The sequence below is a fragment of the Puma concolor genome, chromosome C1, assembly GCF_028749965.1.
Source record: "Puma concolor isolate L17-30 chromosome C1, mPumCon1.1.hap2, whole genome shotgun sequence".
NCBI lineage: Eukaryota > Metazoa > Chordata > Mammalia > Carnivora > Felidae > Puma > Puma concolor.
In genome coordinates, this window is record NC_141674.1 from 217,171,159 (window position 1) to 217,243,247 (window position 72,089).

The 72,089-nt window shown below is 47.6% G+C and overlaps 1 long non-coding RNA gene and 1 other non-coding gene across 2 annotated transcripts; both read left to right on the forward strand.

Moving 5' to 3' along the window:
- Positions 1-14,700: 14,700 nt before the first annotated feature.
- On the forward strand, positions 14,701-22,963 carry LOC147578756 (uncharacterized). The gene is made up of 3 exons (XR_015254347.1): positions 14,701-14,933; positions 21,663-22,619; positions 22,763-22,963. It is a non-coding gene; the product is annotated as an uncharacterized LOC147578756 (long non-coding RNA).
- Positions 22,964-40,805: 17,842 nt separating this feature from the next.
- Positions 40,806-40,943, forward strand: LOC112849129 (U8 small nucleolar RNA). The gene has a single exon (XR_003222558.2). It is a non-coding gene; the product is annotated as a U8 small nucleolar RNA (small nucleolar RNA).
- The last annotated feature ends 31,146 nt before the right edge of the window (positions 40,944-72,089 follow it).

Below are 72,089 nucleotides of genomic sequence, written 5' to 3' on the forward strand. Positions count from 1 at the left end.
AGAGACAGAGAGAGAGAGAGAGTCCCTAGCAGGTTTCATAATGTCAGTGCAGAGCCCGACATGGAGATCGATCCCACAGACTGTGAGATCATGACCTGAGCTGAAGTCAAGAGTCAGACGCTTAACCAACTGAGCCACTGGGCACCCCTTAAAAATTTTAAGTATATTTATGTGTTTTGAGAGTATTTTACAAGCTTTTAAAAGATATATGTTAATCCTAAAAATAAGGTACTACAGGTGCCAATGTGAAAATATTGAATTTGTAGTTATCCTTTCATCACTGACCCATTAAGTCATGTAACTGATTTTTATTCTAAATGATCTTTGCATATATAACCCATTATCTGCCAGATTGGTTGCAAACATTTATCCCCTTTCGTCATGTTTTTCCAACTTGGTTCATGATTTCTTCTCACAAAGAAGGTAATGTTTCTATAGTTACATTTCATTCCTTGTTGAAAGGTATTGGTTTTGGGGTGCCTGGGTAGCTCAGTCGGTTAAGTATGCGACTCTCGATTTCGGCTCAGGTCATGATCTATCTCATGGTTCTTGAGATCGAGCCCCGTGTCAGGCTCTGTGCTGACAGTGCTGAGCCTGCCTGGGATTTTGTCTCCCTCTCTCTCTGCTCCTCCCCTGCTCACTTTCTCTCTCAAAATAAATAAATAAACATTTTTAAAAAAACGAAGGTTTTGGTCTTCTGCTTAGAAAATGCTTCCCCACTTCAAAATCACATATATTCCCTAAAGCAGTATCTTAGTGTTTTTACGTTTTACAAATTTAATACTTAAAATTTTTATGATCTGGAATTTATTTGGGAGTAATTGAATTCAAACGCGCTCAAGAACTGATTCAATCTTCTTTCTTTTCCAACTAGTTACTAAGTTGTCCCAACTTTATTTATAAGAAGCCATTTCTCATATCCCCATTGACTTAAAATTATGTACGTTTTGTTGCCGTTAACAGGAGAATGCACTCATCACCACGCCGGGTGGAAAGACCTGAATGAAACAAAATTATAACAGACAGAAGGAGCCCTCTCCCCCCACCAGAGATGTTTATCAAAAGAAAAAAAAATTGGAAAGGATTATATAATACTGGATTTCTGGAGAGCATTTTTTACTTTAATACTCTTATATATTTTCTCAAATCCCTACCATGCACTATACTGTTTTACAATCAGGAAAGAAGCATACGTCATTTTAAACTGTGGTGCTCTTGGGCGAAGGGAGGCCAGAGGCCGATAAATTCAGTTTAGTTTCCTCATAGAATTATCTTGCTTGCCTTTGCCGTGTTGTTCAAAGTTCTCTGCATTCTGGCGACATAACTAGTTAATTTGCTGCTATCTTGTGCTTCCCTATCTCAGATTCATCACCCCATAAAGCTCCCAAACAGTGGGGATAAATGTGAGTTTTCTCAAGTGAAGAATTATAGTGCCTCTTTAGCGGCAAAGTAAAATCTTAGAAGTGCAGTGGAGTTGTGCGCAAAGTGAAGATGTGCGGTGACCAGACGACTTGTTCCCCCGCTGTTTAATGGTTTTCTTCTTCCTTTTGCTTCTGGTTGCAAGAGATTAAGGAGATGCTTGGCTTTTTTTATGTTTTTCTTTTTTCAATGCTTTGAGAAGTCAAACCGCTCTCGTCCAAGGACATCTTGGTACAGTCCACCCCTCGCAAATCACAGCGAGATTCCGTGCAGCGGTGACAATAAAGTAACTAGATCGGCCGCTTATGGGTATGTTCCTAGGAATCTGTGCACGTATGTTCGTATATTTATGAGAGGCTTCATAAGTATTAACTCGTGCAGTAGAGAAAACAGAAATTGATGCAAAATAAGCAAATGACTGGGTTTACCGTAAGATGCTACTTTTATTATTTTATCACTTAAAAAAAAAACCTTTATGAAAGTTAAAGGGATAATGCAGGGACGATATACAGAAATGCAGGAGGAGAATGATAATTGTCCATTCGCGCCGGGGGTTAGCTGAGCGGAGGATATAATGGAGAGGTGACTGGGAGACAGGAGAAGTCCAGAGAGTTTCCACTGCCCCAGAGAGCTGAATCTAGGCAGAGATGGGGGAGCGTGAGGGAGAGGCCAAGGTGACTCCAGGTTGCCAGGGGATGGCTCCACTATCCCCCGAGATCCAGGATGTAGGAGAAAGCTGATTGATTACACTTTCTATTCTGTGCCCAGTAGGACCCATCTTTAAGGATGGATCAGTTGGGCCCCGTGGCTTGTGGCTGGGCTGGGCCCTCGGGCAGCCTCAACAGAGATCAGGGGGCTGGAGGAGGGAGCGGTGAGGACATTTATTCACTGGCTCCCCCTGTCCCAACCTGCAAGCCCTCCCCGCCGCCCTCTCTGGGCTCCCCTTTGGTCCCACGGAGTAACGGCTGCCCGATGTCACCCACGCACAGACGCATCACCTTCCTTCCTTGGTTTTCTTCAACTGTGCCCGCATCTTGAAATTGGCTCCTTTGCTAAACTGTCCTCGGTTACCCGTTTTGAATGACTCATCTATTACCTACAGGTCTTGTGACTCATCTGCGGAGATGACAGATGTGTTGGTTTCCTGTGGCCGCTGAAACGAAGCACCACAAACGGAGTGGCTGAAAGCAACACAAATTTATTCTCTCGGAGTCCTGAAGGTCAGAAGTCTAAAATAGGACGCTAGGGCTGCAATGCCTTCTGGAAGCTCTAGAGAATGCATTTCTTTCTCTTTTTATTATTAATTAATTAATTTTTAAAAAGTTTACATCCAAGGGAGTTAGCATGTAGTGCAACAATGATTTCAGGAGCAGATTCCTTAATGCCCCTTAAGCATTTAGCTCATCCCCCCTCCCACACCCCCCTCAGTTTGTTCTCCATATTTATGAGTCTCTTCTGTTTTGTCTCCCTCCTTGTTTTTATATTATTTTTGCTTCCCTTCCCTTGTGTTCATCTGTTTTGTCTCTTAAAGTCCTCATGTGAATGAAGCCATATATTTGTCTTTCTCTGACTAATTTCACTCAGCATAATACCCTCCAGTTCCATCCACGTAGTTGCAAATGGCAAGATTTCGTTCTTTTCGATTGCCGAGTAATACTCCATTGTATATATACACCACACCTTCTTTATACATTCATCCATCGATGGACATTTGGGCTCTTTCTATAATTTGGCTATTGTTGATCATGCTGCTATAAACATGGGGGTGCATGTGTCCCTTCGAAACAGCACACCTGCATCCCTTCGATAAATGCCTAGTAGTGCAATGGCTGGGTCGTAGGGTAGTTCTATTTTTAATTTATTGAGGAACCTCCATAATGTTTTCCAGAGCAGCTGCACCAGTTTGCATTCCCACCAACAATGCAAAAAAGATCCTCTTTCTCCGCGTCCTCGCCAACACCTGCTGTTGCCTGAGTTGTTCATGTTAGTCATTCTGACAGGTGTGAGAGGAGAATCCATTTCTTAGTTACTTCCAGTCTCTAGGGACCACCACACCCCTGGCATGTGACTCTACCTCCCTCTAGCTTCTGCTTCTGTTGTCTCATCTTCTTCCCTGGCTCTGACCCTCCTGCCCGCCCCACCCTCCCTGCCCTTATAAGGACCTCGTGACTATGTCTGACCCACCCCAATAATCCAGGATAATCTCCCATCTCATGACCCTCAACAGAATGACATCTGCAAAGTTCCTGTCGCCATGTGGGCTAAAGTTCACAGGTTTGCATTAAGATGTGGCCACCTTTTGGGAACCCATTATTCTGACTACTATGCCAGATTTCTCAGGAAAGATGGTACATATGTTTTTTGATTTAAGATGTCTGTGGCAACTGGAGGGAATTGGAAGGAATACAAAGTGGGTTGTTGGGTATCTGGGTCTGGAGGTCAAGTTAATTTTCAAGATCTTCCCTCTACATGGATCATGTCACATTCCTATATTGAAACCAACATAAAGTCAAACATAAGTCATCCTTCCATATTTGGTTTTGCTAAATTTTGTGAAGGAAGCAATCCATATTTCAATACCACTTAATTAAAATGGTCTTAAAGATAGCCCTGTCCCTCCTTGGGCCTGCCTTTTCTATCTTACTGATATAAACCCTCTCAATTTTATAGTCTTGTAATTTCAGGCGATAGTTAAACCCAAAGTGAATTACAGCACGATTCAAATCCAATGACCTCATAGGCAGTTGATGGTTTTTAAGACCTTGCACATGATGCATTGACTCCACTATGGTATTTTGGGCCACTGACAGTACGGATATGTTGCTCTAAGCTAAGATTAGCTGGATTTAGAAATCTAACTTTTTTTTTTTTTAATTTTTTTTTCAACGTTTATTTATTTTTGGGACAGAGAGAGACAGAGCATGAACGGGGGAGGGGCAGAGAGAGAGGGAGACACAGAATCGGAAACAGGATCCAGGCTCTGAGCCATCAGCCCAGAGCCCGACGCGGGGCTCGAACTCACGGACCGCGAGATCGTGACCTGGCTGAAGTCGGACGCTCAACCGACTGCGCCACCCAGGCGCCCCTAAATCTAACTGTTTTTAGATCATGACAATAACTTTTACAGGCTTAGATTCTAAATTAGCTTAAATATCACCTCAACCCTTTATTACATAGGTGTCCTTGAACTTATCCCTTTTTTGCCTCATCTTCCCTTCTTACGACTAAGTGATGGAATCATTTACCAGGCCATCACCAGGCTAAAGAGAGTAAAGATTCAAAAACTTACTAACAGCCCCTGTAACACAGAGAGCACGTGAAAACATAAGTTCCTTGGCTGCTTTTCCACTTGGCCTCTATGCTTTGCAATAATGCACCATGAGCACTCTTTCTTGGTAAAATTCAATTCAATGATCACTTACTGAACACATACACTAAGTAACACTGGGCACTGAGGCAGACACAAGGATGAATGAGGTTTGCAGTCCAATGAGAAAAGCAGGCGAGAGCAGAAATGATCCCGATAGAGCATGGCTGGTAAATATATCTCTTTACCCAGAGCAATGGTGACAGTCGGGGACCAGTGTCTCCAGCTTTCCCATCTGATATTTTCCTGTTACACACAGCTGGCATTTTGGCAACAGCTGGCTGGAAACAGGGGTGTGTAGTTTGTGGCCAGCGACCAGAGGGCGAGTGTAACCAGCATGGTTTTGTTAACACAGAGTTCCAACTGGCTGAGCTCATCAGTCAGAGACGCACAAATTTGCCCTGGAAAGTGGTATTGATTATAGTCCTGGAATGAAAAGAATATTTATGGAGAGGAGAAAATCAATAATGATTAGTGGATTCCGTGCAGGACTGCTTCAAAATCCAATTCAATAAATAATGAAGTCATATCCTCTGTGTGCAGGCACTGTGCTTGGGTATGAGGGGTATTATGCCATGAATAAGTCAGGGGCGACACAGGCTTACTGTCCAGAAACTGGCAGTCTAGCGAAGGAGACACAAGTGTGAGGGTAGCTAAAGCAGAAGGTGGTAAGAGCCTTGGGGAAAGAGCTACACTGGGGGGTTTGAAGGAGAACAAGGAGAGATTCGGTCCGGGGCGCCTGGGTGGCTCAGTCGGTTAAGCGTCCGACTTCAGCTCAGGTCACGATCTCACAGTTCATGGGGTCGAGCCCCACATTGGGCCCTGGGCTGACAGGGCGGAGCCTGCTTGGGAGTTTCTCTCTCTCTCCCCCCTCTCTCTGCCCCTCCCCAGTTCTCTCTCTCTCAAAATAAATAAATTAAAAAAAAAAAAAGAACAGATTTTGTCCAATAGGTCAAAAAATAAGCCAAGCAGATGAGGCATTTGGAATAGATAGACCTTGGGGAATGACCTTGTGGTTACGCTCCAAATATTACGTTTACTTTCTAATTTATTCGTTCAAGTTTGCTTCTATCTTGCTTGCTTTTCTGAAATTATTTAAAAAACAAAATCAACCCAGTAGTGTATCGTTACATTATCGTAACATGCGAACTTCAACCCTTTTCTCCAGAGATTAGTAAATGTGTATTATTTCAGACTATTTTCTATGTGCTCACATACATTTGTCCTTGAATCAAATATTTGAAAAAAATACTATACCATGTACACCCTAAACTCACACAATGTTACATATCACTTATATCTCGATAAAGCTGAGAAAACACATAGCGTCTAAATGTCATGAAAGATTGAAAGAGTACTTTATGATGTTGATTGCTTCTAGGAGTAATTTTTATTTTTTTATTTTTTTATTTTTTTTTTAAATTTTTTAATTTTTTTTTCAACGTTTATTTATTTTTGGGACAGAGAGAGACAGAGCATGAACGGGGGAGGGGCAGAGAGAGAGGGAGACACAGAATCGGAAACAGGCTCCAGGCTCTGAGCCATCAGCCCAGAGCCCGACGCGGGGCTCGAACTCACGGACCGCGAGATCGTGACCTGGCTGAAGTCGGACGCTCAACCGACTGCGCCACCCAGGCGCCCCTAGGAGTAATTTTTAAATTCTGGTACTTTCTTCTATTTTTTACAACAAATGTGCATTTGAGTGATTTATTTTTTTATATTTAGTTATGTGTTTTGAGAGAGAGAGATAGAAGGAGTGAGCAGGGGAGGGGCAGAGAGAGGGGGGAGACAGAGAATCCCAAGCAGGCTCCGCACCATCAGCGTAGAGCCCAACGTGGGGCTCGAACTCACGAACCGTGAGATCACGACCGGAGCCAAAATCGAGAGTCCGATGCTTAACCGACTGAGCCACCCAGGTGTCCCTGGTGTCATTGGTTCTTACACTGAATCTCTTGCCATCTTTCCACATCCATGGTTGCCCTCCAGAGCCAACCTGCCTTCTCGCTCTCTCTCTGTTATCTCACTTGGTTTTATTTTTAGCAGAGCGCTTATGCTGTCTTTTGTTCTCCTGTTTACTTATATGTGTGTTTATCGACGGTTCCTCTCTGCAGGACATACGCTGTATGAAGGCAGGGACCTTGTCCGTCTGGTCGACCGCTACATCCCAGGTCTGGAGAACAGGGATTGGTCCCTGACAGGTGCCAGAAACACGTGAGTCGATGAAAACATGGGAGAGATACAGCAAAGAAGAAAGAAATGCTTTCCTCCACTAAGACGGTAATTTGGCAACATTTTGCTGCAAGGAGCCCCTGGTTGAGGAAGTCAGCCTGCTCCACCCCACCCCATCTCTCTCTCCACCCCGAACTCAGAAAACCACAGAGCAGGAAGTGGGGGGGGGGCCTTTGTGGCACAGTGCCCCTCAAGAGTTATGGTCCGTACATGCAGGACATGGGACTGCCGGTCCTTCGCACGTGATTTGTTGTGTTGTTTCAGAATCTCAGAGTGCTGTGCTTATCAATGATCAGCTTTTTGGAGTTCGGGGTGGGGGGAAACCCCTGATTTGTGGCACGAGCCAAGTTTTTGGCAAATGAAATAAATACTACCACGATAGCCAGTTTCAAGCCACCAACATGAAATCACGGAATACGGAGCTGGTGAGATTTGTGCGCAGTCGGGTCTCATGAACCCGTACACCGCCTCCGGCCCCACCACAAGGAAGGTGCGGGCACCCCAGGCTCCCACAAAATTCCAGGCGGCTTATATCTTCGTAGCGGGCGTGGCTCTCCCTGCACACGCGGATGCGTTTTATGATTTTGCCCAGTTGCTGGCGGGACCCTCGTTCTCCCTGACTGGTGGAACCTTTGCCTTTCTGTGTGGCACTTGCGAATAATAGCTAGGCTCTGTGTGGTCGTGGGCTGAGAAGAGCTGAACAAAAGGCTTTTTCTTCTCTCTCCACATGCAGCAGAGACGATCAGAACAACATAATGGGCATCTTCAGTGCCAAAAACTTGAGTGGAGGTTTTCCGCATCTTCCACACTCATGACGATGGGCCTGAATCTTTGGATACTTTTTGTTGTTGTTGTTAGCTGAGCACAACCCATAAACCAAGAAGCAGCTTTTCTGGGATGAGCAGGCAATCTCTCTGTAAACAGGAGGAAATGGACTTGAATGCCATTTTGCACAATTTTGAAGGTACTGCAGGGTCTTAAGGACAGTGAGATACGCAGATCTGGTAAGATAGAAAGATAGAAACTGTTAAGATAGAAAAAAAAGACTTGAAGGAAACTCACCCAACTATTAGCTGGGCTTGTCTTTGCTAATGAAAATGTTCGCAATGTTTTTCTTTCCTACACTTTTTCCTTTGAGTTTCCAAACTCAAAAAGAAAAAGAAAACCAACAAAAAACTTGAGCGTTACTTTGATAATAGAAAAAAAAATTATTTCTTTGCAAAAGCAGGAGAATAAGCAAAGAAGTAAACCATGTTTCTGACGCCACCAAGGGAAGCCAGAGGGGGCCGCTGGGGGACGGATGTTGCCTTGAACTCGTTCTGGGGACCAAGGCTAAGTGTCCGCCTGGGGTGGAAGGTGGTCAGAGGCACAGCCAGACCCCAGTGTCTTAAGTTCTGGCCTCACACTCACTACCTGACACTTACCTGCAGAAACTGGCAGGTCCTGCCTTTGACCACTGGTTCCCCAGTACGCGGGTGTTGGGGGGCCAGGGTCGGGGGTGGGGAGGGCTTTGAGGGCTGAGCCGGGAAAAAGACATGACCACAAGGTTGCAGGAGCACAGGTTTGCAGGGGAGGAAAGTCCCCCCGGGGTGCTTCTCAGAAGGGAAGGACGGCGGGGGAACTCCAGGGAGCGGGGTTCACAAGGTCTAGGTCAGAGAACACTGAAGGTGGGTGGCGGCTTACAACCTTCTAACTATGGCTCTGTCGCAGCTGCCGGGGGTCGTTTCCCACGCAAAGGACACAGGTTCTGAATTTTCTTCTTTGGGTTCCTTTGTAAATAGTTGGGGTGTAAAATTTCGAGTCTGGCAGCAGGGAGCTTTCGAAATACAGTGTCTCCATCTGCAGGGAAGAAATAAACGAGCTGGGGGCTACTCCCCAGAGGCCATCTTCTGCTCATGCATATACAGTAGGGCACCATGGGGATGGGGGGGAAGCCTGCTGGATGGGGGTGGGGGTGGGGGCTGATAAGAAGGGGTATAGGGAGAGCTCCCAGCCTCTCTGGGGGGGGGGGGGGGTCCCGCCTCCATCCCTGCCTCCAGGCCACCAGGGCTGATGGATTTCAACCCAAGGGACCGTCTGCTGCCGGCCCCTGAGCAGAGGGCGCACGGAGACGCTGGTGGCCGTAGGCATGAGACCCAAGGCCTGTGTGCTCGGGTCTTCTGGAGTTAGTCCCCGGCCCTCCGTAAAGTAATCGGGCCCACACGCCTGTGGGCCCAGCCCTTGGCATTTGCAACAGACTGTTGTCAGCAAGAGAGCCTTGGAAGGAAAGGACACACACACAGCTTGAAAAATCCAAGAGTGGAAGGAGACGAACCGCTGAAGTAAAGCCCGGAGAAAGCAAAAGGTAGGAACGTCAGTTATCTGAGAAAATAAAATTTAAAGCAAAAAGTATATGCTAACGAGCAAAGACGCGTGTTTCATATTTGTGTATTTGTAAAGGGCACGCTGGAATAAAGAGACGTATCTCTCAGAAACACGTGCGTTAAAGAGTCTCAATCAGAGGTGTGACAGTGGAAGGAATGGCCTAGAAACAGGCAACGCAGTAGACTGGAGAGGCCAACACCCCTTCCCCTAAAGCGATATGTTCAGCAGGCAAAATTTTTAAATGATAATGATAAATAGAAATACCAAAGACTTTCCCAATACCATGAATGAGCTTGAATTGCTACATATATGGTAATAATTACGTATATGGTAATAATAATAACCAAATATCACATATATCATTACCAACATTATTACACAGTACAGTGCCACGTAAACAAAGAACACATGTCCTTTCCAACCACTTCTAACGCCTTTGCAAAAACATGAATGCGTTTGATCACACAGGAAATTCCAAGAAACGAATATTTACATACTGTGTTCTCCAACCACCAGGCGACACAATTAGGAATTAACAGCAAAAGGCCAGCTTTAAAATCCCTTATCTTTGTAAGTGTTCCTGGGTGGCTCAGTCGGTTAAGCGACCGACTTCAGCTCAGGTCACGATCTCCCCGTTCGTGCGTTCGAGCTCCACGTTGGGCTCTGTGCTGACAGCTCGGAGCCTGGAGCCTGCTTCGGATTCTGTGTCTTTCTCTCTCTCTGCCCCTCCCCTACTCGTGCTCTGTCTCTGTCTCTCTCTCAAAAATAAATAAACATTAAAAAAATTCAAAAAAAAGAAAAAGAAAGAAGAAACCATTCACAAAAGCATCGAAACATTGATGAGTATTTAGGAATTAGCCAAGAACACTGTAGAATATTTCTGAGGATCAAACTTTAATAAAAGACATCTAGGTAAATGAAAAGGAACTCCATCCTCTCATAGAGGATAATTTAATGTTGTAGAGATGTCTTTTCTCTCCGAACGAATCTGTTAATTCAAGTTCATGTCAAGAATTTTGAGACATATCTTAAACAATATCCAAAGAGACATTCATCACTTTAAATACATTTATCAGGAATAAAAACCAAATAACTACAACCTAACAGGTTTAAAGTCAAAATTGAAGGTGGGTTTTCCCCTGTATAAAACGTTATTGAAAGCATGTGCTTGAGGGAATAAAAGTACACAAATAGCCAAAGCACCACCAGAGATTTTTGGACTCAAACAGAAATCCTACAGGGTCATTTTCTTCCTTGGCTTAATGTTGTCACCTTTAGAAACAGAATATAAGGGGTGGATCTTACCCTATCATGTATTCATGCACACGCAAAGCCAAAAACAATTTGTAAAAACCCAGTGTGGGGGGCGCCTGGGTGGCTCAGTCAGTTGGGGGTCTGACTTTGGTTCAAGTCGTGATCTCATGGTCGGTGGGTTTCAGCCCCACGTCGGGCTCTGTGCTGACAGCTCGGAGCCTGGAGCCTGCCTCCGATTCTGTGTCTCCCTCCCTCTCTGCCCCTCCCCTGCTCATGCTCTGTCTCTCAAAAATAAATAAATGTTTTAAAAAACAACAACATGACGGTGTGGCATTTGTTCCCAAACAGACAAACCTCAGCGGGTGGACACCAACAGAGAGCTGAGAGATGGGCCAGGGAGCAGTCCTGGGTGTCTCCTCTCCTGTGCAGGTTCTAGGGGTCATCCCCACCCCCTCCCCAGTCCTGCCCCTGACCTGGTGCCCTCCCCCCACCTCTCATCCCTTTTCTGAGCGTGTGTTTGGAGCTAAAACGGTCCTGTAGATCACTTAGAATCTCAAGACTGTTTAAAGGACCAGATTGTCTGAGAGATCAATCACAAGAGGAAAAGAAAAGAAGTCACTCCGGCCTTGACCCCCAATCTTTGCCATTGTGTTTATTTGCCACTTGCTCAACCCCTGACGTGGCGGCTTCTGTTACGTGCGTTCTCAAGCACGATTGTTGCACTAGAGGCTTTTGTGGAAAGGAAGAAGGAAGCGGGAGCTAACACCATACATTTCACGCAGATCATCTGTTTTGTGAAACCCCTTGTTCCCGAGGGCGAAGAGGTGCAAAGACTCATTGGCGTCCCATCACCTCCTCTTAGACATTGCTGGATCTCAGGCTCGAGTGGAGTGTCGACCCCCAGGGCTGCCAAAGCAAAGCGCCCTTCACAATGGAGATTGTACTCTCTCCCAGCTTCTGGTGTCGCTGGCAAGGCTTGGCATCCCTTGGCTTGTAGACGTATCCCTCCCACCTCTGCCTCTCTTGTCACACATGATCCTCCCTGTGTGTCTGGGTTCTCCTCTTCTTATAAAGATACCCGTCATATCAGATTACACGCCCACCATACTCCATCTGAATGGGTTACATCTGCAAACAACCTGATTTCCAAATAAGGTCACCTTCTGAGGTTTGGAGTGGATGTGAATTTGATGGCGGGGGCGGGGGGGGGGACCCTATTCAGCCAAGCACAGGCGTGCTTGCTGGCTTAATTTTCCATTAGACTGGCTTTGGCGTCATCTAAACTCTTCGGGACGCACCTATTCTTGTGTCCCGCCATTGTTTTCGCCATGAAACCATGGTTATCGTGAGACATTTGTGCACGCGTTGATTCTGTAAGCGTTTGTCAGGCATCTGCTGTGTGCCAGGGATTGTGCTGGCGAGGACGTCGAGGGGTTCACATTCTGGGAATGGAACAGACACCTAAACAAACAAACAAAATCGCAAGAAGTTGAAACAGACGCTAAAATGAGGAGCACAGAGATGGGAACCTCACCAGACCAGCAAAGGCTGTCCTTAACGAGAATGCGGTGGGGCTTGCAGGGAGGCAGGAAGGGAAGGGAGCCTGGGGAGGAGGACCAGTGCATGCAAAGGCACAGAGACCTAGAAGAACATTTGCATTGGAGGAGCCCCACGCATTTCAGGTTGCCCGAGGGGTGTGGAGTGTGCAGGCTCAGGCAGCGAGGAATCTGGAAAGACCATCCCAGTCGAGAGGGCAGACAGGCACAGAGCTCCTGCTTGTGGGTGGTGGGGCGGGCTCTAAGCAAGGGATAAAAACGAAAGCGCATGAATTTTTAAGAAGGTACCTGGGAGCAGCAGGGAGGATAGATTGAAGGCGAAGGGACAGGTAGGGAGACCTCAAATGTAATCATGTCTTTTTTAAAAAATTTTTTTAAACATTTATTTATTTTTGAGAGACAGAGAGAGGCAGAGCATGAGCAGGGGAGGGGGAGAGAGAGAGAGAGTGATACAGAATCCGAGGCAGGCTCCAGGCTCCGAGCTGTCAGCACAGAGCCTGGCACGGGGCTCGAACCCACGAACCGTGAGATCATGACGTGAGCCAAAGTCAGATGCTTAACCGACTGAGCCACCCAGGGGCCCCCAAACGTAACCACGTCTCAAAATTAGTCCAGACCAGGGAGGCTGTTGCATGGGAAAAGGTGGGGAGAGGCCTGGGGGAGGAGCTCAGGACAGGGTAGGAGGACAGGAGTCCGGGACGTGGCGGGAGGTGGTTCTTGGACCCAAAGCTATGCTCAGTGACATGTCCAGAACACTTTGGGCTCAAAGACTATGGACCACATACACATAAATGATTTCTATCACAATGGTCTCCGAGAACTTAGCTTTCTAAATCTGTAAAGTTAGCATTTTGATGCTGATCGTTAAGGATGTGTATCTATTTCAATGCCGGGGACAGTTAAAACCATTTCAGAAACACTTGGAAGGCATTTTTGCTGAAGGAAATTTACTGCAGCCACTGAATTCCATAGATAGAGACAAGAGGAAACTAATTCAGAGTTCTGTCGTGGCGCTCTAAGCCAGCTCCTCACTGCTCTGCCACAAACGTGTTCTCTAGTTTGTTCTCTAGATCGATGAGGGGAACGGACCCAGTGATGCTGTACTGTAGTGACAATTATAGGAATGACATTCACACACACACACACACACACATACACACACACACACACACACACACACACCACATCTTAAAATTAAAAGCAGTCTGGGGGCACCTGAATGGCTCAGTCAGTTAAGCATCTGACTCTTGGTTTCAGCTCAGGTCATGATCTCATGGTTCGTAAGTTCGAGCCTCAGATCGGGCTCTGTGCTGGTGGCATGGAGCCTGCTTGGGATTCTCTCTCTCTCTCTCTCTCTCTCTCTCTCTCTCTCTCTCTCTCCCTCCCTCCCTGGTTTGCTCTGTCTCTCTCTCAAAAAAATAAATAAACATAAATTAATAAATTTATATAATTTATTAAATTACATTAAAAACAGTCTGTTATTAATAAGCAGTTCACTATTCTTTCTTTCTTCTTCCTCCCTCTCTTCCTTCCTTCTTCCTTTAGAACAGCAAACTTAAGCATCACCTAGAAGCTATTTCCTGGTTTTGCACACTTGGGGCCAGGAAATGGTGATGATAACTCAGAAGTAGTTATCTAGTCCAGCTATCTACAGATAACAGTCCAGCTATCTACAGATAACAACAGTCCAGCTATCTACAGATAACAACACCTAAGGATTGAAAAACAAAAACAAAACCTCTACATATCTTTATGAAGATAAGACTGCTTTAAGAATAATGGAAACCGTGCAGATGTAACAACATACTAGAACTCATCACGCATGTGCATAGATTAGGACGCGTCAAGAATACGGCTGAGCACGTATGCTTTCGCAGCTTGACTGTGCCAAAGGTGTGGTGGTTGCTGGGCCAGCATGGTTAAGGGCACAGTTATGCTGACCTGTGTCCCTCTCTTCTGGGCTCCAGAATCCTCTTCTGTGGGGTCCAGCCTGCTCAGGCTCATCAGTCCTGCAAGGATGTCTGATTTCTGTTTGCTAAGGTGTCTCATCTCTTTCCACTAAGCCTTGACTTCTGCTTACACATCTGTCCAAACCTCAGGCTTTGAGGTCTGAATCTTTATCAGTTGGTATAAATGAAAGACTTGTAAATTCCAGGCGGTCTTCGTGAACTGAACCACTGAAATGTCACCTTTCTGCCTCTTCACTGCGGTTGGTCACAGCTCTGATTTCCCTGTGGGGAAGGACGGTCCTTCCCTTGGAAAGGGTTCATCATCTCCTGCTAGGGTTCATTGAACACGACAGTAGCCACGATACTCCCTGCAAAACACCATTAAATATCAGCCCAACCCGTCCTGTCCCTGGAAGCCAACAGGCCTTGCTGTTTACAGACAGCTTAGGCAAGTCTGCAGTTAACCTGGGAAAACTCTCGGTTTCTACTGGGCGTGGCTTCAAGCTTCTACTGGGCGTGGCTTCAAGCTTCTACTGGGCGTGGCTTGAAGATGGCAGGTGGTTTCACCTTTCAGTAGTCTCTGAGTTTATGCGGGTTTTATTCAACAGGTTTCCAAAGTCAGTTTTTATTATCTCACCCTTCTTCCACACCTTTTGCTACAGAACCTTTACTTCCTGCTGCTACTAAGATCCAAGCCCCCGTTCACCACAGCTAACGTTTTTCTTCACCGCAGAGTTGGTTCCCTCCTAGGGATCGCTGTTGGAACATCTGGACTCAGCTTCCAGAGACACACGGGTAAGTTGCTGCCCCTTTAAGGACGGTGTTTCTTAGCAACGATGGATTGTTGGCCCTGTTTCCTATCAATCGATTCTCTGCAAGCCGTGCTCTGCTAAGTTTCCAAACTAACCATTGAGAAGTAGTAGCCGATGCACTGAAACTAGCATGCTCTTCCAAAAAAACCAAAAAAAAAGTCAAAAAAATCTAATCAGAGGAACATGTCGTAGGACTATTCTAGTTGTACTGATTCATACTATTATCAGTGTTGCTTAATATTTTCTGTGAAGCTCCAAATGTGCTTTTTGTTTCAGTGCCTGGAACAACTGTGGCCAACAAAATTTAAATATATACATCTAAGTCTCTAGGTACACATACATATTCATATATTTACGTATATATACTTTACTTTTGATTTCTTCCGTTTACATTTCATTTTCCTTTGCATTTCTTCACGTGCTTATTCGTCGCTCATGTTTCTTGTTGAATGACTGGTCAGTGCTGGGCAAGTGTGACCTTTGTCTGCAGAGACCTCATCCGGACCCCTGCTAACCAGCCAGGAAAGCATGGGTTCCACTCAGAGCCTCAGATTATATGTCATTAAAGCAAGAAACTTGGACCAGAGAATCCTCGGGTCCTTGCAGGCTCTCGGTATTTATGATGCCAGGAATAACTTCTCTTCATACTCAGAAATAAGTGCCAGGGAGGGAAACTTCAGAGCACCATGAGAGGAGGAAATAAGGGGACCCCGCTTATTTTGGGGGCCATGGAAGTCTCCTTGGAGAAGAGATGGGACCATAAGTAGAAGCGAGCAGTTGCAATGGGGACCAATAAAGGAGAAATGGCAGTGATAAAGACAAAAATACATCCAGTGACACCTGTTAACACATGGAAAGGCAGTCTCCATTTGGGACCACTGTGATAAGCACAGAGATCGCCATGATGGGGTTTTGCAGTGGAAATAAGAGGGGGTCATCTCCAAATACCGCATGGGCAAGTAGGGATTTCTAGCCAAGGGGCAGGGTGGGGATCAGTGGATGGAAAATTACTAAGAGGAAACATCAGGAATAAAGGAGGTTCTGGCTACACCTACCTGCTGAGTCTTGCTGAAGACAGGCCAGACGTGACCACGTATCACCTGGGGGCTGGATCCTGGTCAGATATTGAGGGCCATCAGATAGCCAGGGCAGGGGGTCCTGGTCCATCTCCTGAAGCAGGACTCTTGCGAAAACCAGATTTTACAAGGTGGTGCACAGATAGGTTCAGGAACCTGACTGGAGTTTGGTCAAGCAAAGAATCTTTGTCAGGGGTGGCAGGGACATTTGGGATTAAATGATTAAATTTAATCCAATGGGTTTTATGTTAGACTAAGTGATTAAGTCTAAGGCTGGGCATGGAAGACACGAGGACATCTGAATCAGCCTCTGAGAAAGATACGAATAAGCTGGAGGGTGCTGTCGTTCCCAGTATCTGTTCCCTTTGCCATGTAGTTTCTCCGTGTCCACCCACTGAGGGCAGGGTCACTTCCCCATGCCTTGGTGATGGGCCCAACCATGTGATTTGCTTGGGCCGATGGGGTGTTGTAGGCACGGAATGTTCCCATGCGCTTCCATTGGATCTGTGTTTCTGCCATTTATCCAAGGGGCCCTGCTGCGCCTGGAGGGAAGATGGTGGCCATGTAGAGCAGAGCCACCTCCAGCCATGCTGAGTCTACACTAGCTGACCCCCGGTCAACCCACGGGCTCGGGAGCTACATAAACACCTATTGCCCCATGCTGTGATCGATGACATTCAGAAGTAAGGCTACGGTTATCTGCTATATGGCAAATTTGGGCTTGAGTGGAGCTAATGTTGACCTCCAGGGCACTTCAAGCCACACCGCAGGAAGAATTATGTCTGTTTCCAGGGAGTTCCAACACCGGGTAGAAGCCAGGACACCGACTTGGGTTAAGGCAAGGAAGTCCAGTGGGACCCTAGGAAGAAGGAACTGGTGAGCTGTAGAAAGGCCACCAGGATCCAGGCAAAGGGAAGGGGAATCAGCAAAACCAACTTAACAAAGAAACAGGAGTAGATCCAGGAACCATGTGGGAAGCCTGCTGTATTAACCGGAATGGATAGAAGGTGTTGGAGGAAGGTCAGAAAGAACTTCATGGCCTGTGCATGTCCTGGGGAAGAGCCTGATCTCCCTGCTCATGGGAACAGCACGGATTCAAAGCACACTGCCCTTTGGGACAGGTGCACACCCGGCACTGCCAAGGAGGGATCAAGACCTGTGGGGGACTTAGCCTCAGGGTCTGAGATGTGGCAGGGGGCAGCGCAGGTGGAAAGGATAGCATTTTCCATGCCTGTGGTGCTGTCGCGTACATCGTCTCCTTCATCTTCCCCATCGTCCTAGAAGTAGGTACTAACACGCGCATCCTCTGGATCAGGACCCGGGGTTCGTGTAAACGAAGCGGTTTTCCTCCAGGTCACGTGAACAGAAAGAGGCAGCACCGGGGTCCAAACCCATCACTTCTGGATTCTGCCCTCTTACGGGAGAGCTTGCCCCCAGCACACGCGTCTGAGGTCTGTTCTCTTGGCTGCAACGGCGTTTGTCGTCAGTTGTTCAGAATATCCAGCAAGTTCCTTTTGCTTTGGTTCCATGCTCGCAAGGCCACTTTCTGTTTACCTTTCGCTTTCTCGCATAGACTCGTTGGTAGGCTGACCCTAAGTGTTTCCAACTTTAGGAAGTTTATTCTGTGGTCCTTGCGGCGAGTTCGTAGGTTGGCATCCCTGAGCATGCTCGAGCCTCTGCTGATGCTGGGTAGGATAAGGCTTGGTAGCTCTGGGTTTATTGACCATCGAGGTTCCGGACATGGAATGGACCTCAAACTTGGGGACCCGCTCAGCCAGATTTGGGGTGACTTTCCTGGACAGCACTGCTCGGGCTTCACGTCTTTCAACTGCGGAACACAGTGGCAAGACCGGGCTAGCGGGCTTATTTTTGGAGGGCGTGTTCTTGAACTCCACACTGCCTTCTTCTTGGGTTAATAGCACCATGCTTTGGTGACACATTAATACCTTCTGCCGTCATTAGCTCCCAATGCAAAGGGTAGAAAGCAAACCGTAAGATGCTAATAGAGCTTTTTTTTTTTTAAATAAATAAAAAAGAAGGAATGCATCGTATCACAGTTACAAATCTCCGAGACTGAGACGAGGAGGTTCCTCTGTGTGGCAGCCTGGTACCGTCTACACGGAAGGACGGGCTTGGCGTCCCCACGCGCAGGCTCCGTGGCACTGTTCGGTGGCCCAGGTGACACGCTTGTTTTGTCTGGAACACGCTCTGAAGTATACGTTTTCTGCTGGAAGAAAAACATGTTTTAAGAGGTTTTGTTTCATTTCGCCGGCTGCTGATTCAAACACTTGTCCTGCTTTCATAGTCCGTGATTAATTGCAGGTTCCTACTCCTGTGGGAATTACTCAAGGCTCCTCTCAAAGCCGTGCTGCACTCGTCAGCGTGACTCACCTTTTCACGATTCCAGAGCTAATAACAGGGATTATCCAGTCGGCACTTCGGGAAATGAGAGTGAAGTAAGCTAGCGAGCTCTTTCTACTTCTCTTGAGTTTGAAACGGAAGGTTTTTTTTTTCTTTTCCTAAGCGTTTGCTTTTCTGTTTTTGTTTTCTGCAGAAGGGGACTGTTACGTTTGCTTTTCTTGGGGAAAAAAAAAAAAACTTTTTAATGAAGTCTAGCCTATAGAAGAAAGCACGGATCGGTAATAAGTGTGCAGCCCGATAGATGTTGGCAGTATAAACCCACCGACGTTTCTGGCACCCCAGAACAAGAATCAAAACATGGCCAGCTGTTTGAGGTATAATTACCAAATAAAAATTATACATATTGATTTGCTGTGCAGCATGGTTTTTTAAAATACATATACATTGTAAAATGATTACCCCAAGCAAGTTAATTCACGTAACTGTGACCTCACGATGTGCATGCGTGAGAACGCTTACAATCTACTCTCTCAGCATAGTTCAGTTATGTAACACAGTATTACTGAGTCTAGTCACCCTGGGGTACATTAGGTCTTCAGGACATATTTATCCTGCAGAACTGAAACTTTGTGCCCTTGGCCGACATCTCCCCATTTCCCACCCCTCCAGCCTCCAGCAGCCACCATCCCAGTCCCTGCTTCTGTGAGGTAGGCTTTTTACGAATCACACACACATACAAGTGAGATCATGTAGTATTTGTATTTCTGTGCCTGGATTATTTCACTTAGCATGATATCCTCCAGATTCATCTGTGCTGTCACAAATCATGGAGTTTCCTTCTTTTTAAAGGCTGATCATTTTCCACTTAAAGACTGTGTATATATGCGTGCGTCCATATATATTATGTATATATGTGTGTGTGTGTGTGTGTGTGTGTGTATAATGTGCATGTGTGTATATATGTGTGTATATGTAATGTGTATATATGTATACGTATATATGTGTATATGTATGTATATGTATATATGTATATAATATATGTATAAATGTGGGTATGTATGTATATAATGTGTATATGTGTATATATAATGTGTATATGTGTGTATATAATATGTATATATGTATACATATATGTGTGTATGTATATATGTATACAATATATGTATGCATGTATATGTGTGTACATATGTGTATGTATATATATGTATATGTGTGTATATATGTGTATGTATGTATGTATATATGTATACATATATATATATATATACACATTACATACATATATATACACACACATAAACTTATGTCTCACATTTAATATCTATTCATCCAGTGATGGACACTTAGGTTATTTCCATGTCTTGGCTATTGTGAATAATTCTGCACTGAACATGGGGGTGCAGATATCTCTTTGAGACACTGATATCATTTCCTTTGGACATGTACCCAGAGGTGTGATTGCTAGGCTATGTGCTCCCTAATTTCTAACCCCTTAAAGATTTTCTTTGCCTTGAACTTTATGTAAATGGAATCAGACTATATACTCACTTGTCTGCTTTCCTTTTTTTCACACACTGCTAGGATTGTGAGTTTGAGTTTCGTCCGTATTATTAGGCCTAACACTATTTGTTCATTTTTATTGCTGTATAGTATTCCACATCAAATCACAACTTATTCTACTGTTGATTCTGTCCCCAGTGACCAATGACGTGGACTCTCACTTCAAATATTCATTGGCCAATAATACTTAAATAATATTTATCTAACAGCGTTTCTCCATTTCTCTGTCGAGTCTTCTTTCTTTGGACTTTTAAACCTTTATTTTATTTTCTATAAATTTTTGAGTTTTTATTTTAGCTTGTAATCTACCGAGAAGTTGCAAGAATTATCTAATGAATACTCATATATCTCTTCATCTAGATTCATCAGTTATCAGCAATTTGCCACATTTGTTTTATCTATCTACCTATTTACGTATGTATCTATCTACTTATCTATCAATGTTTTGCGGATCATTTGAGAGTAAGTTATAGACACTGTAACCCTTCATCTCTAAATACTTGAGGAGGGATCCCTTCAGCACAAGGACATTTTCTTTCAAAACAATATTATTATCAAATGGGATGAATTTAGCATTTTCATATTGCTTTTATATGACATGGAATCCATATAAGAAATGTGGCAGGTGTCCTAATGCGTCTGTGATAGCATTTTCCCTGGACCAGGCCCACACGCTGCAGTCGGTTGTCACAGATCCGTAGACTCCTTTAATCAAAACAGGCTCTTACTCTGTCTTTGTTTTTCATGATATTGACATTTTTGAAGAATACAGACTAGCTATTTTAGTTTTTTTTTTTTTTTAGTGTTTATTTATTTTCGAGAAAGTGCAGGTAGGGGAGGGATAAAGAGGGGGGGACTGAGGGTCTGAAGCAGACTTTGCGCTGACAGTGCAGAGCCTGATGTGCGGCTTGAACTCACGAACCGTGAGACCACGACCTGTGCCGAAGTTGGATGCTCAACCAACTGAGCCACCCGGGTGCTCCCAGACTAGTCATTTTGTAGAATGTGTTCTGGTATGGATATTTCTGATATTTAAATCAGAGTTTTTATTCCTCCCAGGAGATTCCATAATTGATGCTGTGTCCCCAGCGCCTCACTTCAGGAGGCCATAATGTCACTTTGGTCACCCAAATAAAATGATTTCCACCCTATTTCTCCACCAGAAAGCTAACCTTTTCCTCCTATGTTATTAATCTATGGAGAAATGATACCATGTTGATATCAGGTTCACCAACAACATTCACCCAACATTCACCCATTATATTGCCACTGTGGTCGTCGCAAAGTGGTGATTTTCCAACCCCACGATGCCTTCTGTACTTGTTAGCTCGCATTTTGCCATCAAAAAATGAGACTTCGCTTCTTTCCTTTGTGTTTCACTGTCTCTATTTTTTACCACAGGGTGGACTCCTGTGTTCATTTTACATTCTGTGTGTTGTTCATTTTGGTCATTATTCTTTTGGAGAATCAACTCATTCTCCAAATTTGACCAGCGGGAGGTCCTACGTGCCAGTCAGGGTGCTTCATGTTCAGGACCCGTCTCTGAACACTTCCTCGCTTTATGGCACAAGACATTCCAGGCTCCTTAGTAGAGTCATTTGATGAGTCCCTTTTCTTAATGAAGTCTTTTAAGGTTATCACTTTCTCTATTCTGATTGGGAAATCCTCGCTTAGCTCAGCATCGTGAAATGTTGTTCCCATGATTTCTTCTACAGGCTTCAATATGTTACCTTCCACGTGTGGACATGCGATCTTGCCTGAATGGAGTTTGTTTCTGGAGCTGTGGTGAGCTGTAAGAAGAAGAAACAGAACTTGAGAATGAAATGGGGCACTACTGATTACACAGGGCCAGCAGGCATAAACCAGAACGGTCTTGGGGAAACTGGGACAAAGCCCACCGGGACCCTGAGACCCACTGATGATGTGCGTTGCTTGCTGGTAACTTCCTGACCTCAGTGCCTACAGGTGTCCCCACCGCTCTGATGTCCTTGGTCTTCCTCAGACCCGCCAAGCACTCCCTCACCCGTAGCATGTGCTGTCCCCTCCACCCAAACTCAGCTCTCCCGGACAGCCATTGGGTTCCATCCACCCTTCACTGGGGCCTCTGCTTAAAGTCACGTCCTCGGACACCCAATCCAGAAGAGCTCTGCCCTACACTCTTGGTCACTCTCTTACCCTGCATCCTTTTCTTCGTGGCACTTACCACTGCCTGATGTGGCCTGACACACTGGCTCAGATTCTCTTTATGAACCGTCGGGGCCTGTGACACTCATGACCGCACCTGCCTCCCAGCAGGACGCAATCAACGTCCACCAAATGCACGACTGAGCGAGCTTTTGCCACCGCCGCGTCCTCACATCCGATGGACCTGGTCTTTCCCACCATGTCTTCTTCTTCAATGTTTACTTGCTTCTTTTGCCTGCTTCTTTTTCTGGGGAAAAAAAAAAAGTTAGGATCCCCCTTCCCAAATTCTAAAATAAACAGAAACCACCTCTATTTGGATTATTTTTTGAAACTGTCCACAGCTAACACCTAATTAGGAGGCACACGCCATGGTCACCATGCTGTGCCTTACCACCCAGCGTGTAAGAATCTCCAACCTTCCTTCCCTTGTGCCAGGTTCTCTTAAGGCTCTCAGTATGGAGTTCAGTTGTCTCCAAGATGATCTCGAGGTATTCTGTGTTACTGTAGTAAATGGTGTCCTTTTTCTATCGTATCTTCTCCCTTGGGATTTTGGGTGTGTAGGAAAACTTCTTTGGGTTCGATTGTGTCGACATGTCCCCGTGAATTTATGTTTACGTGTGCTACATTGCAGCGCACTTCGGCACATCAGGCAGGTGGCGACCGTCATGATGGCTGACACAGTTATGACGGCAAGGTTCACAGCGACAACCATAGCAATGACGTGGCCACGCGGAGCATAACGCGGTCTCCAACACCAACAACATCTGGAGCCTAGGAGGCTCACGATAAGTATTTGCTGGATCCATAAATAAATTAGCACCCGTTGTCACAATCTTCATTTTTCCTGGTTTTACTGAGTGCCCCAAGTGAATCGCTGACTTACACCGACGACCATTGTTTTAGAGTAACTATCCTTAACCTGTGAGGCAAGAACCCTTCCTGTTCCAGTTTTCAAAGAGTTATGGCTGAAAAGGGGGCTGAAAGGTATCAGATGTATTTGCAACACCTTTGAGACGCTTCTATAACTTTCTTTTCAAATGTATCAATATAACGGATCGCTTAAATGTTACAACATCTTTCCACCCCCGGGTATAAATTCTGTATTTGTGTGTTCGTGTACGTGCATGTTCAGGTTTAGTCCAGAGGGGCGTGGTAGGGTTTTGATTAGGATTTTTACATTCTAACAATTTTTGAAAAATGTTTATTTTTGAGAAAGAGAGAGAGACAGAGAGAGAGAGAGAGAGAGACAGAGCACGAGTAGGGGAGGGACAGAGACAGAGGGAGACACAGAATCTGAAGCAGGTGCCAGGCTCCGAGGTGTCAGCACAGGGCTTGATGTGGAGCTTGAACTCACAAACGGTGAGATCATGACCTGAGCCGAAGTTGGACGCTTAACCAACAGAGCCACCCAGGCGCCCCTAGGATCTTTACGGTCTAGTTCAATGGATACGGATTTACAATTGCCATATCTGTGTTGTGCAGGTCAAATGTAGAAGTCAGGTTTACGCTATCTTTGCAGAAACACATCTTCTGTTAAATTATCAACGCAATTTGCTTAAAGAGATACCTGAAATCAGAGCCTCAGGAAGTAATTATTCAAAAACCTCTATACTATGTTTTAGTTATCGGCCTTGTCATTTAAAAAGTTTCTATTATTTAAAAATTTGCACAAAATATTTCTCTGTATTGGCATTTTCAATTTTTTACTGAACACTTTCACTAAGTAGACTCATATCTTTAAGAAAAAGGTGTCGTATCTTTTCTCGTAACAACTTACAAATTTCTAATTTCATTTCTTTGTATTTTGGAATTTCAAAAATTAGATTTAACAAAGGATTGCCTGTTTTACTGATTAGGAAAGGAAGCAACTTTTAGCTGAATTTATGGATTCCATTCTTTTTCTAATTAATTAATTTCTGCCATATTTCTCTTACTCCTCTCCCCAGGTTTCTTTAGGACTGATTTGATTTAAAAACAAAATTAAAAAAATGAAGCCTGGGGCGCCTGGGTGGCGCAGTCGGTTAAGCGTCCGACTTCAGCCAGGTCATGATCTCGCGGTCCGTGAGTTCGAGCCCCGCGTCAGGCTCTGGGCTGATGGCTCGGAGCCTGGAGCCTGTTTCCGATTGTGTGTCTCCCTCTCTCTCTGCCCCTCCCCCGTTCATGCTCTGTCTCTCTCTGTCCCAAAAATAAATAATAAAACGTTGAAAAAAAAAAAAATGAAGCCTGAGGTGAATTTGAGCCCAGGTACTTTCTGTTATTCCTTTTGAAAAAGTGCGCCTTTCTCCCCGATGGCCTTATTGGTGGTGGTGTATGTGTTTTGAAATAACGTGATCTCATTTCTATTCTCATCTAAGTAACTGACCATTGTATATTTTCATTTACTTTTTACTTTTTACATTTACTACCAGTGTTTAGATAAGTGACTTTCATTTTTACTTATTTTTACATCTTTGAATGATTTTGGTGTTTTCTTTTGAGTCCGTTTGTTAACTTGTAAGTTTATTGGGGGCACCTGTGTAACTCATCGGTTAAGCGTTCGACTTTGGCTCGGGTCATGATCTCACGGTCCATGGGTTCAAGCCCATGTGGGGCTCTGTGCTGACAGCTCAGGGCCTGGAGGCTGCTTCTGATTCTGTGTCTCTGTCTCTCTCGGCCCCTCCCCTGCTCGTGGTCCCTCTCTCTCAAAAAAAAAAAAAATAAATAAAACATTAAAACAATTAATTTGTAAGTTTATTGTACCGTGGTAGAAAAGAATGTGTTTTGTGCCATTTCTAGTTTGGGGAATTTAAGAGATCTGTCAAGGTTAGCATGTGACCAACTTTCTAAATTTTCATGGACACAGAAGAAGGAAGAAAGCCTACTTATTTCTAGGAAAAACTACAATATACCTGTACATTTCTTCTTATTAGTTTCTTCTTATTAATTAACATCAAGTCCCTGATGTTCACATGCTTTTCGTGTGTGCTTTATCTCTCTTGGACTGACAATATTGTTTTAAAATCTTATCACTGCTTCTCTGTTAAATGTCCTTGGCGATTATAATAATTTTTGCTTTATCGGTTTTGAGTCAGTGTATCTGTGTAACTCTAACGGCACTATCCTTTCCCATTGGATTTGGGTTTTGTGTCCATTAAAAATGGCCCTATTTGCCCCCATTAAATAGTATTTGCTTAAAATTCAGTTTCTCTGCAATTCTATTTCTTTCTTCTTCTTCTTTTTTAATGTGCTAACATTGGCATGTTGTGTATTTGCTCATTCTTTTATTTTTTTTATCTCCTTGATTTTCCCCCTTGGGGTGTATTTTTGTAAGTAGCACGTCAGGGAGAATCTTGGCATTTTAATAAGTGGGTTAATCCATTTCTCGTCCTGCTTGCTTTTGTGTTTTGTGCTCTCGGCCTTAAAGCTCCGTGCCGCTCCATTTCTCATCTGCCCTTTGCCTTTGCCGTAGAGAAATGCGTTTAGCTTGCTCTTATCTTCTGAAATGGTTCTGAACTTTGACATTCTACATGTAATCCTATCAGAGCAGTGCTTTCCCGTCTGTTTGGCCGAGCCCCGGCCCTGTGAGATGCTCTGTGGGAGAAAGATCTGTGGTCAAACCTCATGAGGAAGGAGGCATGCCACGTACCCCCTTAGACAGTCTTAAAGCCCAACAGTGTAGAAAATGCTCTGATAAGTCCTGCGGTGCCTGTCTTTGCCCTTTTCCTGAGTTACTTTTTTTAGGAGGTCTTATTTTACTATCATGGCCTGAAGCCCTCATGAAGATATTTCCCCAAATGTCAGTCAAGTATGAATTTCTGAGCTCATCCTGGTACAGTGGGGAAACTTGCAGTATTGATAGGTTCCTCTCCCTGTAGCCCATCTGTCCTTAGGACTCAGCCATGGGGCCTGATACCTCTAAGAAGAGAATGGCGAGTGCTCTGGAGCATAAATGCTCCCAGGGTAGGGAAGAAGAAGCATCTGACCTCCGGGAGGTCCCCGTGGGGCATGAAGGGGTGGAGAATCTTCAGGTTGAGAGGGAAGAGAAGGAGGGGGAAGGGATAAGGGTGAAGAGGTGAAGGCCAGAATCCTGACCCCGCCCTAGGGTTAAGCTCTCCAGGGATAGAAAGGATAGTGACCCTTGGGGGGGGGGGAGGGGGACAAGAAGAGAAGGTGGAAACAGGGAGGCTTTTGTCGTATTTCCTGTTGGGATCTCAGGGACACCAGCTGGTCTGTGGCCTCGCACCAGCCGCAGAGACTGTGCACCCTGTGGTCCAGAGGGATCCAGAAGAAGGAAGCTGGGAGTTCTGGAGGGTCTCACAGGGACGTGGGGCTGCCCCTGTTGCCAAGGCTGCCGGAGGTGGCTGAGACCCTGAGGACCCGCAGCTCCGATGAGAATCAGTTGTAGGGCCTCGTGGGGGGTGGGGGGCGGGGGTCACCTGGCTGTGCCCAGGGAGTCCCAGGCTTCCGCAGCAGAACCAGATGAGCACAGGTGGAATGGGGCCTCGCTCAGAGGTTTGAGAGGGACCCGAGCCTCGGTCAGAATTCCTTCTGGAAACACAAGGCACATTTGAGTTAGGACACCTGAAGTAGAGGTAAAGGAACTGTAAAGGCAAATAGACAACATGTCAATGTTAGCACATTAAAAGGAGAAGAAGAAGAAGAAGAAGAAGAAGAAGAAGAAGAAGAAGAAGAAAGAAAGAAAGAAAGAAACAGAATTGCAGAGAAATTGAATTTTAAGCAAACACTATTTAACGGAGGCAAATAGGGCCATTTTTGATGGCCACAAGGGACACTGCAGCACCCCGGGCATGGAGAGAGGGTACTTACTGAACCCACACACAGAGAGGGCTGCATGGAGGGGGCTGGCTCTGGAGCTGAGACCTTCAGTCAAGGGACCAGGCAGCCCTCAGTGACTCCGCAGGGAAGGAACCAGGGAAATACATTCCCCGGCCTCACTCTCCTCCTCCTTTCCATCTCTTGCTAACATCCCCATTTACTAGACCCAACCGGTAGCCAAGGACATGGAAACTTAGGGATGGGGTCCCTACGGGCCGGCTTCGCAGGGCCCAGAATGGCCTGGGGAGGACAGGCGTGCCCCTAGAGGACAACACCCGGCGACAGCACAGGGACCGGCCGGGGATTCAAGACCATGCCCGCCCCCGTGCTGAGAGGCTAAGTTCACTTTCCTCTCTACCCAGATGCAATCCTGCTGGAAGGAGGGGCAAGGGTTGCAGAAAAAGAACCTGGCACACTCTTCAGCCGGACGCTCACCACCTGCTTGCCTGGCCACCTCTCACCTCCCAGAGGAGGGATTTTCGCACCCACAGGGTACAGCGATGCAAAGGAGCACTAGGCATGTTTGCTCGCGCGAGCGAAGCGCGTTGACTGTCGACCCGGATCCACAGGTGCGTGAACACGTACGATGAATCAGCCTTAACTATTTATTTATTTTGGTAGCAGCAGGCGATTCCGACGGAGAGCCTTAGTTTCACGGCTACTGCCTCAGAACGATTCTCACTGTGTTCGCACGAATCAGCATCCGTGGTCGACAAGCCACGGATTGTCAAACAGTGATGTCTTTGCATTTATTTCCCTGTAACCGAAGGATTGCATGATTAGGAGCCTTACGGGAGCAGCTCCCACAAGGCCCCATTGACTGGAGGCTCTGCAGCGACGGGAGGGACAGCGTGTGTTTCTCCGTCTGTGACGTGTCAACGCCAGGAGTCAGGCCTGCTGGGTTTTGCTGCCGCGGCCTGGACTTGAAGGAATTGGGAGAACACGTGTGTTCCAAGGGGCTTCTTCCCGTCTTGGCCCCCATTGTTCACGTGTAGCGCCCGCGCCCAGGCTCGCTGGGAGCCGCGGGGTCAGACCAGTGCAGACAGGGGCGGAGGTCACCGGCCTGATCCCTAGAAGGTTCAGAAGGTGGATGGTCCTGGTGGGATCAGCTGTGAGTGACAGGAAGAACGGATAACAGAGCCCCCCAGAGTCATCTCCAAGACTACCACCAGGTCCCCCCCTTCTCTGGCTGTTGGGTCCCCACGCCCGAGGCTTCCTCGTGGGTGGACCTCAGCCCGAGCTGGTCCTCGACGCTGGCTGCACATCAGAGTCACCTGGGGGCTTTGAGAGTGCTGGCGCCTCGTTTCCACCTCCGTCCATCCAGTCGGTAGTGGGTGGGCATCTGTGCTTTGCAGGGAGACCAGGCGATTCTTGGGTGCGTGTAGGGGAGGACTGGGGACCGCTAGCCCCCTTGCCTCCCACCTGTCACTCACGGATCTCCCCGGCAGGGAGCGGAGCCGTGGCTCCTGTGACTCCCGCGGAATGATGTGGGCACTTCAGCCCAGCTCCTCTCACCCTCCCTCTTGAGCCTCCTCCACTGCCTGCGGACAAGTGTGTTCCAGTCTGGGGACCCGTCCTGCGGCGAGAGCCAGCCCCGAAAGGCGAAGCCCTGTGCGCGTCCAGCTCTGCGCCTGGCCAGAAGGATGTCTGCTGATTCGGTGGCCAAGAATTGGGAGCCCACCTGGCCGAGATCTCAAGCCAGATCTCCAAGGAGCTTTGGCCGCTGATGAAGCTAATATTCTCATCTCGTCTGGCATCTCTTTGGTTCAGAACGCGGAGCACGAAGTGAGGGGCGGTGTGGATAGATATCCTCTCCGCTGGGTGGAAACTGTTTGCTCGGCATATGCTCCCCCCACCCCCCCCACCGTGGGGGAGTATGTATGGAATACTTGGGATGTTTCAAGAACGTCAGTATTTGTAATGAATAATTATAGAAGCAGATCAAATTCATCCTCATTATAATAAACACTTGCCGTGTATTCCTTTGTTTTTACTCTAGGTTCTGAATTAACCCTCCGGAGATGACATGTTTGCGGCGGGGGTGGGGAGGGGGTGGGGGGGGGACAAAAGGTGATGAGTACAGAAAGGCAACTTAGAATGGAGCCCTGGGGTCTTAGATGTGATTATATATGGATCAGCTCCAACATGTTCCACTGGGGTCTGGCCTGGCCACAAGTGGCCGACGTTGTCACAGAGCACCTGCCATTGTGTCATAGTGCTTGAGGGAGCTGTCCCCAGCCGAGACCTCACTGTGGGCTCAGCACACAGCCTGACCTGGAATGCCACCCTTATCCTAAACCAGAGCAGATCAGTACTACCGCGTCAGACGACGTGTATTTTGCTTAGGCTTCTCGATTCATAGAGGAGAAATTCCCTCTCAGGGAAAGTTACAGTAAATTATATTCTCCACAGAAAGAGATGGAAGTTCTCCAGTCTTTGCTAACGGGAATGATTCTTTTTTATCCTTAAGCATAGAGATGAAAAGTACTATCACACGGTTATTTTAATTTTTTTTTAATGTCTATTTGTTTTTGAGAGAGTGAGGGAGGGAGACACAGTGTGAGTGGGGGGCAGGCCAGAGAGAAAGAGGGAGACACAGAATCTGAAGCAGGCTCCAGCCTCCGAGCCGTCAGCACAGAGCCTGACGTGGGCCTTGAACTCATGAACTGTGAGATCGTGACCTGAGCCGAAGTCGGACGCTCAACCAACTGAGCCACCCACGTGCCCCTCACATGGTTTTTTTTAATCTTCACTTTGTTGACTAATGCCGAGATTAAACCTCTATATCTTTTTATGCTTTTTGAATTGAATATCTTCTTTGTTTTCCTCTTAGAGTATTTTTTCCTAATTGATTTTTAAGAGCTCTTTATATAGTGAGGCTCATATAAATTAAAAATATTCCCCGCAGATTGTCATTTATCTTAGGTTTGGCTTTGGTGGTTTTCACAAAAACTTTATAGTTTCTGTAATAAAATATATCACTGCCTTTCTCTCCATTTGATACTGAAAAGAGAACTCCTCTCAACTGTTAAGGAACAATTACATGCTGACAGAATTGGTTTGAGGATTTCAGCCAGTCCCCCTTGGGGAGCTCGAGGCAAGTTCCCTGGGGTCTGGGGACACAGTGAACTGGCATCTGACTTCCCAGAGCAAATAGGATACGTGAGAGGAGCTGGGCCCACTGCTGGTCAGAGGAGGGCAAGGGACGAGGACATTCAGGGACTGATGTGTGTGCCCAGCTTGTTGGGGCAAAGCATTCAGGGGCATTTCCTCATTCGGGCGCACACAGGTAGGTCCACGGTGTAAGGTGTCGGGTCCTGTGATAAAGCCCATCAGAGGCGAGCTTCAGGTACCGCCGGGTTCCTAAGAGGCTGGCTGGGATTTATCCATGTTATGGAAACAACGGGTAAGAAACATCCAGAAATGGGAGCAGGATTTCTCCAAAGAACCTAGAAATGCACCTCCAAGCTGTCAGCATAAACATCTGCTCTTCAACTCAGAATGTCCTTGCTCAAATTGCCCCCTCGTTTCCCACGGCTCTGTAGCAGATGCTGTGGAGACTGTGTGTGAGTGTGGAGGGGGTGACTGACTGGGGGGACAGGAAGGAGAGGAAACAAGGAATAGCCCCAGCCCCTGGGAAGCCCTACTATCTGTGGGCCCAGGCCGGGGCTGCATATCTGAATGAAGCACAAGCTTGAACCCTTGCGTGGACCGGACATTCTGACGACCAGCAGGGGGACTGACTGCATGATGCCTATGAACGGCCAGAAAACACTAGAGACGTCCTAGGTTTTCACCGGGGCAGGGAAAACTCAGTGCTGCAGAACTCATTTGAAGACAGACTTTTTCAAAAATTATTTATTTATTTTTTGATTCACATCCAAGTTAGCACATGGTGCAACAATGATTTCAGGAGTAGCTTCCTTAGTGCCCCTCCCCCATTTAGCCCATCCCCCCCCCCACAACCCCTCCAGCAACCCTCAGTTTGTTCTCCATATTTGAGTCTCTTATGTTTTGTCCCCCTCCCTGTGTTTATATTATTTTTTATTTCCCTTCCCTTAGGTTCATCTGTTTTGTCTCTTAAAGTCCTCATAGGAGTGAAGTCATATGATTTTTGTCTTTCTCTGACTGACTAATTTCGCTTAGCATAATACCTTCCGGTTCCATCCACGTAGTTGCCAATGGCAAGATTTCATTCTTTTTGATTGCCGAGTAATACTCCATCGTGTATATATACCACATCTGCTTTATCCATTCATCCATCGATGACCATTTGAGCTCTTTCCATACTTTGGCTATGTTGATAGTGTTACTATAAACACTGGGGTGCACGTACCCCTTCTAAACAGCATCCCTGTATCCCCTGGATAAATACCTAGTAGTGCAATTGCTGGGTCATAGAGTGAAGACAGAATTGTTTGACCCTTCTATGCAATGCATCCTCTGGTTTGATATACGGGTTACATTTAGAATTCCAGGAGAGGACACAGGGATAAGCTAATATTGCATTTACCACCTTTCAGGCTCTGTTCTTGGGGCTTCCACATGAATTATCTCACTTAATTTCCATCATCCACTGGGGGGAGATGCTCTTATCTTCCACACAAGGAGACTGAGCATCACGGAGATGAAGGATTTTGCCAAAGTCCATCAAGTGCGTAATGAGTGCATCTGGGGTCAATTAAAATTCTTTCTTTCTCTTTTCTTTAATGTTTATTTATTTTATTGAGAGGGAGAGTGTGCGTGAGTAGGGGAAAGGCAGAGAGGGAGAGAGAGAGAGAATCCCAAGCAGGCTCCGCACCGTCAGTGCAGAGCCTGACGCTGGGCTCGATCTCCTGAATCGCGAGATCACGACCTGAGCCGAAATCAAGAGTCAGATGCTCCACCGACTGAACCAGGCATCGGTGGGAGAAATTGAAATTCTGAACTTAATCCAGTTGAGGAGGGAGACTAGGGGTATTGATGAACACGACTGGTCATGAGTTGATAACTGTTGAAGGCTGGTGGTGACAGACGTGTTCACTGCTCTCTCTTCCTTTTTATGTGTTTGCAAATTTCCATAATAAAAGTGTAAAAGTGCATTGAGCACGTGGTTTGGGGAGGTCACTGCAGGGACTGGCTGAGCAGTGAACACTGAAAATTTCTGGAAGGCCCCCACCTGTGCATTCTAGTTGAGGACAAGCTCTCAGTGCAGTGGGGATGCAGACCCAGCAGTCTGCCTCCAGCCCAGGCCCCTGCCATCTACCCCAACTGCCTGCCTTGCCGAAATGGCCAGAGGAAAAATGGATCTGGGTACCGGACCTCTTCCTGCCCCTATGCCTATAACCTAATCTCCCTGGGATTCTCCCCTCTCTTCGCTCTAGGGCAACCCCCTTCAAGGGTCTTTCCAAGGACGTGGCAGTTGGGAAAATCAGATTTGCCCCACGAAGAGTTAAATTCACCGCCTGATCTCAGGGTGGAGATTGGTAAAGCCACACTGCAGAGGCAGAATGGGTTTCGAGCCATTAACAGAGGAAGGAGACGCTCATTTGTCTAATTAACAGGTTTCGAGGTCCTGCTCCTTTCTTCTCCATGAATGCATATCTCTTTTAAAACTCATTAAAATAATATTTCACGGAAAAGGGTTTGTTCACAAACGCTGAGCCTCTTGTACATCTGTGGTTTTCAACCACTAATGTGTCGTTAGAGTGGCTCCGATGTAGTTTGGGCTGCAAAGTTTATGAGTTTTATTTTTATCGGCAAGAACTAGAACGTATTTAAGATTATCCTTGTAAATTGTCACAATCGTTATTTTTCTTGCATTCTGACTCATGTTTCTAAGTGTCCCCGGGCCACCCTGGAAAAGATTTTGTATATGTGATCACCATATGGCATTTGTCTTGCTCTGGGGAATAGAAGGTTGAGATCCACCGTTTAGATGCCAACACGTGATGGTCAGGTTGGATTGAACACCGAATCCTACGGTATCTATTCAGAACGGAAGCATAGAGATAACAAAATGGATTCCTTTGGACGAAAACCTCACCGGAGGGGAGGCATGTGTGGACAGAGAGATAAGTCACTGTTTGCTTATAAGCTTTTTCAGGGAAATCACCACTAAGGATCCTCTAAGTGGCACATCAAATGCTTGTTTTGTTAAAAGGTATTGATAATGATGAATCTGCCTTGGATAAAAGGTTTATAGTTAGAGGTAATTTTATTGATTCGGGCCTGGCTGGCCTCTTGGAAGTACAACATTATTTTCAGCAGACCGATTGTGTCTGGTTTGGAAAGGCTTGGCACTACGTTGGTCTTCAATTATATTTAAATAATTGATCGCGATTTGTATTTGTTAATGACCTTTAACTGAACTGTCATTGACCTGTGTTGGGCCACAGAGATCAATTCTGTGGACGGCTCATTACTCTTTGTGACTTTTCTAAAATACTCGGTGTTACTCCACCCTCGAATCCACTAGGTGCCTAATGCAGAAATCGAGGGTTCTGGTTTATTTCTGTGAACAAAAATGGGATTTCCACGAGGAGAGATGTGTTTCCACGGCCTTCACGGCCATAGACACGACACACGGATGTGCCTCTTCCTCCTGCTTTGGGGGTCAGGGAGCAACACTCTGGGACAGGGGAGGAAAAGGAACTCTTGTACCTGGCATGGGCACGCCCCCTTTCGTCTCCGATCCGGGTCCTGGTCGCGTTAAGGGCATCTACTGCCACTCATCCCCCAGCATGCCGGCCTGGATGCCACCTTTGTCTTCGTGTTCTTTCCCCGACCCCCGCTCTATCTACTTGTGAAAATCCTCTTCACGCTTCTTCTAGGCTGCAGAACTGAGACTTCTTGCCCCATTCAACCAGCCCATTTCCACTACTCTGATTCAGATCCTTAAGGAAGGGGAGTCGGCAGAAATACAACAGGCAGCTGCCTATCTCTTGCTGTCCAGAGACACCCTGGAACTGGGTATCGTTGCGCACTCAGGTTCCCAGGAAACCGGACATCAAATCCGGAAACGCGGTTGAGTCCTAACTTGCACGAGGAGGGCAGCTACTCAACGGTCAGTTGTTCATCCAGGGTTTCCCAACTGGGTGCCACAGGAGCCCCAGTGGGCCAGGAGACCCCCAGCCCCTACATCACCCAGAGCTCATACACTTCCATCTTTTTGAAATAACTTGCCAGCCTCTCCTTCCTTCTTGTAGGGAAGTGGCAAAATTCGTGGGGTGGGCATGGGGGATAAGTGACTTTTTTGCTTTCAGAAAGCCTTGAAGGGGGTCAGGCTACGGGAGATTAAAGTGAGCTACTTTGCTTTACATGGTGAAATAGGAAAGTGTCTGGATTTTCTGCAGGGAGCCTGATGGATGGGGATTCAAGGGGGTGGGGTTAGGAGCTGAATCTCAATGATGCGAGTGTATTAGCCTCTTTGAGCTAGTGTTACAAGGGACCACAAACTAGGTGGTTTAAAGCAAGAAAAAAATGTTATCTCACAGTGCTGGAAACTAGAAGTCCCAAATCAAGCTGTTTACAGGACCAGACTCCTCTGAAACCTGTAGAGAAGAACCCTTCCTCGCCTCTTCCAGCTTTTGATGTCGGGCCAGCAATGTTCGTTGCTCCCTGGCTTGTAGACTCATCACTCCAATCCCCTGTGTATCTTCACATCTGTGCATCTCATGTCTATCTATGTGTCCAATTTTGCTCTTTTCATAAAGACACCACTCATGATGGATTAGCCCCCTCGCCCCCGAATGACCTCATTTTCACTAAATTATCGTTGAAAACACTCTAGTTCTAAATAGGGTCACAATCTAAGGTACTGGAAGTGAGGACTTCAACATCAGATCTTTTTGGGGGGGAGGAGGGCCCAACTCAACCCACAGCAATGGGAAAATGGAAGAAAATGCTCCAGGGGTGGAGGTCCAGATGCTGGGATCTCAGGAAAGCGAGCTATTTGGTGGGGAATGGGCAGGGATATTTTAATAATAGTGAAGTCTGACATTAAATTGGAAGGCATCCTTAGTCCTAATCTATAATCACGCTTTATTTTCCCCACACTTCCAATAAAAGACCTGCGCACGGCAGCCTTGGGCTGGTGGAGCTCGGGGGAAAGACAGAGGAACAGGTGGGCCCATGTTCAGTCAAGGGAGAGTGGCTGTTCTACTCTGTCACTGGTGGTTAGGACGTTGGCTGAGTCTCTTCCTAGATTATAAGGAGCACAGTCATAAGAGAAGGGCTCTGTCTTATTCATCATGCAGAACGGTGCCCAGGAACCAGTAGGAATTCCATAAATCCATTACCTTCCAATCCCAGCCACAGCACTGGCTTCTTCCGTACCCAGTGGGGACTCAAGGAGTCTCGTTTGGGTATTAACAGAAAGGGCCTCCGGAAGACTGAAGAACTCAGGAGCGATCAGTTTCCACGTCTATGAGTAACCACCTTCCACATTTGACATGGAGCCATCACAGAGATGGGTGGCAGGTGGACAGCAGCAAGCCTTTCCCTGAGTAGATGCTCAGTAAATACTTACGGAACTGAGATAAGTAATGTGAAGGGGATATTTGTGAGGCGCCGAAAGGAGGGGAATACAATGGCTGAGGATCTAACTTCTGCGGAAACTGAAACTCAGGTTAAACTTCAGATGCGGTATCACCCTGATGTTCTTAGCAAATAGCCCAGCTTTTTAGAAACTTCTCTTCACGATCCTTACGTCCACCTCATTCGTATCCTGCCTGGGGAACTGAACACGAGATCCAGATCGATATCATGGCATTTAAATCTTCCCCGTGACATTCTTCCGAAGCCCTGCCTCGCCGTAACGCTGCCTCCAGGGCAGTGCAGTGGTCGGAGGGGGGCAGAGCATCAGTGTGGTCCTGGCCTTCTGGTCGAGCTTACATCTGCTGCTGAGGATATTAAGAAACACTAGGGTCTGTGGGGGGAAGTGCGCCCTAAGCCTTGACGTAAACCGGAGTTGGACCTGGTGGGGAAGGATGCTGAATGAATCTGGTGGCAGAACATGTGAAGTCCAACATCTCCACTGGCTGTATGACCTTGAGCCAACTTGCCTCGCTGCCTGGCAAGGTCGTTTTGAGGACCAAATGAGAAATGCATATACAAGTACTTTAGAAATGGAGCCCTCCTGGGGCGCCTGGGTGGCGCAGTCGGTTGAGCGTCCGACTTCAGCCAGGTCACGATCTCGCGGTCCGGGAGTTCGAGCCCCGCGTCGGGCTCTGGGCTGATGGCTCAGAGCCTGGAGCCTGTTTCCAATTCTGTGTCTCCCTCTCTCTCTGCCCCTCCCCCGTTCATGCTCTGTCTCTCTCTGTCCCAAAAATAAATAAACGTTGAAAAAAAAAATTAAAAAAAAAAAAAAAAAAAAAAAGAAATGGAGCCCTCCAAATGAGTATACCGGAAACAGTTTGCCTGCTAGCAAACAGCAGGCCTTAGGTTCGGAGCTGGGCCTCAGTCAGATGCCCTGTGGGAAGGGTCCCCCCAGCAAGCGCTCGCTGACCCACTATGGTGAGAGGTGAGGGGTCGGAGCCCTCGGTCTGGCCTCTCACAAACCCATCTCTTGATGTGCGGGCTCCGTATCTGGCCGGTTGCGGCACTCAGTTCATTCCTGAGGGCAGGCAGTCTCTGGCCGATGGTCTCCAGGCAGGGCCTTCCCATGGAAGCTTCTGAAGGGCCTGTTGACCTTGGAGCGGGCGTCATGGAGGGACTCCCTCTGTTTGTGGCTCTCCTCTGTGGAGGCACAAGGGACCACGTGGTGGTCTTGTGCCCACTGAAGTCCATGCTGGGGTTGGACCCCCCCCAGAGGCAGGGCCGCGTCTCCTCTGACCCTACATCTCCAAAATTTTAGTTGGGGTTGGGCCCAGCGGGATAAAAGCTCTTTTCTGGTTCACCTAACAGTCCCGGGCAGGGGTTCACGTTGGTGGGGTCTGTCAGGGACTCAGGCTGAAGCAGACTCTCCCATCCTCCACACACAGCTCCCATAGCTGCCATGTTGTTTCGGACCCAGCCAACTGGAAGGGAGGGACTCAAAAGGACAGGCCTGAAGAGAGACACTTTTCTTCACTTCCCACCGGCTAGAACCAGCCACGTGGCCTCAGTCGCTGCGAGGGTGACTGGGAAATGACCCAGAAAGGAGAAAATGCATCTTGACGAATAGCTATTTGCCAACATCCAGGAACAGGGTGTGGTAGAGAGTAAGTGCTTAGCACATGCTCACCGATTGAGCAGGCCCAGTGAAGGATTTAACTAGTGTGTGCAGCAATAGCACACGGTGCACACGTGCAGCCCCAGTAGCACACGGTCTTCAGAGAATCTGGCAAAAGTTGTTGATTTTCTGCCCGCTGTTTCCGCGTACCTCATCAGGCTGAATACCATTTCATTTATTTTGTTTTTAAATGGATTTATTTAAATCCAAGTTAGTTCACATGCAGCATAGCGTTGGTTTCAGGAGTAGAGCCGAGTTCATCACTTCCATTCAACGCCCAGTGCTCATCCCAACAAGCACCTCCTTAGTGCCCATCCCCCATTTAACCCTTCCCCCCACCCACCTCTCCTCCAGGAGCCCTCAGGTTGCTCTCTGTATTTAAGAGTCTCTTCTGGTTCGCCCCCCTCTCTGTTTCTATGCTATTTTTCCTTCCCTTCCCCTCCGTTCATCCGGAAAACCATTTCACTTAATGCTTATTGCCCTCACCGTGTCCAGGGAGCTAAGCTACATACAAGACATCGCTTCCAAATAACATCAGGTTCCTGCCTGCAAGACGCTTACAAGCCTGGGTAACTGAGGGCATCGGTGTCTTTCTGCTAAACTAGCTTCGCTTCCCCCGGAGAGCCAGGTACTATTGTATTCATAACCAGAGCTGTGCCGTCTTCAATGGATTTGTCTAAAATCCTTTGCACACGGAACCATATGTTGAAGCCCTCGATGGAATATTAATCAACATTTTGTTCTGGGCTCTGGAGCCCTGATTGAAAATGCATCTGTGTAAGTAGCCTTTTTAGGAAAATTACACATCTTACACGGAAGCGGGTAATCAAGCCTTCCCTTCCCTTCACAATGGAAAAGCAGAGATGGCAGCTTATCCAGATGAAAACCAGGCTGATTTTATTCTAATGAGAACGCAGGGCTAGATCAATTACAGACAAGTGTGCAAAGTTAGTGAGGTCTTTCTTTCTGTCTTGATGAATAGTTATAGGAAAATACCCTAAAGCTTCCCAGCCGCCCTTGTGAGGATCAGAAATGCCTCTTCATAGAGTATCAGTTTCCACTTTATTAAAAAAAAAAATCTTTTTTTTTTAATGGTTATTTATTTTTTGAGAGACAGAGTGCGAGTGGGAGACACAGAATCCAAAGCAGGCTCCAGGCTCCGAGCGGTCAGCACAGAGCCCGTCGCGGGGCTCGAACTCACAGACTGTGAGATCATGACCGGAGCTGAAGCCAGATGCTTAACCGACTGAGCCACCCAGGCGCCCCCATCAGTTACCACTTTAGAAAGGGAGCCGCTTTCTGGGGAGCAGTGAAGCCACGCAATCTGAAGAGTCGGGAGAAAGAGGGTAGAGCCCAGGCGGACGGCAGGGACCGTCTAAGGCGCGGCCCTCCAGCACCTTGCCTCTCTGTGCAGACACCCCTTCAGGTTAGCCACAGGAGAGCCTGATTTAGACAAGAAACTGAAGAACGGTGGAAGACAATTCCAGAATCTCCGCTACTCTTACTCAGCTTTGTTAGGAATAGAATTGATTCACATTTATGCCTTTCCTGCATTCCACCTTAGAATTTACAGGTGCCCATCTGGCCGGTCAGTTGTGGGGGCTGGTCTGGCGAGAAGAACGGGCCGTCGAAGGCAGTGCATTAGAGCCTCCTGATGTTTCCAACTTTGGATCTGTAAATACGGATTTCTCGTGCCCATCTGAAGTCAAAATGTTGTTAGTAAAGAATGTCTGATCTTTGCAGGAGAAGGCGAATGTGTGTGTAAGTGAAGGCACAGACAGGCCCCAGAGCTGGCATGAATGTTTTAATTATGTAAGGGATTAATTTATTTCAAATGTATTTTCTGCCCTTGCTGTGTGCCGGCTAATTCCGTTTTTAAGATGCCAGACCCTGTTTCCCCAGGGGAACAACAGACCTGTATCTTCAAAGTGTAAACTTCTTCTCATCACAGAGGTAAAAAAAAAAACCCCATATATAGGCTGTTAGAATGTCAAAGGCTACGAAGACTTAGACTTTATCTAGGAGCATTTGTTTTGAAAATAGTTACAAACAGAGAGGGAGGGAGGCAAACCATAAGAGACTCTTTTTTTTTTTTTTTTTTTTTAAGATTTTTTTTTTTTTTCAACGTTTACTTATTTTTGGGACAGAGAGAGACAGAGCATGAACGGGGGAGGGGCAGAGAGAGAGGGAGACACAGAATCGGAAACAGGCTCCAGGCTCTGAGCCATCAGCCCAGAGCCCGACGCGGGGCTCGAACTCACGGACCGCGAGATCGTGACCTGGCTGAAGTCGGACGCTTAACCGACTGCGCCACCCAGGCGCCCCGAAACGTGTTTGGTTTTAACGAATTCATTTTTTTTTTCAACGTTTATTTATTTTTTTTGGGGGGACAGAGAGAGACAGAGCATGAACGGGGGAGGGGCAGAGAGAGAGGGAGACACAGAATCGGAAACAGGCTCCAGGCTCTGAGCCATCAGCCCAGAGCCTGACGCGGGGCTCGAACTCATGGACCGCGAGATCGTGACCTGGCTGAAGTCGGACGCTTAACCGACTGCGCCACCCAGGCGCCCCCATAAGAGACTCTTAAATACAGAGAACAAACTGGGGGTTGATGGGGGTGTGGGGGAGACGGGAAGATGGGCGGTGGGCATCGAGGAGGGAACTTGTTGGGATGAACACTGGGTGTTGAACATAAGCGACGAACCACGGGAATCTACCCCCAAAACCAACGCTGTATGTTAGCCAATTTGACAATAAATGATATTTTCTTAAAAAAGGAGTGTTTGTTTTGAATTTCAAGTTTAACTAAGAAAGCCACGCCTCCCTCACCCCTCTTCTTCCCCACCGATGGCCAAGGAGAGAGAAACTTCCAAAATGTTCCCGAGAGAGAGAGAAAAGAGTGGAACTCATCTGCCGTACATCTCTCAGACCCTGGGATAAAAAAGCTTTGCTGTGTTTGGGGACCTAACAAGAGTGGAGAATTAACGGAGGGTCTCAGGCGTGTCACAGTCCGCCAGTCCCAGTCTGGGGCAGGGGTCATAGGAATGGACGTATTTTGTCCGCCCACACTCGGGTTCTTTTCACAGGGCAACGACTGGCCTCCCCAACCCTTGAATTTGCAATGGTTGAGAATGACTTCAAGGGATCTGCTGGGACAGTGCGTATGATGGACTGGAAAGGAAGGGATGGGGAGGGAGGGAGGGTGCAGAATGCAAACAAGCCCCACTCCCTTCCACCACCACCGGGAAAGGGGAGAGCCCATGGGAGCTGAATGACCTGGCCCAGCCGGCCAAGGGCATATTCCAGCCACCTGCGGAGGAATTACCCTTGCTGTGAACAAAGAATATACACATTTGAGATTCTATTTAATGTTGTTACACCAGGGGCACCTGGGTGGCTCAGTCGGTTGAGCGTCCGACTCTTGGTTTCAACTCAGGTCGTCATCCCATGGTTCATGAGTTCAAGCCCCACGTCAGGTTCCATGCTGATGGCACGGATTCTCTCTTTCTCTCTGCTCCTCCCCTGCTCATGCTCTCTCTCTCTCTCTCTCTCTCTCTCTCTCTCTTTCAAAATAAATAAACTCAAAAAATAAAAATAAATAAATAAATAAAACCACTCACACCAAAACTGAATACTGGCTGAATTAAAAAAAAAAAAATCATAGGGATTATCAGGCTGGATAATCTTCACCTGTTCTACTTTTTGGAGGGCAGATTAGAACATGATGACTGAAGTTTGCATGATTTGTGATTAGAGTCTCTGCATGCAGTTGGGACTTCCCACACACCGATTGATCCTTTTTGATTCTTCCTGGGAAAAAACCAACGACAGTAGCTACTGTGATGGGTAAAGCTCTTTTCATGTTTCGCATTCTGTTCAATTCTTTTTCCAAAGTGTTTACTTATATCCTTTGCCCACTTTTCCCTTGTGGTGTTCGTCTCGTAATTGTTGATTTGTAAAAGCTTTTTATATAAGAAGGGCATTAACTTTTTTCAATTTTGTTATAAATAATTTATCACAGGTCTTTCAACTATTCTGGTTATATAGAAATCATTTTTATTATTATTTAGCTCTTTATGTCTTCATATATATCCATTATTTTCCTTTAAGGGTTTCTGGCTTGGGAGTTATAGTTAGAAATTCATGTTCATTTTATTTACTTAGTTTTTAAAAAAAACGTTTAGTGTTTATTTTTGGGAGAGAGAGAGAGCACACAAGCAGGGAAGGGGCAGAGAGAGGGGGAGACACAGAATCCAAAGCAGGCTCCAGGCTCTGAGCTGTCAGCACAGAGCCTGACGCAGGGCTCGAACTCAAGGACCTCAAGATCGTGACCTGAGCCAAAGTCAGGTGCTTAACTGACTGCGCCACCCAGGCGCCCCCGCATTCATTTTAAAATTACAGAATCATTCACTAAAATTTTCTCCCCACAGGGGTCCCTGGCTGGCTCAGTCAGTGGCGCCTGCGACTCTTGATCTTGGGGTTGTGAGTTCGAGCCCCACCTTGGGTATAGAGATTACTTAAAAATAAAATCTTAAAGAAAATAAAAGAAATTTTTCTCCTAATAGTTTTATATTTAAAAATATATATATATTTAAATCTTTATTGTGTGTAGGCATAAGATATGAGTTCAAGTTTCAACCTCCCTCCACCCCCAAATGATTTGTAGGTTTTCTTAACCTCGTGCATTGGATTTCTTGCTCATTTTCTCATTAGTTTAAATTCATATGGCTATGTGGACCTATGAGCGGACTTTGAATCTGTGTATCTGTTCTTGTGTCAATTATACTACAGCTCTACGATTATAGAGATTATTAGGGTATGTCCCAGTCAATATTTTTCTGTTTTCAATATTTTCTTTTTTTTACTATTATCATAGGCTTTCTTCCAACTGAATTTTAAATTTGTATGATCTTTACCTTTTTTTCAAGAAGGGCCCTGTTTGGTTGGTATATGCGGTAGTCAGAATAATGTCCCCCACCCCCAAGAGATATTCCTGTCCTAATTCTCAGAACCCAGGAACATGTTAGCTTACATGGCAAAGGGACTTTGTTGATGTCATTAAATTACGGAGCTTGAGGTGGAGAGATTATGGGCCATCTGGGTGGGCCCAGTATAATCACAAGGGTCCTTTTTAAACGGAAGAGAGGCAGAAGGGGGGGGTGTCAGAGGGATCTGGGAGGATGGGGGAGTGGTCACAGAGATACAACTTGTGCTGGCTTTGAAGACAGAAGGAACCACAAGACCGCAGATGTGGACGAGCTCTAGGGGCTGGAACAGGCAGGAATGGAATCTCCCCTAGCACCCCTTGACTTTAGGATGTCTCACCTCCAGAACTGTAAGAGGATAAATTTGGTTTGTTGAAGCCACTAAGTTCATGGCGGTTTTTTATGGCAGCAATAGGAAACAAAAACAGTATACTTTCTAATTTCCTCCGTTCCTGAGGATCTATGACTCTCACACACAAGCGATAGCTTGATAAGTTAAAGAATTGGGCTACAATAATTTTCCCTCAAACTTGTAGATATCTTGCTTTGTTGATTTTTGGCACTTTGTCCTGCAGAAGATAAGTTTGAAGCCAATCTGACTGTTTTCACTTTACTTTCAAAATGCTTCCTCAGGGCGCCTGGGTGGCTCAGTCGGTTAGGCGTCTGACTTGATTCCGTCTCAGGTCATGATCTCACAGGTTTGTGAGGTCAAGCCCCACGCTGATGGCGAGGAGCCTGCTTGGAATTCTCTCTCCCTCTCTCTCTGCCCCTTCCCCCACTCTCTCTCAAAACAAATAAATAAACTAAAAAAAATAAAATAAAATAAAATCCTTTCCCTAGGTGCTGGGAATAAGTTCCCTTTATCCTTGAAATATATCTCTGCAGACTATGGGTCTCCTACTTATTTTTTTCTGGGGTTGGCAGGCCTTTCACCTTGAGGGCTTGTAAATGTCTTTAGCCAAGAGAAACTTTCAGGCAGTATTTCTATGAATCGTGCTTCTGCTCCCTTGACAACATTGTCTGCTGCTGAGAATTCCTTTCATGGTAACTATTAGAGTTGTCGAAATCTCATGCTACTGGGTTGTTGTCTTTTTTTTCAATAAACTGCTATAATACAGAATTTTATTACAGTTCGGTAACACATGACTTCTTACACTTCTTAGGGCAACAGGAAGCAAGCTATCACAGAAATCAACAGCACACTGAGATCAGAACTCGTGAGTCCATGGCGTACCCATCACCATCTAAGCGATCACACCATCCATTTGCACCTCATATTCATTTCATTTTGTGCACACGCAATTCTTGGATCTAACCAATGTGGTTTCTAGAAAACGAATTCCATCATTTGCATATTAATGGCTAAAAAAAAGCCCCCCAAATATGTATAAAAAAGCTGACTGAGCTCATGTCATGCTTCCCGCGTTGGGAACTTCCCCCTAAAAGCATTTGTAATGAATCATGGGTTCAAACGCACACTCAAGTGGAGGGGAATAATGGGAAGTGGAAACCAACAAAGCGTCAGGATTTTTCTGGAAATGACTCAGAAAAGGCTTTTAGTTTTTTTATTTAAAAAAATTTTTTTAACGTTTACTTATTTTTGAGACAGAGAGAGACAGAGCGTGAACGGGGGAGGGTCAGAGAGAGAGGGAGACACAGAATCTGAAACAGGCTCCAGGCTCTGAACTGTCAGCACAGAGCCCGACACGGGGCTTGAACTCACGGACCGCAAGACCATGACCTGAGCCGAAGTCGGTCGCCCAACTGACTGAGCCACCCAGGCGCCCCAGAAAAGGCTTTTAAAGAGAGGTTTTTGTCGTGGCTTCATGAAGTACAAGCATCCCGTGACTAAGCTTGTTCTAACGAGGCATAAACACATGATGCAGGAGTTCCAGATAACTGAGAAGTGGACTTCCTCTCTCCAGAGGTTGGCCTCCAGAAAAGCTAGGTGAAAACATCGTTACATGCATATAACAAACAACACCAGGAAAAGGCCACTCGTGTTTATTTAGAATATACAAGAGTCATGACTTCAACAACCCCAAGGAAGCTGTCTTCTGGGGCAGGATTGCTGGGGAAGGACATGATGAAATATGTTTCTTATGAAAATCCAAACCAAGTTAAACACAGGCATCAGTGGGCAGAAACATTACTCAAAACCATGCGGTAACTTTTGTTGATTTTGAAAACTTAATACTTAAAAAAAAAATTTTCCCATGGAGCCAGGGTGCCTCAGGGGCTCAGTCGGTCAAGTGTCCCACTTTGGCTCAGCTCATGATCTCACAGGTCATGAGCTTGAGCCCCGCATCGGGCTCTCTGCTGTCAGTGTAGAGCCCACTTTGGATCCTCTGTCCCCCTCTCTACCCCTCCTCTGCTCTCTCTCTCTCAAAAATAAATAACACGTTAAAAGAAATCTCCCATGGGGACCTCCTGGAAACTTCTGAACCATGAAACACGTAGGTTACTTCAGATTAATGGGGGTATAATTGATGCACATATAAGCTTATGATTTACTATAGTTGCTTTAGTCCTAGGTGTATTCCCGAGAAGGTACCAGAAATAGAAGTGATGTAGACAGTAGAGGCTGAGGGTGGGTGTTGAGTGAAGACCAGGTATAAAGAAGTCTTCCTTCAAGATTTCTACTGAGTCGTGTTATGAGTGCTGAAATGGTTAGGACCACAACTCCTTGCGTCTGAATGAACTCACCATGACCGCCAGAATCCCCCACACCAGACACCTGACGGTCAGCCTTCACTGTGTTCCCTCCCATCGTCACACCATTCTGCTATCCCCGCTATGACTACCTCAGCTCAGGTCTTCATAACGTCTTGCTACGTTAAAAATGGGCGGTAACTTGAACAGACACGTCACCAGAGAAGACAGTGACGAACTAACACGTGGAAAGATGCCCAGTGTCGCTGGTCTTCAAGAAAGTGAAAACTAAAACCACAACAAGATATCACTCCGTACCTAAATGGCAATGAAAGCTACCAAGAGCACCAAAAGTTGGCCAGAATGTGGGGCCCCTGAAAGTCTGGCACCCTGTGTGTGTGAGAGCATAAGACAATGCAACCGCTTTACAGAGAGCTCCGTGGTGGTTTCCTGTGGAGTTGGACACAGGGCGCCCTGAGCAAATCCTCTGCTGGGTATTTGCCCAAGAGAAGTGAGAGCACATGCCTCCAAAAAGCCTCGTACGAGAATGTTCAGAGCAACTTTATTTATTACAGCCCCAAACTGGAAGCAATCCAAATGTTCACTAGCCAGAGAAATGACAAACAGATTGTTGTTTATTCATACAATGGAGTATGTCTCAGCAATAGAGAGGAATAAACCACGGATGGATTGTGAAGGCACATGGAGAACAAAAGAAGCCAGATGCTTACATACTGTCCAGTGGCATCTATATGAAGTTCAAGTACAGGCAAAAGTGATCTACGGTGAGAGACATCAGAATGGTGGTTGCCTCTGGGAGTGTGAATGATTAGAAGGCAGGCGTACCTGGGTGGCCCAGTTGGTCAGGAATCCGAGGCTTGATTTTGGCTCAGGTCATGATCTCGAGGTTCATGAGATCGAGACCCTCATCGGACTGTGAGGGCGGAGCCCGCTTGGGATTCTCTCTCTCTCTCTCTCTCTCTTCCCCGACCCCATTTGTACACACGCTCGTGTGGGCTCTCTCTCTCTCACTCTCAAAATAAATAAATAAACATTAAAAAATGAGGGGCCCCTGAGTGGCTCAGTTGGTTAAGCATCCCACTTCAGCTCGGGTCATGATCTCATAGCTTGTGAGTTCGAGCCCCGTGTTGGGCTCTGTGCTGACAGCTCAGAGCCTGGAGCCTGCTTTGGATTCTGTGCCTACCCCTCTCTTGCCCTTCACCCACTCGCGCTCTGTCTTTCTCTCTCTCTCAAAAATAAATAAACATTAAAATTTTTTTAAAAATTAAAAAAAAATTATTAGAAGGCAGCACAAAGGGGGAAGCCTGGGTGGCTCGGTCAGTTAAGCGTCTGACTTCTGCTCAGGTCATGATCTCGTGGTTCTTGAGTTCGAGCCTCGCATCGGGCTCTGTGCTGATGGCTCTGAGCCTGGAGCCTGCTTCAGCTTCTGTGTCTCCCTCTCTCTCTCTACCCCTCCCCGGCTTGTGCTCTGTCTGTCTGTCTCTCTCTCTCAAAAATAAATAAGCATTAAAAACAAAAGAGGCAGCGCAAAGGAATTTACTAGGTTTTGGGAATTATTTTCTATCCTATTTGTGCGCTGAAACTTCTAGAACCAAACACTTAGGGTCTGTGCATTTTCTTGTATTTCACTACAGATAAAAATACACAGAACACATTTATCGTTTCTGTTTTCTGGTAATTCTACTCTATACTTAATGAATCTTTTCCAGGTGCAGAATCAGGTTTTTTCTTAGCTAAAGGAGTTTTTATTCTATCATGTTTTCCTTTTCCCCCAGGGATTCTGATCTCTTCCAATCACCAGAAATTCCAAGCACCCTGATACTTTTTCACCATCTCCGGGGCTCGACTTTTTGTCCTCCTCATCGGCATTCGGAGAGAACTTCTCAGCTGGTCCTCCACCTCCCAGAGGTCGCCTCTTCTCTCTGCGGCAACCATGCGGCGGCTTTAATTCTGAAATAGATCCCGCGTCTAGGAATATTCTCTCGGGGCACACAGCTCCCTTTCTGTTTCCCCTGCTGATGCAGAAATGAAAAACACAGGCTTTGGCATCAGATCTTGTTTGTCAATCTAGGCTCCTGCCTACATGGATGGCTTCGGGCAAATTAAATTTTATAAGCCTCCCTTTTGAACCCGCAAAATGAGGATCTTAGCCGCGACAACTTGATGGTGTCCTTGTAACAGTTTTGTGAGATAACGCTTGCGCAACACTTACCCAGCTGTAGGCATAAAGAAGTGCATAAATATTAGCCTAGAGCAACAATAGTAGCCACCTGTGCTTGCCTTCCTCCTGACAGCTATGTGGTTTCAAACTATTCGCTACTCGCCTTCCAGGTCTTTCCTACACTGGCTGCTGACACGTGGCGGAAGACCAGCGAACATCTGTTGAAGAAATGGATAAACTTCCTCCTTTATTTTCGCCGCATCCTCTGACATTGCAGCGTAGCTTCTCTATATTTTTGTTGTCAATGAGACTCGATTAATGAGAACCTATTCCTGGAACAGGTTTTCAAACAATGCATCAATCACTTTCCCCAGGAAAATATTGTTACCATGTTACCTTGACAGGGGGCTTCAACAATGAACAAACGCATCAGGAATGGAAAACGGATTCCGTGTTGAATGTTTCTTCAGACGTGCATCATAACAAGACCACGTTAGAATTCGTTTTCGTGAACTAGGAATTGGGGGGTGGGGACTCGTGGCACTTGGTGGTTAAAATTTTATTCTTTAGGGGTTTTCAAACGTGGTCTAACTTGTTTTAGTTTTCCTTCATTCAATCTCAAAATAAGTTATTGGAGAGGTGATAAAGCAAGGCCCCTCTCTGCCTGCCTTGCTCAGTTAGTGGAGCACACGAGTCTCGATCTCGGGGTTGTGAGTTCAAGGCCTGCGTTGGGTGTAGAGGTTACTTAAAAATAATTCTTAAAAAAAAGAGACAAAAGAGAAGAGGAGAGGAGAGGAGAAGAGAAGAGGAAAAAAGAAAAGAAAAGAAAAGAAAAGAGAAGAAAAAAGAAGAAAAAAGAAAGGTCCTTTTCATCTAGTTCCTTAAAGTTTAAGTAAATACCAACCTTAGAAGGATAGTAGGTACACCTTAGGTGTTAATTTCGAAATTCCAATCCAGATGTCCAAATGTGAACTTTTCATCCTCTGTGGGCCGGAGAAATCAAGATGTTTCACCATTAGAGTTCAATCCGTCCATCTTAAAGCCCTAGGCATTGATGAGCCAAATCCTTTTCATCCTCTGCAAAGTTATTTTTTTGCACCACCGATGCCAGCACCCCCGGGCGAGGCTTTGGCCCTTTGCCAGCACTATCTCTGTGTCTACACTTTGCCGCCCCCACGGCTGTGCTCACGAGCTCAGGACCCCACCCCTTCTGTCTGCTTTGGGCAGAGAGCTGAGCTGCAGGACCATTCCTGTATCTCGTGAGCTCCTTGCTACCCTCACCTCCTCACCGGTAATTGAGCCTTCCAGTTCGAGGGAATTCCTTTCCCCACCAGACCAACGAAGACCCAGCCACGGGAGTAGATACGCATTGCCCAAGGTGGCTCCCCCGGGCCCCGAACAGCTCCGTGATCACTGGATATGGTGGTCACCTAGAGCTGCGTAACACTTAGTGTGTTAGCACAACAGGCACCTTTCTGAGGGTCAAACATCCGGGAGCAGCTCAGCGGGGTGGTTCTGGCTCAGGGCCTTTCGCGAGACTGCAGGAAAGCTACTGACGAAGACTGTGGTCTCTGGAGGTTGACTGGGGCTGGTGGGTTCACTTTCAGGCTCCCTCCCGTGGCTGTTGTAGGAAGATTCTTGCCGTGTGGACCCTGTCCACGGACTGCTCAGGACACAGCTTCCCCCAGAGTAAGATTCGCAGGAGAGAGAGAGAGAGAGAGAGCGCATACCCAAGAGGGGGCCGAAGTGTCTTCTGTAACGGTCTCAGAAGTGGCATCCCTTGTCTTTCCGCCATATTCTATTCATTAGCAGTGAGTCACGAAGCCCAGCCCACGCTCACAGGAGGGACAATTAAGCTCCACGTCCCGAAGGGAGGCATATCAAGAGTTTTTGGATGCATTTGAAAAATCACCACCCTGGGTTAACCTATGTATCTTCTCAGATGTATGGAAATACAGTTAAGTCAACTCATAACGTGTGAGCTTGTTTTTTCATCCTGGAATGTAAGATTCGTATAGAAAAAAAAAGCCACTCCTCGTAGCTGCCCCAGCCCTGGGGCGGGTCGGGGGGTAGGTCACTGCTTTTCTGTCCCTCTGATCCATCGGGCTGCTCATTAACACGGTACAGGCGGCCCCGGACAAAGCAGAACTAATGAATGATCTCAGTGCAAAAGGGACAGTATGTGAGAAAGACGGGGAAAGGGGCAGAAATGGTTCGGGGCCGCAGGCAACATAATAGATGAACTCTTCATCTGCCGAGTGATTCATCGCCCTGTCATGGACTCCCTGAACTGGAAGGAAAGAAAGTCAGGTCTCTGAACTGTCTAGAAAGTGGGGCTTTGGATGCGAGTCAAACCCAAGCGAGTCATGGCCGTCCCGACACGTTTGAGGAGTTTAAGGAGCCCTTACTGTGGGTCTCAGAGCTCTGACACGGATTCGCGCGGCTCAAGGGGCTCGAAATATGAGAACAATTTATTTTTTTTTTTTTAATTTTTTTTCAACGTTTTTTATTTATTTTTGGGACAGAGAGAGACAGAGCATGAACGGGGGGAGGGTAGAGACAGAGGGAGACACAGAATCCGAAACAGGCTCCAGGCTCCGAGCCATCAGCCCAGAGCCTGACGCGGGGCTCGAACTCACAGACCGCGAGATCGTGACCTGGCTGAAGTCGGACGCTTAACCGACTGCGCCACCCAGGCGCCCCGAGAACAATTTAAAAAACACAAATATTCCTGCCTGCGCCTGGCTTCCTCCCGCCGAGGTGATTCTGTCCTGTTGGTCGCAACGTGCTGCATCAGGTCTGGTGACGTCTGTCAGGTTTGATCAGACTTCATCCAGATGTCACATCCGGCCATGCGCTTGCGACAGGAAGGGAAATAAGGTTAATACTAATATGGTTATGTATTGGGGTTTCCCAACGTGTCTCCCACAGAACACTGGCCCTGTGAGTTGCCCCATGAGGAGAAAACTGTGCGGTGAAATGAACGTACGGAACATTGCCTTCAACGCCGCCACTTAGAGACGCACGACATAACGTTAGCCTGGGAAGGCACATGAGAAGTCCTGCAGCTGAAAAACTCTTTTCCTTCTCCTCTTCCTTCTCCTGATTATTATTAAACTGGATTTCACCCAGCGTTTCCCAGATATCTTTGTCCACGGAACGCATGGGATGTTAATTTTGGAAAACCACATATTTCAGGTAATTTCTAACTGGTCTGCATTGCTATCAAAGAACATGATCTGCGAGCTGTGTGTTTTTTTATTTTTCAGGTTGTGAGATTCTCTATATGGTCTCTTGCGCGTTCAGACGTGTAGCTGTCCCACCTGTACGCGAGAACAATGTCCGTTTCCCCACGTACCCGTCGGGATATCTGAATTTCTACGGAACCACGTTTGCAAAGCAGCGTGGGGCAGATCGTGTATATCTGTGATAATGCGTTTGTCCTTCCAACACATCCGTTACTGAGAAAGGCGTGTCGCAATCTTTCGTTCTGGAGGAGACTATCTCTGTGTCTCCCGGCAGTCTCTCAGTTTTTGCCTCGTATACTCCGTGGCTCTTTAGGATGACGCAAACTCGGAATGGTCGCACCAACATAGAGTGACCGTTGTTGTCCCCAGTACTAATTTATTTTGACTGTTCTTGTTATAACTGCTTCAGATTTCCGTGGTATTTGCTTTGTAGCCCTTACTCTTAACTTGCAATATCTTTATGCTTCAGGAGGGTCACGTCGAAATAGGGCGTCGTAGATGTCTTTTCTTACTTGAAATTGGAACTCTCTACTTTCAGTGGAAAGTTCATTTTAATCTATTGTAATTACTATATTCAAAGCCTTCTTTTCCATCATCGCCTTACTTTGTGCTTCCTATTTGCCTTGGAAATTCCTCATTTGGTTTTCTCTCCTGTTTGAATAAGTTGATGTGTTGTTGTTGATTGCATTTTCCCCTCTTCCAACTTGAAAATGATACTGTCTCCCCCTCCGTTTCCCTGTCTCTCCCCCCTCCCCGTTCCCTCCCTCCCTGTTCCTCTCCTTCTCTCTCTGTCTCTTGCTCTCTCTCTGTCACATCTGGAATTCTGGTTTACCAAGCCTCAAATCTAAAGTTAGTAACTTGACCATTCCTGAGCAATGATTCCACCTCCAGACTTAGCTGCTGTTGCTTTCCGGCACTTTGTTCTTTGTTTAAATTATTATTATTTTGTATAGACTTTAAAAAAATTTTTAATGTTTATTTTTGAGAGAGAGATTGTCAGAGGATGAGCAGAGGTGAGGCAAAGAGACAGAAAGACACAGAATCAGAAGCAGGCTCCAGGCTCCGAGCTGTCAGCACAGAGCCTGACAGGGGGCTCGAACTCATGGACCTGACTTGAGCCAGGTCATGACCTGAGCCAAAGTCAGACGCTCAATTGACTGAGCCACCCAGGCGCCCCTATATAGACTTTTAAAATGTATCTACTTGTTTGAAAACTATTCTAGTCACTATTTCTTCAACATCAGACTTTTTTTCTGGAATCATTCTTTCTTCCTGGAGAACATATTTTGGAGTGCTTTTTGTTAAAATCTCCTAGCGGCACAGTTCTGTGTGTCCGTAAAATTCTATTCAATTTGCCATTGTTTTGAAAAGTTAGTTTGCAGGGCCATCAATCCTATGTCAGTGTTTTGAAAGGATCGTTACACTGAAGCATCACTATAGTGAATCTCTGACCTCACTGAGGGTAGTAAGGAGTCTTTAGGTTTTGGGATCTTTGATTTCTCATTGGATTCCTGTCATGTCACAGGAATCCAGCATGGTGTGGATATCTATTTATTTAACCAGCTTAGGATTCACTGAATTCTCCTTAACTGGGGATTTAGCATCAGTTCTGGAAAGTTCTGAGCCATTATCTCTTTAAATACCTCTAGGCTTTTATTTTCTCCCTTCTGGATTTCTGCTTTAGACACACATCACACTTCCTCACTCCCTACTTTGTATTTATTCACCTCTCTTTCATATTTTCTATCTTATTTCTCTGTGCTCAATATTGGCTAAATTCCTTCAAATCTGCTTTTCGTTTCTTTCTCTAGTTGCCTTTAACCTACTTCCAACTCATCTGTTGAGTTTCTTGTCTTGTTAATTGCTTTATGAATTTACTTTGTAAATGTGATTATTTAAAAAATATTCTCAGACATTTTGATTATTCTTTGTGGTCATCTATAGTCTTTCACTTCTTCAAGTAAAAATAGTTATGTTATAGTCTGTATATTAAAATTACAATAATTAAAGTAGTTGTGATTTGCTGCTTTTCCTCATTGTGGCTTCTTTCTTTTATTTTTTTTTAACTTTTGTTGTTAATGTTTATTTTTTTTTAATATTAAAAAAAATTTTTTTTAACGTTTATTTATTTTTGAGACAGAGAGAGACAAAGCATGAACGGGGGGAGGGTCAGGGAGAGGGAGACACAGAATCTGAAACAGGCTCCAGGCTCTGAGCTGTCAGCACAGAGCCCGATGTGGGGCTTGAACTCACGGACCGCGAGATGATGACCTGAGCCGAAGTAGGACGCTTAACCGACTGAGCCACCCAGGTACCCCATTAATGTTTATTTATTTTTGAGAGAAAGAGAGAAAGAGAGAGAGAGAGAGAGAGAGAGAGAGAGAGAGTGAGCACAAGCAGGGGAGGGGCAGAGAGAGAGGGAGACGCCAAATCGGAAGCAGGCTCCAGGCTCCAAGCTGTCAGCCCAGAGCCCCACATGGGGCTCGAACTCACAAACCCGAAATCATGACCTGAGCCGAACTCAAACGCTTAACCAACTGAGCCACCCAGGCACCCCCATTGTGGCTTATTTCTTTGCATGTTTTGGAGTTCATTTTGAATTCACATTCACCTGCGTGCCAGCCATGGCAATCCCAAGGACGTGCATCGAGGCTGGTTTTGTCTTTGGAGGTTTGCTTCTGCAGGGAACCTGGCCTGTGGTCTTGTGCCTCTCCCTCCTGAGCTCTAGGCTTCCTGGAGCCTCCTCCTGGTCTGCCTCCCTCCCCTCCCTCACAGAATGAGTCTCACTCACAAGAAGCTGAGAACGTGGAAACAAGAGTTACTCGTCTTTGAACAAATCTCCCCCAGAGTGTTCAGTGGTTATCAGTGGCCTTCCCAAGGCTTTGCCGGATTTGGTGCTCAGATGACTTAGAGTCTTGGCTGAGGCATGGTGAGTGCTGTTTTCCTGTGAAAGCCACACTCCCAGAATGAGACTGAGGGAAAGGGAAAGCAGAGCCCCACGGACGGTGAAACGACACACAGGAACATTCTTTATGTGCGATGGCCTCATAATGGCGTGACTCACAAACTACTCTTTTTCCAGCAATGTTACTGAAAGACACCAGTATCCAGGGGAGAGCCTCGGAAGTTTCCAGTGTTGATAAAAAAAAAAAAAAAAAAAAAAAAAAAAGTTAAACCTAGTATTACCTAATCACTCAAGAAGATCTCAGAAATTTATTATAAACCATTTCAATCCAAGAGACAATGTTATGTGCGATGAATATTTAAATCCAATCACATTAGATCTAATAACACAACAAGAGATGTCATTTCTGTTTGTGCTGAGCAGCTTGAGAAAAAGGGTGATTTTTTTTTTCCTATTTGAATAATGAAGACAGTAGAGATGAGAAATTTTCATGACACGCTGAATTTTGTTGCTGTTGAAATCAAGTCCCAGACGTAATACTGGAGAATCAACTCCGCATTCCCCATTCTGATCTCAGCTCTGCCGCAGGACTTTCGCGTGACTCTGGAAGGTCACTTCGGCTCCCTGGGTCCCGGTTTGCTCAGCCATGAAGAGCTTCTCCCGAAGGCTTCTCCCAGCCCTGGAAATGCAAGATTTTGGGGATACATTTGCATTGGTTGTGGCAGCATGAGGAGTGCTCAAGATTGGCCCCAGACTTTAAATTTTGTATCTCATGAAATCCAGGCTTTGAGAGATGCTGTGAGCGGCACAATCGAAGTGCCCCAGCCAGCTGTGAAGCGACTCCCACAGAGGTTGAAGCTGTTTCGCTCGAAAGAAAGAAGGGAAGGAGGGAGGGGAGGAAGGAAGGGAGGGAAGAAAAAGTCAAGTTGACTTTCAGAGGTCACTGGCTGGCTCAGTCGGGGAGCGTGTGGCTCTTGATCTTGGGGTTGTGAGTTCGAGCCCCACGTTGGGTGTAGAGATAACTTAAAATTAAAATCAATCAATCAACCAATAAAGTTGACGTTCAGGTAGCATAGTAAGGCGAGAAAGTCATCAACCCCTATGGGCAGGCACTGATCCACGTTTTAAGCACGCAAAGATCACCATCTTGAGGGATAAGGACCCTCTTGTGTTCAGTGCTGTCTATAATGCAAAGCCCCTCCATTTCTGTAAAAACGCAGCTTAAAAAAAAAAAAAAATCTCCGTGTGGTTCTACTGAAGGGTAAGACGTGTGCTGCTTTTGCTGACGGGTGGTTGTAGACGGCGTCAGACGCCTAGGTGCGGAGATGACAATATTTCGCAATTGTTGGACACGCTTTGATCTGGAGAGCAGGAAAGTCGGAAAAGGAGGGAGAAGTTTCTGAAGTCAATTTTCGTTTCTTGGAGACTCCCTGTAGGAAGCGTTCTTAACTGGCTCTGTTCGAGCATTACGGAATGGGCACGCGTCGCTTCACTAAGGCGACGCTGTGCTCCAAGTGTCCTTCCTCCGGAGGGCGGAGAGAGGGGGAGGCAGAGAGGGCAGGATGGCAGGGGGAGCCGGGCAGGGACCTGCGTCTGGGGATGCAAGGTTCTCTCTCTCCAACGTGGGTGCTCATGTTTCCAGGTGCTGCCAGAGTACTTCCCGTCTTTTGTGTTTCTCCCAAGTCACCTCCTGGCTCCCCACATTCTTGATCCCACTGCCCCAAAGCACAGCAGCGTTCCTGTGAAAACGTCCACAGGCTGGAATGGCATGTGGCCCAGAAGCCCTTGGCGTCAATTCACATGGAAAGAGCCTTGAGCGCTCCCAGACCCCCAAAGTCACCTCGCTGAGGCCCCTCTGATACCTTAGGACACAGTTCGCCAGTAGGCGCGCGGAATGAATCCGGAGCAAGCACGGATGCTCAGACCCAGCTCAAGGCTCCGGCAGCCGAGCGGTTCCAGGGGAGGTGCCGGCGGGGGCCGCGCTCACTGGCCGGGATGCGATCAGCCTCGGCAACGGTTCGCGGCAGACCCGTGCCGGACGCTCCACAATTGCCGATTTTCGCCTTTTCTCATAAAAGCTGAACTCCTCCGATTTCCTTCCGTTCATAAAAACAGGTACTGACGGTAGGTGGGTGGTTCGTGAAAACGAAGGAGGGCAGCACGAACTTGCAAAAAAAAGCAGGACGTAGCGGTATTGCATTGACTCACAGCTGGTTCCTTCCGTCCTGCCGGGGACCGCCCATCATTTTAGATCGATTTTTTTCAAAACGTCTCCGGAAACTGTACATTTCTCTGTATTTAAGCAGCTTTGGGGAAAAACATGTTCGTTTATTTTATTTTATTATTTTTTAATGAAATTTATTCTCAAATCGGTTTCCCTAAAATATGTTCGTTTTTAACACAACATTACTATATGTGTGGTAGAGACGACCGGTGTCTACCCAACGTTCGTATGCCCCTTCTTTCGTTCTAACAGATTCTATTCAGAATGGCCACGTGCTCGTGTATCTTCTCAGCTTTCTTTGCTGCTGAGGATGTTCCTGTGACACAGTTCTGGTCAAGCAACGTAAACACAAGGCCCCGGGAAGGGCTCACCTTGTGTAAGAAACAAAGCTTGTAAGGTGAGTCCCTTTGCCCTCAACGTGCCCGGGATGTACGATGACTGGTGAGGCACAGCAGCCATCTTGCGATCCAGAGACTGAAAGGCGCAAACTGACAATGACAAAAATGACAAAGCAGAAAAGTAAAGGTAGCCTGGGTTTCCTAATGACTGTGGAGCTGCCTTAACAGCCTTGGATGTCCTACCTTCCGTGTTCTCAGTGCCCGAAACAAAATCTCTCTTTTCTGTTATTGTATCTGAGCAGAATTTCTAACTGATGTAAAAAGCCTGCCTCGGGTACGTATTTCCTAAACTGTTTTAAAGATTGATGCATATGGTCAGTTTGTCTTTTATTTTTAGTGGAGAGTAATGGCAAGGAGGAAATAGCATTCCCATGATAGCACTAATGAATAATTTCAAAATACTTTATTTATACTTTATGCCTCTTCTTGAGACTTTCCAAAGAAATAATCCTTATCTTATTTATTTTTTAAACGTTTATTTCTTTATTCTTAAGAGAGGTGGGGAGGGGCAAAGAGAGAGGGAGAGAGAGAATCCCAAGCAGGCTCCACACTGACAGCGTAGAGCCCGATGTGGGGCTCGATCTTACCAACCCTAAGATCATGACCTGAGCCCAAATCAAGAGTCGGACCCCCAGCTGACTGAGCCATGTAGGCGCCCCAATCCTTATATTATTTAAAGCTTACGTATAAATCTGTTTTCTACAAAGCTGTTTAAGATACTAGATTACTGAAAAGAACTTAAATGTTCGAACGATATGTAAAGATAAGACAATGTGGTACCTCCGTAGAATGGAATGGTCTCTGGTCATGAAGAATTGTGTTTTTCAAAAAGATTCTCAGTGGTCATGGAAAACGCATGCACTACAACGGCAAGCCAAATATGTAGGATATAAACAATAGTTTTAATATGATGATGACTACGTTGAATTCATTGGACAATATAAAATTCCATTTGTATTGGTCTATGCGTGTAGGTGTGCTTGCTTTATATTTTTTATGCTTTCCCGTATTTTCCAAATTTTCTACAATGAGATAAATCAGCAGGAAAAAATGTGACTTTTTTCCCTTTAAATACCTTCCATTTCTTTTTCAGTTTTTTTCTCCAGCGAAGCATCTTTGATGGGAATCCTTTAGACCGGTTTTAAATAAGGTAAAATGGGCTGTTTTACAATGCACTGAAGACTCTACAGGAGCTCTAAGAACGTGGGGCGTCTGGGTAGCTCACTCGGTTAAGCATCTGACTTCCACTCAGGTCATGATCTCACAGTTTGTGAGCTCGAGCCGTGCATCGGGCTCTGTGCTGACAGCTCAGGGCCTGAAGCCCGTTTCGGATTCTGTGTCTCCCTCTGTTTGCCCCTCCTCCGCTCACTCTCTCTCTCTCTCTCTCTCTCTCTCTCTCTCTCATAAATAAATAAATAGATAAGAGCTCTAAGAATTCTAAGAAGAGTGCTAGGTCAAGATGCAAAATATTCACTACCCCCCAGCCTTACCTAAGTTAAAACAGGTCTTACCGGAGTTCACCCCCAATTCGAGTTTCTGAGACCAGATCTCTCTGGCTCCAAGAGAAGTCAGCCTCCTGTCTGTTTCCACCTTTTTGTCCCCCTCCTGCAACTTCTGGCCTCTGGCAGAGCAGCGCTCCAGGACCCAGTGCCCTGGCTTTCTTGGACTTCTCGGTCTTGCTCTATCCAGCTCTGTCTCCTGATTCTGGAACCAGGAAAGGTCTTCTCTATGGTGCCAAGCTCTTGGTCAACTGCCCCAGCCTCTCTGTCTCCTTCAAAGGATTTCTTCCCTCCACCCTGGGGTCCTGGCTCTTCCACCAGCACAGAGGGGCTCTGGGCTGCTCACTGTCCTTCCTGGGACCACGGCTAGAAAGCTGTCCTCGGCAGACACACAGCAGACAGACTGGAGGGTATGTTTGGTGGTCATGGCTGCAGGGAACAGGTTTACTACTGAGCAGATTCGGCCTCTGAGCCTTTATACAGGGATCTTGACTCGGGTGACAAGGTTCTACACTCTTTCTGCCCAGTTTACACCTGGAAACTACCTTCCCTCTGTCAACCTGGTTGGAAACAAGAGATGCCACCACATTTTAAAATGGGAAACCAGTATTTCCATTCATTAAGCCTTTTGTTTTAAATTGTTTTCATGTTTATTTTATTTTTGAGACAGAGAAAGACAGGGCACGAGCAGGGGAGGGGCAGAGGGAGGCGGAGACACAGAACTGGAAGCAGGCTCCAGGCTCTGAGCTGTCAGCACAGAGCCGGACATGGGGCTCGAACTCACAAACCGCGAGATCGTGACCTGAACCGAAGTCGGACGCTTCACCGACTGAGCCACCCAGGCGCCCCCCGCCCTTTTTTTTTTCTTAATTGATAACTCATCCCTCAGCTATTTAGAGGAAAGGACCCAGCCCCGGCAAGTGAAAGGCATTCAACAGGGAGAAACAGAGGTAGTGACTCACGGACTATAGCCCTGGGGCTGGTAGGTCCTGGAAGGCTTACAAGCGTGCTTGATTTCATGATTCACATGAGACTGTTACTCTTGGCCCCTGCACTGCCAGCTCAACTCTTACTGTCCAGGTTGATTGTTCTGATGCAGAAGGACCACCAGGGCCCGACTTCTCATTCGTGACCCACCAAGGCTGACCTCGAACACCGTCCGTTCTGAGGCTTGTCCACGAGTAAAACATACCCGAGACGGGGAAAGAATTTATAGAGAAGCACATTACAGTGTGGATTAGCATCACTGGTTACCTTGAACCAGCTGGTTTCAGCATCCGCCACATCAGAAGGTCGCTAGAGAGGTCATTCTCAACACTGGAAAAAACAAAAAAGGAAGAGAAAGGCAAGCACACCTGGCTACTCCAATATCTGCCTCCTGCCAGACTTCCTCGTTCCGGAAATGCTGTAGGCGAGGAGGTTCCTACCAGGGGAAGCGAGTGGGAAATGTGAGGGCTCTGTGAGGTCACAGGGTCTCCGAAGTAGGGAGATGAGCCCATACGAATAGATCATCACAGTCTGGATGGCCTCTTCTGTTAACCCTCTCTCTGTGTTTGCACCGAAAACCGTGAGATCGTGACCCGAGCCGAAGTCGGACGCTTAACCGACCGAGCCACCCAGGTGCCCCCACAGTGTTTTTTAAAAGCGGGGGAAACACAAGAGAAAAGAATGACTCCTGATCAGCACTGTCGGGTTTTGTGTCCAGGCACACTCGATCCTCAAGCACCTGGCTCGATGCCTCGAACTCTTATGGGTCCTCAGAGTTCCAGAATTGCCACGTTTGCTCCTGGACAAAAGTGGCCCTAATTCAGTCTGCGACAAGGTTCGCCCCAACAGGCAAATCCATTTCAGGACAACAGAGAGGCGCACAACGGAAGGAAGAATGGAGGAAGACTGACAGAAACACCAGAGGCCTCTGGAAAAGCCCAGTGACCATCCTTAGGTAGCACCCCTAATTTGTCCCAGTGGAATGAAAGCTTCCGGGCCACAGGCTGGAGGTGTGGCTCTCACGACGGGCAGTTTCGGAGCCCCCCGGCGGTGTGGGCTCCTGGTGCAGCCCACTATACCGTGTGCTCGATGAGAAAGCTTTCTCTGGAATCCTGTCCACGTCAAGAGCCAAGGATGAAGCTCTGACTCAAGGAGGCTCACCCTGGAATGATGGGTAACCCCCACCCTCCCTGCCTTCCTGGGCCTGACCTGGGGGCTCCTTCTTGAAGGACTTGAGCAGAATGTACAGTGATCTCTGGCAAGGTCCAGCGGGGCGCCTGCCTGTCTATAAGCTGATGCTGGCCAAACACAGGACTTGCTCTGGCAGGTTGACCAGAGAATCCTCAAGCCCTGGCAACTCGGCACTCTTCCAGAGAGAGAAACCGATCGGCTCTGAAAGACCCAGAGGGCCTGTCTTCCTTTGAAATAACTTTCCTTCAAAAAGAAGACAAGGTAATCATCCTAGAGAAAACACCCGATTCATGGTCTCAAGATTCAAGGAAGCCTAACGCTTCATCAACGATAAGAAACCTCTCTGAAAAGCGCTAAAACATGAAACAGGGCACAATGGTGTGAAACGGGCAGTGCGACTGCTGAACGCAAAGCATGAGTGGTCACTGTGGAAAGTGAGCTGGGACCGGCTCCCTGGGTGACGCGTGGCTTTGGGGCTGACGGTGGGAGCTGCATGTGACAATGACAATCCGGTCACTTTACGGAAGCGCATCATGCACAAACCCCCGTTCGCTTCTGAAAGGGAAGCATGTGTGGAGGCCACGGGTGAGCTTTTCTGAAACGTGGCCCCTTATCCCCCAGTCCCCATCCCTGGGTCAGTGGCTCTCCCATGAGAATGGAAAGTAACGGGCCACCTGTGCGTGGTAGAGGCTAGGGCAAGAAATCGTTTCGGAATGAACGAATGGAGCGTTACTTCCGGCCCGTTCCGTATCCTTGAACATCACTCAGGGATGCTGACTGTGTTTGCAGCATCATTTTGCCCTTGACTCTCAGTTTACTGGTGTTCGAACACACATCCGCGTTCGGGAAGGAGAAGTGGGCCAGGCGGCAAGACTTCTCAACACGCGTTCAGAGCTTTGAAACGAACTTGCGGCAAGGTCTGGATTCTCCAGGGGTGGCCGCGTCTGGAAGAGGAGACGAGCCCCGTCAATGCAGCGGGCAGGACAAGCCGGCAGCACCTTCTCCCCACCTCGGTGCTCTCTCAGCTCGGGGCAACCGGGTCCTGCAGCGAAAAAATCCCGCTGTTTGAGCCTCGGCTCATTCTTGGCAGACAAACGTGTGAAAATAGACGTGTCAGTCATGTTCAGGATTTCCAATGTGACTGCCAAGTAACCAGCACGGCCACACGTGGGAACTGACGTGGTAGCGTGCACCTGCTATTTTCCCGTTAACGTTTTCCCACGTGGGGGCTACGATTCCGCCCGCTCGCTGGAAGATCTGATCTGTTGACATTTTAATGCGGGAATTCCATTTTTTGTTGTGGGGAAAAAAAAAAAAACCTTAGATGAGCCCCTCTTGATTATATCGCCCCGGTCTTCTTTGGAACACGCATCTGCGTTAGGAATATGCAATGGCCAGCTCAGGAACTCGCTTTGGCCCTACAGTTCACGTCTGTCGTCGCCCTTCTTCACCGGAATGAACGCCAGTCTCGACCGACCCAACAGTCACCCTCTTGCCTGGTATTTGACTCAATACAACTTTGGAGGGGTGTGGTATTATTATCCCCATTTTACAGATGAAAAAACTGAGGCCCGGCAAGGTCAGGCGACTTGCCCCGGGTTTTGCGGCCCAGACGTGGTAGGGTCAGGGACGTAGCCCTGAGAGTTGAACCCAAGGGTCCATGCTGTGAACCTTCTCCCTTGCTGAGACTGGTGCCGATACCATTATCAGTCGCTCAGCAAGAGCGTAGAAACAAACAACCAGAACAGGACGCCCAGTTAAACTGGCATCTCACCAATGACAAAGATTTTTGGCACCGGCCTGTCCTATGGAATATCTGGGACATGCTTTGACTTAAACATTCCTGTTATCTGCAATTTAAATGGGCGTCTTGTGTTTTCTCTGGCTACCCTAGGCAAGGGGAGCATGGGCCGTGGACTGACCCCTGGGAGCTCCAGAATCCTGGAGGTTGGGGGCAACCGGGGTGGGAGGTGGGGGTCAACGAAGACAGACGGGTCAGCGGAGGCAGCCTGGGGCTTCAGCTCATGCCGGCCAAGGTCTGAGTCCCTAAAGAGAAGCTGGTGGAAATGCCACGGAAAGTGCACATGCCCCCTCACACACGTGGGAGCATGCACGCTCACACACGCACTCCTGCACACTCGCAAGCACACGCACACTCATACACACGCCCACACACACGCTCACACACACACACACACACACACATACACCCGGCCCCCTGCCTGAGCCACCAGCCCATCAGGTGGGAGTCCCCGCCGTGGTGGAGTCTCAGGGCTTCCGCTAGGTAGGTGGGAAGCAAAGTCAAGTCGAGGGGCTTCAGAGAACCCCACCAGAGCCAAAAGCCCCTGCTCTTACCCTGAAGGGGCTGGAGCGCATTATCAGGGCCGACCACAGTTCCTTAACAGGCCCGTGTATCTCTGGATGTGAAGTGTTTCTCAGCAATCAGTGTGTGTTCTGTCTGTCGACCCTGTATTTTCAGAAATTCCCTATGGATTCTGGGACGGGGCTAGATTTTCATTTCATTTTGCAAGGGAGATACACAGTGCCTCTGTTTAATGGTGTTAGATATGCACGTACCTGCGGACATACAGACAGATACAGAGATACAGACATGTGCTTGGTGCAAAATTAGTCCAAGGGGATTTATGTTGAGGCTGTTTATTTATTTATTTTATTAAAAAAATTTTTTTTTAACGTTTATTTATTTTTGAGACAGAGAGAGACAGAGCATGAATGGGGGAGGGTCAGAGAGAGAGGGAGACACAGAATCCAAAGCAGGCTCCAGGCTCCGAGTTGTCAGCACAGAGCCCGACGCGGGGCTCGAACTCAGGAACCAAGAAATCATGACCTGAGCCGAAGTCGGCCGCTTAACCGACTGAGCCACCCAGGCGCCCCACGCTGAGGCTGTTTAAAGGAGAAGTGTGGTCCGCCATCTTGCTCGGAACACCAAGCAGCGTGTTATCCACTAGCTTGTAAGCCCCTCGACACAAGGATGGGGTGATCCCATCTGATGCCTCGTACAGAGCCTTGTACACGTGTACTTACTGTTCTATTAGTTCATTTGTATAATCTGATGAAGCAAACACTGTCTGGTCAAAATAGTATGCACTGCTCTAGGCAACAGTATTCCTCGGCCGATTAACTAGATGATTAATAACTATAATACATAATTGAATTCGAAGTTCATTTTTGCCATTCCCTACGCAGATGAGGTTTCATTGTTTATTGTTTTCGATGGAAACAATTGAGTTACCTTGGCTAAACAGCAGAGGCCACAGACGGAGGTGTACTTGACCACACGAGGTGAGCCTTGCATGCCAAATGCACCTGCCTGGCATTTTAGTGGAGAAACAAGGTGTTTATTAAAGCATTCAAGTAAATATCAACAAACGGACAATTCATATTTACAGTAAAGATTTGGTGCAGAGCTTTATCAGGATTTTGTGTTTGTTCAGGGCCGGGTAGAAATATATTCGAGGCCAAAATATATCTTTCTGGAACTTTCAGGAATACATGGGGTGAAAGAAAGATTAGGATATGATTATCAAGCAGCTCTAAAATCAAAGCGATTAGGGTTTCTAGAATCTGTGTCATATGATAAAGGATCTATACGGATACCACATTGCTAGATGTGAATAGGTTTTATACGGAAAGCATTACGCTTATCAGTTCCGCCACTAATGACACTTCAATGCACACTTGTCAGAACAAAGAAGTCCGAATCACTCACTCAAAATATAAGGATAGATATGAATCGCACTAGCCATACTGGATGAAGCTAGGATGGCCCGGCCCAGCTCCCCCCCGCACGGTCCAAGTGGAAACTGGGTAGATGTTGTTCATCGCAGAACACAACCAGGCGAGGTCTTGATTGCACCAATCGGAAACGCCTCTCTGAGCCCAACCATTCGAACAGACACCCAAGGAGGCTGTGAAGTGTCTCGTGGACGTGTGTAAATTCTAAACGCGAAGCAAACGTCCCTATTACTACAAGTGCCCCAAGCCCATCAGCCATGAACCTATCATAACTTCAACCAGGCCAGGGTTGAAGGGGGGGGAATGTTGGTCTAAGCGCTGGCATTTGTCCCTAGGCTGGTCAGACTATGACTGGATGCTGCTGGTCTTTGGTGCTATTGGGCCAAGAATTCTGGGTTAGGTAGAGGTGTGTGTGTGTGTGTGTGTGCGCGCGTGTGTGTGCGTGTATCTCTATATAGATGTATATGACGTCTTTGGTAAAATGTATCTCAAAAAGTCATCCTTGTCAGAGTTGAACTAAGGGACACGGAGACTGCCCATGAAGTAGGGAAATCGGGCTGCTTGTCCAGGGCAGGGGTACAGGGCACATTCTAGACCTTGCTTGATGTAGGCTGAGGGACCGAGGAATCCCGTAGCTCCTGAGGTGGCCAGTACCAGCGAGGGCTGGGCTGGGAACAGCTGTGCGTCCGCGTTCTGGTCAAGCTGAGCGTGATCCTGCCCCAGGTGACCTAGTGTGCTGATCCCACCAGGTGGACCTTTCTGGAATAAATGCCACTCTGTGGAGTCCTGGCCGTGCCCGGGCCTCTCAAGAGACTGTGGGTCTCTCCATGAGATGGGGGTGTCTGCCTGTCTGGAGCTGGCTCCCCTCATGGGTTCCCTTGTCACTGACTGCCAAGGTCATGGCAGTCTTGCGTTTAATGAAAAGTCACTGAAAACTGCTGAAGCTTTCGTGAAAAGTCACCTCTTTCAGGTCACCCTCCAGGTGACCTAATGCACCTGTTGACAGATACCTGGGAGGGATACAGACTCTGCAGCCAGTAGCACCCGGGTTCAAATCTCTGCTCATCTTACAGGTGGGAGGGCTCAGCAATCTCGGTTTCAATGGTCGTGAAGATACGAGTGACCACAGCCGGCACCACAGGGTTCTATGTGGTCGAAATGACAGAATCCAGTATGACGTGTAAAACACTGGCTCTGACCCACGCACAGCATCGTCGTTATCGTCACGGAGTGAGTGTGGGGTGACTCTGGGTGGGAAGAGACCACAGAAAAGGTTCCGTTACCCTCCCGAGCTTAGGACATCTCAATATGAATTTTGCAAAGTGAGCCAAAGAACAAGTATCTTCTGCGCCCTTACCCCGTGCCAACCTGATTCAAGGGGCTGGGGGGAGAGGGTGGGCGTCCTGCCCTCAGGCAGCTTACGCGCCGATACAAGAGAAGAAAACTTAACTCAGGCGAAGGTTCGAGCGCTCGGGCATTACGTCAAGGATGGTTTCTGCCAACCCCCTCCAGCAGTCACGCAACTTAGCTCTGGCTCTGTCCGAAATCACTGGCTTGTGCGCTCGTAATGGAACTTCTCGCCGTTGAGCCGGAGGCGTGGAGACAGGATCCTTAGACCTTGCGGGGGCGGGGGGGGGAGGGGGGGGGAAGGTCAGGAAGGGTCGAGCCTGTGTGTGAAGAGTAGGGTACCTCCAGCCGGAGCTGCCTCTAAGCAGTGCCTATGGCCCTAAGCAGAGAGGTTAGATGTGAGGATGTCACTCGGTGGAGAAGAAGAGTGTCCACGCAGAGCCAGCATTTCCGGGGTCTTCGGAGGGTCTGCGAAGGCAGAGTACTGTCTCAAAGTCAACAGATTAGAAATGCAGTAGGGGTGGGGCGCCTGCGTGGCTCGGTCAGTTGAGCTTCTGACTTCGGCTCAGGTCATGATCTCGAGATTTGGGCGTTCGAGCCCCCCCGTCGGGTTCTGTGCTGACGGCTCAGAGCCTGGAGCCCGTTTCGGATTCTGTGTCTCCCTCTCTCTGCCCCTCCCCTGTTCGTGCTCTGTCTCTCTCTGCCTCAAAAATAAAATACACTTAAAAAAATGCGTTTTTCACCACGGCTGGCTCTGGCACGTTTCAAGGGGCAGGTGTAAGAACCGTCTCTCCTGAGAAGGACGGGGCCTGGCGCTGGCCGAGCACACGCGGGATGGCCTGTGACACAGATGCAGGTCCTGGGAGTCATAGATATGAAACGGAGGGGAGGCAGAGGGCAGGGGTCAGGGGAGGTGGGGGCGGGAACACAGGACAACCGGCAGCAAAAGGCAGAGGGCATCCGTTCTTTCATCAGGCGATTGTCCGACGACACGGCTCAGTTCCCTGGTGGCTTTTCCTAGAAGGGAGGTCTGGAAGCAGCGGGTCCTTTGATCGGGGGGATCCAGAGGCAAGGAGATGCCAGTTTGTCATTTGTCATTTGTACCAATTGGGCTGGGTCTTCAAAAAATGGCAAAAAGCAGTCACACATTAGAGAAACCGTAGTTGGAAGCAGAGGGGAGGGAGCTTTTTGGCAAAAGCGTCCCTCGCTTCAAAGGGGAGTCGTTCGCCCAGAATCGTCTTTACTAGCAGGTGGCGAAGTGTGCCGAGACCAGCCCTGGGCTGGAGGCGGCATCGTGGGGACGCTGGACCTGCCCCGGGGCCGTCAGCAACGGGGGCGAGTCTTGTCTGACCCGTTGTCCTCTGTCCTCCCCCTGCAAACACCACGGGGACCAGGTGAAAGCGGCCCCTGGAAATCCACAGTCACGAAGGAGGGTGAGGGGCTCATTACACTTGAGATTCCATAATGCCCACTGATGGCGCCCCGGGAGGGGACACGGAGCAGCCCCACACACGGGGACCCAGGCCCACGGCTGCTTGCGGCTGGCTGGGGGTGAGGGAAGGACATATGCGGAAAACAGGAGGGAGAAGAAGGTGAGTCGGGCCTTCGATACGAATAAATATACTCTGACTGTTTTTTGCGTCTTCTGTGCATACTTCCTTAGGTGCTGTGCCGTGATCTCTGGGGGACTCTGTCATGATCTCTGGGAGGCTCTGTCATGATCTCTGGGGGGACTCTGTCGTGATCTCTGGGGAGACTCTGTCGTGATCTCTGGGGGGCTCTGTGCCATGATCTCTGGGGGACTCTGTCATGATCTCTGGGGGACTCTGTCGTGATCTCTGGGGGACTCTGTCATGATCTCTGGGGGGACTCTGTCGTGATCTTTGGGGAGACTCTGTCGTGATCTCTGGGGGGCTCTGTGCCATGATCTCTGGGGGACTCTGTCATGATCTCTGGGGGGACTCTGTCGTGATCTCTGGGGGACTCTGTCATGATCTCTGGGAGGCTCTGTCATGATCTCTGGGGGGACTCTGTCGTGATCTCTGGGGAGACTCTGTCGTGATCTCTGGGGGGCTCTGTGCCATGATCTCTGGGGGACTCTGTCATAATCTCTGGGGGGACTCTGTCGTGATCTCTGGGGGACTCTGTTGTGATCTCTGGGAGGACTCTGTCATGATCTCTGGGGGACTCTGTGCCATGATCTCTGGGGGACTCTGTCGTGATCTCTGGGGGGCTCTGTCATGATCTCTGGGGGGACTCTGTCGTGATCTTTGGGGAGACTCTGTCGTGATCTCTGGGGGGCTCTGTGCCATGATCTCTGGGGGACTCTGTCATGATCTCTGGGGGGACTCTGTCGTGATCTCTGGGGAGACTCTGTCGTGATCTCTGGGGGGCTCTGTGCCATGATCTCTGGGGGACTCTGTCATGATCTCTGGGGGGCTCTGTCGTGATCTCTGGGGAGACTCTGTCGTGATCTCTGGGGGGCTCTGTGCCATGATCTCTGGGGGACTCTGTCATGATCTCTGGGGGGACTCTGTCGTGATCTCTGGGGGACTCTGTCATGATCTCTGGGGGGACTCTGTCGTGATCTCTGGGGAGACTCTGTCGTGATCTCTGGGGGGCTCTGTGCCATGATCTCTGGGGGGCTCTGTCATGATCTCTGGGGGGCTCTGTCGTGATCTCTGGGGAGACTCTGTCGTGATCTCTGGGGGGCTCTGTGCCATGATCTCTGGGGGACTCTGTCATGATCTCTGGGGGGACTCTGTCGTGATCTCTGGGGGACTCTGTCATGATCTCTGGGGGGATTCTGTCGTGATCTCTGGGGGACTCTGTCGTGATCTCTGGGGGGACTCTGTCATGATCTCTGGGGGGCTCTGTGCCATGATCTCTGGGAGGCTCTGTGCCATGATCTCTGGGGGGACTCTGTCATGATCTCTGGGGGACTCTGTCATGATCTCTGGGGGGATTCTGTCGTGATCTCTGGGGGACTCTGTCGTGATCTCTGGGGAGACTCTGTTGTGATCTCTGGGGGACTCTGTCGTGATCTCTGGGGGGGCTTTGTCGTGATCTCTGGGGGACTCTGTCATGATCTCTGGGGGACTCTGTCGTGATCTCTGGGGAGACTCTGTTGTGATCTCTGGGGGACTCTGTCGTGATCTCTGGGGGGCTCTGTGCCATGATCTCTGGGGGACTCTGTCATGATCTCTGGGGGGACTCTGTCGTGCCCTGCTGTCAATGAATTCAGAACGTGGTGAAGAATGTAAGGGTCACATAAACATACCTGTAACACAGGCACTGTGAGCCAGGTCACTCAAGTCACTTCCACCCCCACCAGGGGTAAAGACCCTCACGGGAGGGGTGCCTCTGCCCTTGGGGTGGGGGTCTTGGCAGCTTCCGCCCACGGGCTCTGCTGTCACGTTCGGAAAATTCGGTTCCATGTCTCCTGCTTGGAATCCACCATGCTCCCGGTCGTGATGGGTTCTCCGGGACATTCCTACGGTAGGTCTACTCCCCACGCCCACAGAAGACACCTGGATGCTTCCATATCCGGATGGATTACTTCCGTCTGGGGCCCCTCCCACCTCCCACCCCTACTGGTAACTGGATCATCTTCTTTGGGAAACCCCTCCCTCCTCTATTGTAACCAGGTCACTGCGGTGGGGGTGTCGTTTGGTATTCCTCATGCCGCTGGCCACACCGATTACTCCATGGGTGGGCACAGGGGTCCTTGTGAAGCCAGCTGCATCCATACATGTAGTGAAGTGTGCGGAAGGCAGTTCTCTGGGGGGGGGGGGGGGGGAGGGTCGCTGAGCTGGGATCCCCACTATGTCCACATCTTCTGCTGCTGTACAGCCCATTGCAGGTGAGTGAATGAGCCTAACACACAGAAAAGGAGGGGAAGGGAGACAAAGCCACACCAAGGATAACATTTGCACGCTGGGATCCAGCTTTACCCGGAGGCCAGCCCCAACTCTGGCCCTCCTACATGCGCGAGCCAGTAAATCCTCCTTTTCGGCCGCAGCCGATTCAGCTTCACTCTCTTCCATTGGCCAGCGTGTTCCCTGCTGCCACCAGATGGCCCGGATGTCCCCCACCCCCACCCCCCGGAGCTGCCCACACTGACACCCAGGCCTCTGAGGTCTGCTCCCCGCCCCCTCGGGGCTGGTCTTCACCCACAATGTCAGCTGGGACGCAGCTGTAAATGTTGTCATGGATTCTGATGTCTTCAGACCCATTGCCATTGACCTCTTGGGGGCCTCAGCTCTCTTCCTGTAGGATGAGTTCTTGCTAAGAGGTTCCACAGGCTCCCAGGTAGATGATAGATTTCCGGTAGCTTCTCCCGATGCGCCCTGAAGACACACGCTGGCCGGCTGAGAGCCAAGATGAGGTAGCTTAGGCTCAGGATGGGAGTCCTGGAGCAGAAAGAAAGAAGGTTCAGAAGTGCCATGGCAGAGGAGAGCAAGGAATGATTTCTGAATGACAGGAATCTGGTTGCTTCATGCTCCATGGAGGATGTGGCGTCTGCAATGAGTCTGAAGGAAAGATGGCCTTCTGCTATTTAAGGCATGTGCAAAGGAAAGTGGGGATATATGGCAGACAAAGAGCAGGGCGGCAGGTATGGAAGTGCCCAATCTCAGCCGCAATGTGCAAGGTCTAGGATGCTACTTGGAAGGTTGGAGTGGTCTTGTGCGGGCAATGGGGAGCCATCAAAGAATTTAGGGGAGGGCGAGGTTACCAGAGGGGAGAAGGGGAGGGTGAAGCTATCAAAGCCCTGTTTCAAGCAGGCTCACGAGGTTTCAGCTGCAACTTGACCTGAGTCAGCCTCTGGCCGGACAGCTCTCCTCCTGTTCCTGGAATGTTCGTCCCAAGCCAACCAGCTTAGCCCAAGCCCAAGTCCAAGGGAAGCTCACAAAGAGGGAGGGAAGGCTCGAACATTGGGACTCGATGTTGTCCAGTTTCTTCCAGGTGGATCCAGAATGCAAGCCAGCTTTGGCAGGGCAACGAGGATGAGCCCAGAGAAGAGGGGTCCAGAGATGGGCTGAAGGGCTGGAGTCTTTCTGGAGACAGTTGAAGCAATATGGCCAGAGGGACTGCTGGCTGGAAAGGAGCCAGGGGACAGCACTCAGTATTCCTTCTCCCTGTTCTCCCTCAGGATCCCACTCTACTGACGTCTCCTTCTACGTCTGTACCATCGAGGTTCCCCCAGCTGGCTCTTTCCAGTTAGTATTTGAATGGACTTAGTTCTCTCTAGTCTCAAATAAATTCCTCTCCTGACTACACACACCTCTCCTTCTACTTCCAATCCCATTTTTTCCCTTGGCAGCCTTTTTAAAAAGTTTTAAAAAATTTATTTATTGGGGTGTCTGGGTGGTTCAGTCAGTTGAGCATCCGACTTTGGCTCAGGTCATGACCTCATGGTGCGTGAGTTTGAGCCCGCATTGGGCTCTCTGCTGTCAGCATGGAACCTGCTTGGGATTCGCTGTGTCTCTCTCTGTCTCCCTCTCTCTGTCTCTCTCCCCCCCTCTCTCTCTCTCTGCCCCTGTTAGTGCAGAGCCAGATGTGGGACTTGATCCCATGAACTGTGGGACCATGACCTGAGCTGAAATCAAGAGTTGGATGCTTGACTAACTTAGCCACCCAGGTGCCCCATCCCCTGGCAGTGTTGAAAGGGGCGTCTACACCCTCTGTCACCACTTCCTCACCTCCCATTTTTGCCTCAGCTCTTACAAGGTCACTTCTGTTTCTGTTACCATGGAGCCAGCGTGTTCCAGTTCTACCCCATCCACCAGATGCCAGCTACATCCCTTCACTGATCTTTACAAGATTTTCATTGTATGCATTAGCGAGTCTGTAAACTCAACAGAAAAAGACTGTTTTAGGAGTTCAGGATCCAGGACATTCTCATCAAAGGTGCTGCTAACAAGCAGAGTGTATCTGGCAGCCCGCCTCCTCAGTCCCAGGGATAAATTATAAGTCATGGCTTTATAATTTATAAAGTCATGGCTGCCACTGTTCTCTGTAATTCCTACTTTTGCCTCCTTCTTATGAAGCCACGTGTCACTTGCTCTGGAATTAATCTCTCTGCCATGATGACTATCCATATTTCAGAAGGTTAACTTGGATCCTTATTGTAGGACAAGCCTACATGCTCCCAGCATATAACACCATTCCCTCCGCAGCCGCCTCCCTGATGCACCGGTGCACTGGGGTGGAGGTTTGGTGGGGTGACTGAGACTTCTCCAGTTTTACACTCTGGAAATTCCTGATACGTTTTGAAGAATGTTAGAGGTGGGGCTTGTCTCCACCTGTTCCCCTCCCACCGCTCCAGGGACTGGGGTGGACTGTGGAGTCTTGGACACCCTATATTGGAGACTCAGCCCCACCCCTGCTGTCTCCTCCTTCATGTCTCAAAAGATGCGATGTCCCTCTTTCTATTTAAGGACACTGCCTCACCTGTGCTTTGGATCACAGCCTTTCTGGGAAGATGCTCCATAAGAAGGGTGGCAACACAATACATGATCCAAATTGGGACACTGTGGGGAGTGAAATATGGCACCAACTCAACTGGATGCTGTGACAACTGGCACATCTAAGGACAGTCCCAGGAAACTGGGAGGTGTGGCCACCGTATCCAAAGGGATCTCTTCCTTTTTAGTGCCTACTGTCTGGTCTCTGAACAGGCTCTTTTCCTTCCCCAAATAAGTCTGGCCATACTGTTCTCACCTTTGTGCCTCTGTTCTCTCTCCCAGCCTTTCCTTTTCCTCTTCTCATCCAAACTCATTGACCCCCCCTTCAGTGTCTCATTTCTTTATCTCCTACTCTCTCCGCCATCCGGTGCAATTTGTTTTCTACTTCTGCTCCTTGAGACTGCATTTACTAAGGTTGTAAATCACACCCTAACTGCTGAATCAAATGGAGACATTTTCATGCTTATCTTACTGAGTTTGAGACCACTGCTTCTTCCTTTCTTTTGTCTAGACACTCTCTTATCCTTAGCCCTTCATTACACAGCTATCTCTGAGTTCTCTGTGACCCATGGTGGCTTTGCTACTAGGAAGTTAGGGATCAGTTGTGTGTATTACAGCTGTGTATTATGCAGTGAGTGCTTTTCTGACATGCTTGAACTATTGCCTTTGTCATACATTTAATTCTTTTTTAGAACTTATTTATTTAAAATTTTTTTTAAGTTTATTTATTTTTGAGAGAGAAAGTGAGAGAGAGGGCAGGAGGGGCAGAGAGAGAAGGAGAGAGAGAATCCCAAGCAGGCTCCTCACTGTCAGCTCAGAGCCTGATGCGGGGCCCAGACTCATGAACTGTGAGATCATGACCTGAGCCAAAACCAAGAGTCAGACACTTAGCCAACTGAGTCACCCAGGTGCCCCACATTCTTAAAATGTACTGGAATCTATCGCAGAATTTGCTATTTTCTTTCACTGATCTTTTCATTCTTTTCTTAAATACTCTCCATATATATAAAAAAAATCTTGGGGCGGGGCGCCCGGGTGGCGCAGTCGGTTAAGCGTCCGACTTCAGCCAGGTCACGATCTCGCGGTCCGTGAGTTCGAGCCCCGCGTCAG